Source organism: Crocodylus siamensis, chromosome 4 (genome assembly GCF_052110815.1).
Source record: "Crocodylus siamensis isolate JL-2025a chromosome 4, ASM5211081v1, whole genome shotgun sequence".
Lineage (NCBI taxonomy): Eukaryota > Metazoa > Chordata > Crocodylia > Crocodylidae > Crocodylus > Crocodylus siamensis.
Genome location: NC_143398.1, coordinates 142,452,979 through 142,524,324, shown reverse-complemented (window position 1 = coordinate 142,524,324; position 71,346 = coordinate 142,452,979). Strand labels below are relative to the sequence as shown.

General features: G+C 46.6%; 1 protein-coding gene and 1 long non-coding RNA gene across 2 annotated transcripts; one reads left to right on the top strand and one right to left on the bottom strand.

Annotated features, from left to right (window-relative positions):
• The first annotated feature begins 16,114 nt into the window (after positions 1–16,114).
• LOC149866634 (ovostatin-like) lies at positions 16,115–66,495 on the top strand. Its single transcript, XM_090043984.1, has 36 exons — positions 16,115–16,196; positions 21,602–21,785; positions 22,962–23,118; positions 24,203–24,255; positions 24,781–24,801; positions 26,956–27,124; positions 30,460–30,544; positions 31,347–31,464; positions 32,956–33,076; positions 33,332–33,441; positions 34,263–34,421; positions 35,648–35,866; positions 36,459–36,516; positions 42,756–42,901; positions 43,326–43,475; positions 43,984–44,154; positions 46,333–46,435; positions 48,194–48,299; positions 49,901–50,129; positions 50,470–50,596; positions 52,050–52,168; positions 53,595–53,646; positions 54,254–54,340; positions 54,485–54,661; positions 54,897–54,978; positions 55,560–55,716; positions 56,519–56,590; positions 58,329–58,494; positions 59,369–59,586; positions 60,174–60,389; positions 60,487–60,611; positions 60,833–60,923; positions 62,035–62,103; positions 64,807–64,909; positions 65,811–65,886; positions 66,332–66,495. Exons 1-35 carry the CDS (start codon positions 16,132–16,134, stop codon positions 65,861–65,863), a joined length of 4,338 nt encoding a protein of 1,445 aa, XP_089900110.1. The 5' UTR covers positions 16,115–16,131; the 3' UTR covers positions 65,864–65,886; positions 66,332–66,495.
• Positions 46,374–64,750, bottom strand: LOC149866635 (uncharacterized). Its single transcript, XR_016441936.1, has 3 exons — positions 64,668–64,750; positions 48,314–48,368; positions 46,374–46,548 (listed from the first exon to the last, which is right to left on the bottom strand). It is a non-coding gene; the product is annotated as an uncharacterized LOC149866635 (long non-coding RNA).
• Positions 66,496–71,346: the final 4,851 nt, after the last annotated feature.

Sequence of the window (71,346 nt, the reverse complement as noted above, 5' to 3'; positions counted from 1 at the left end):
CAGCCCGCTTCTAGTCGGTCTTGGTGGGGTCCAGTGCTCTCTCTTCTTGCCTGCCACAACTTTGATGTTTAAGGAATACTGATGAGAGCGAGGTGGTGACTACCCACCTCCACCTAGACCGACCACCGGGCTCCACCCAGCCCCCAAAGCCTTGGGGAGGGAGTGGCTGAAAGGACTAGCCAGAGACTTTTTTTTTTTCCTTCCCGCTTTTTTTTTTATTTCTATGTTTTGCCTTTTTCCTTTTTTTCTTCTGGGGCTGCCAGGCAGTTCGATCCCGAGGGATACTGGGCGCCTGGTGCTGCCTCAGAGCTCATTGGAGGCTTCACCTGGCTCCGGGCTCTCCCCACACTCTTTGCTGATTGCCACCGCACCCGGCTTAATTGGTGGTGTGCAACCATTTAACAAGTGTAGGGAGATCCTGATGATGGCTGAAGGGTTGGAGGAAAGGTTTTGCCCGTCCTCCTCGATCTGGCCCGACTCACCTCCCCTACCCCTGGGTCTGGTGTGATGGCCAGAACCAGAGGGATTAATAAGCAATAAATATGTGCTTCTTGGAGGCATTTGGTATTTTGCCTAATAGGCAATATTAGCTAATATAAAGCTTGTAAACTCGTAACCCGCAAATGTAACTTGTCTGTCATAAGTTTAACCAAAATGATAAAACTAACTATTTATTGTGGAACTGACTGAGCCCCAAAGGCGAAGCTGTAGCTGCAAGATTAGCTGACCTAATAGTTTTTGCTCAGGGTTCAGCCTTGATGATAATAACTAGATCCAACTGCCTGGCACACCCAACACGTTCTAGGAAATCACATCCAAAGAAAGCATATTCAGAAAAACCTAAAAGGGTTGGGTTTAGTAGGGTTTAGTAACGTTGGTTTCAAATCTAAAAATGCTGCATTGTAATTTGCTTATTGGACAAACCCGAGTCTAGGTAGTAAACTTTTATGATAATTTTTAACACCTTTCAATCCCATAGGATAACAGCTATAGGGGAAAATTGTAAGTGGCTCGAAAGCCACAAATTAGCATAAGACAAGGTATAAAAAGCACGTGTGTCAAGTAACCAGCAGGAAGGAGGGAACAAAACAGTCATTGCTGTTCAAAACCTGGACTCCGCACTCCCGGTGTGAGTAAGAATCGAATCCTAATCAACGGATCTTCCCCAGTAATCCCACTGACAACATCGATCAGGGACTCCTGACTTCGCTGGAATCACTTAGCGTGCATCTGACATCAAGGGACTATCAATAGCTGCGAATCCATGTCTGTCTATCTGTTGTTTTAAACAGCCCAGTGGCTGATACCCTCACAGTGCCCAGTTGGCCTGCGATAGAATTAATCCATCTATCTGTTGTCATTATTTACTGATAGCTCTTTAATACTGCGTTATCTGCTTGTCGCATTTATCTTTCTGTTAACTGTTGCGTGTATAAGCTACAATAAATTTGCCTTTGCTTCACTCCCAGTTCTGCCTCCTCAATCCCGAACCAAACAACCCAGTGGCTGATACGGTTGCAGCACCCAATCAGCCTGCAACTAGATTGATACACTCACAGTGCCCAGCTGACCTGTGACAGTCCAGTGGTAGGGAACCTCGGGTAGAGCAGAGCTTTTCCCCTTTTCTTGGGATGTTCTTTCTTTTTGGTGCCAGCCAGAGCCTTCTTTTTGCCAAAGCCGCTCCAGGCTCACTTGGTGCTTGGCAGCAAAAGCTCCGCCATTCAAACAAACAGAAAAAAAGATGAAAAAGAGAAAAAAGCAGGAAACAAATTAATTGATTGTTTGGGGAAGGGAATCCTCCTTCCCTTCCTCTTCAACCCCATAACAGGGTCATTGCCACTTCTTCAGAGTTCAGCCCAACGCTTGCCACGACCTTGTGGTATTTTTCTCCCATCCCAGGCTTCCCAGTTCCTCTCTCCTCTCTTTTCTCGTCGGCTTCCCTTCCTTCCTTTGCTGTGCTCCTCGCCACCAGATATTGCCCCGGCTGCGGATTGGCCCCAGTCTGCTTTACCTGCCAAGGTGGTAAAGGCAGGCAGGGGTGGATGGGGAGCTCCTGCTGCAACATAGAGATCTTGACCCAGCAAAGTTTGTGTTCCTGGTCAGGGTTGTGCCCCAGGTGAGTACCTTTCAAATCCTCACGGGCATCACTATATGTGTACACTCTGGGTTGGTTCTGGTGACTTCTGAAGTAAAGAAGACAGTAAGAAAGACTAGAAGTTCTTATAGTCTGTTTAAAGGGATTCTATCCTATTGCTGTAGCCTACAACCTGGGGCTTAGGATGCTTAAGTTGAGAAACTTGATTTCTTTGAAAGGTATAAACACCTGGAAATCCTATTAGTTTAAGTGGAATTGAGTGTTCAGCATCTTTTGGAATCAGGCTTCCTGATTCATGTTGGACATGGAAGGCAAAGAGCTCACCTGAACCTTGCAGTCCATTGGGAAAGGGTGAGTAAGACACTCCAATTTCTATAGTCAGTAGCACACAAGGGTGGGATGGGCCTAACATCACACACAGCCAATTTTGATTCCTCAGATCGGGACAGCCAGGTACCAATTTTCAGATGGGAAAATGGTGGGGGTGTGGCTGTTGGCCCAAGTTTGGAGCAAGGCTTGAACTCTCAGCTCTAAAGATGTAGCAATGCACTTTAACTACTCTGCTACCACACCCTTGTTGGACATCCCAATAAATCTAAATTAAGTTACCTGTTTTTTTGGAAGTGTTGGGTACATAAAGCTTCCTTTAGTTTTGCAAAATTGTATTTTATGTGCCACTACTTCCCCAACCAAGTGTTATGTGGGAGCATAGTCAATACAAATCCTAGAACTGCCAGTATGGGAATTAGATGTTATCTCCACCCCATCCAAAGGAAACAAACCCAGATTCTGTTTTTGTCAGCGGTTCCCAGGAGGCTTCTGTAGTCTTTCTCAATATCCTCTGAAACCAGCCTAGGCACAGCTTCTAGAAAGAATGAGTCCCTGACTATTGGACTCCAAGGTCTGCCTTTGTGTCTCTGACCCCCCTTAATTATTTGTGCTACTCATCTGCTGCCCTTCGAAGTTACCTCCTGGCTTAATTCCTTTGGGGAAGAAAGGGAACTATACCTCTTTGAGGGGGTAAAGTGAAGCAGGTATCTCTTCCTAATATAAAAATGTTTATCGGTCAACAGCAATACAGCAAGCAGAGTCCATTTAGCCCCCCAAACCCTGGCTCCCTGGCAAACAGCCTCTGTTTGGAAAACAGTCCTGTCTGTTCTCTCTCTCTCTCTTTCCTTAGGCTCCTATCCTCTGGTTCACTCTGAACTTTCCAAAGGAGCCAGGCATTCCAGAACAGCCTGGTGGTCAGGGTACTCACCTGAGTTATAGGGGCCTGAGGTCAAGCATTTGCAGCAAGAACTTTAGCTCTTGAGATAGTGGTGAGGTGCTGCTTCACTGTACGTTTGCTTTTCAACTTAATGGAAAGGCAAGTTTTGATAAGGGCCTTCCACTCTGAAGATTATGCAAATTCCAAATAGTAACCATAACAGAATCAATTAATTATGTATGATTCATTATTGCCAAACTTCCAAGTTTTGCATCATTGAGGTTTTGTGCATATTCTAGTAAACTAGTTGCTCTTCCTTAGAAACAAGGAAGAAAATAGATGAGACAAGGACCTGTACTGGATCATAGGGTCATTGGAAAGTAGGGCTGGAAGGGACCTCTTCATGTCATCTAGTCCAGCCCACTGCTCAAAGCAGGGCTATTTCTTACTCAGCCATCCCAGCAAAGTGCCTGTCTAGCCTGCTCTTGAAAACTTCCAAGGATGGAAAGTTCTACAACTTCTCTAGGTAGCCTGTTCCAATGATTGACCACCCTCATAGTCAGAACGTTCTTCCTAATCTCCAACCTAAATATTCTTTGCTGCAGCTTGAAGTCATTATCCATAGTCCTGTCCCCAAAGCCACAAACAAAAGCCAATCTCCAGCTCCATCTCTCTAGAATCATCCACCAGGTATTTGCAGATGGTCATCAAATCAGTCTTTCCTTTTCCTGGTTAAATAACCCTAGTTCTTTCAGTCTCCTCATAAGTCTTGCCTTCCAGGATCCTAATAATTTGTCTTGCTGTGCTGGACTCTTTCCAACATGTCCACATCTTTCTTGAACTCCAGGTTTCACCAGTGTTGACCAGACTGGAAAATCACTTTCCTTGATTAATAAGAAAGAATTAGAAACTAGTCTATTCTGAAAGTTTAATTATGTTATTTTTGGGTGATTGGTACCGGTAAATTCTGCTAATTTTTATATGATTTATTTAAATGTTTTCCCATTTAAAATGTTGTCAGAATCTAAGTGATAGCTCTAAGGCTATGACCAACTGCAAACAGATTTTTTGGAATTTTTTCTTCCATTTTCTATATCTAACAAATGGACTGTGACAGAGTCATCTGAGCTGGCTTGAAATGACTTAGATCAGCTACAGGAAGCAGTCTAGGCAAACAGTAGTAGGAGAACTCAGCAGGGTAAATTAGATAATGGAACTTTAGGTTCAGATGGTTTTGTTTTAGATCTGGTTTGGGTATCTCAACAGTGCACCATAGTATGTACTGTAAACATACCTCAAAGTAAAAGGGGAAGAGAGAAGAATCTAAGAAAACACATAGAAGGGGCAAAATCTGCTCCTTTTGCAAGAACTTTTCCAGGATGTGTGTTTCTGACTCAAAATGATTGTTATTTCAGATTAAGGGAAACACCAAGTAAAAACTGAGGCCATATACAATTTTTTTGTCTGATATAGCAAACGCAGCAACTGCCTGGGCATGTCAACACAAGACGTTTAACCGTGCAGTAAGCATGCATTTCTGCATGTGTGGATGATTACTGTGCAGTAAATGACTCTAATCATGAGTAAATTTGCTACCTGCTAAAATAGTAGCAAATTTAGTTGTGATCAGTTACTGTGCAGTAATGCACATGTAGATGCCACTTTGGAGCAAATTTGCTCCTGGCCAGTCCTGCCACTAGGGGCATTTTTACACATGCAAGCATTGCAATGCCAGGTGCTTTTAGGAGGTCCTTTAGTTCAAAAGTGTGCACTGCCACCATTTTCTGCATGCTGATGCACATTTTACCACTTACACAACTGCATGCGGTGTGGCGCAATGCGCTTCAATTTGCATGAGAAGCAGACTTGATTAACTGAGTCTGGTCCAAAGTGGTAGATCTCTGGCATGTCGCCTAATGAAAAAGTATGTGTATAAATGCCCTAGGGGCCAGCCTAAAGCTAACCCCAGGGCTCTGGGCTAGGAGCCCCTCCTGCCCCAGGGTTGGGCCACCTCTATGACAGCCCCAGCCTCAGGCCTTTAAAAACCTGCAGGCATTTTGAGCCCTTGGGCACACCCAGGCAGCTTGAGACCAGTCTAGGCCCCCTGTGTTCCCCTGGGCAGGCCGCAGGTGAGCTGAACCAGCCTGCCTGCACTCCAGCGGCGCTGCATGACACTGCAGTGCCATACAGCTGCAAGTCCAGTGCCCTGCATGCCTGCAGGGTGCTCCAGGCTCCTGCCAGGCCTGTCACCACCCAGGCCCACTTGGAGCCAGCACCTGGCCACTGGGGCCAGCTCCACCTGCCCGCAGTCCACCCCCAGTAGCCTATCTGGAGAATGCAGTGCTGTGAGGCGCTGCCTCATTGCATGGCTGTCAATCCTGAGCTATGCCTCCAGACTGGCAGGCAGCTGCCCAGGCCTGGCAGCACAGGGATAGCTGCACGGAGGCCCAGAGAGCTGGCGAGGGAGCCCAATGACCTTGTCCTCACCGATGGCAGTGCCCACTACCTGGGACCCCAGCTGGTCCATGGAGGAGACTGGTAAACTTGTGGCACTGTAGGGCAAGGCGGAGGTGCAGTACCAGTTAGTGCAGGGTGGGTGGTGCAACACCCATGTCTAAGAGGGGCTGTCAGGCTAGATGCAGGAGCACAGGCACAACTGGTCAGTGTGGTAGTGCTACATAAAAGTCAGGGCCTTCTGGGTACAGGGTTTCCATCACCAACCACAATCATTGATCAGGAAGTGCCTGCAAGTCCAAACCCATTATGTGGTAACTGACAGAGATCCTTGCATCCTGGGACCCAGGCCACAGCCATGCTGTTGTACATCAGCATGGGCAGCATGCCTGAATCTCCTCCCCAGTCTGGCATCTGTAGTGATGTGTCACCAGTGGAGGGCTTTTTGGGCCTCTAACAGCCTGTCCCTCTGAGCTCCACAGTCACAGCCTCCACCAGCAACTTGAGGAGCCCAGGCCAGTGCTTGCCCAACAGCGCCGCAGCCTCAGCCCCAGCCCCAGCCCCAGCCATGAGGCACAGCCTTCCATGTCACTACTGGCTGCCAGCAGCACCAGCTCCTCCCCAGGGGGGGGACCATGCCTGAGTGCCTGCATAGCGCACCCTGCCTTCTGAGGACACCACTTGGAGCCACATGCCATCACCTCCAGCCGGGGTCAACCTGAGCTGTTGTCCATGCCAGCCCTGGCCATGTGGTAAGCCCTGCACTGGGCAGAGGGCCCTTCCTGCCCTGGCCTGGCCCCTGCCCCTAGCCCCTGACGCCCATCTCTGCCCAGCCCAGCCATTCTTCCCTGGCCCTGGGTTCCCCAGAGTTGGTAGACAGTACAAAATTTATTGAGCAGCCCTTGACCCTGCAGTTAGGCAGGCGCAGGCCTCTCATATGCCAATGAATGCATTGATGCCGGCCCTCCTGGCCCCAGACACCGGATGCTGGAGGTGGAACCACCCACACCAGGGGACCACCGACTGCCATCACCCCTGGGTGAGCCCCTTCCCCCCGCCAGACTTGTGGCGGTGTGTGCCTCCACAGGGCAGCAGCCAGAGACCAGGGTGCTGGCTGTCTGTCCCAGGGCTCTACTCCCTAGGCGCCCCCACCCTGGGATGGCTGGCACACATAGAACATTGTGAATTGTTTTCATGGGGGAGAAGGTGTTTTATTGTTGGTGTGAAGGGGAATAAAAACTTGCTCTTTGAGAGGACTCTGCAGTAGGCCTGTGCAAAGCAGCTAGTATTTGCTTCAGATTCAGCCGATTAGGGGGACAGTGATTTGATTCAGTAATTCGAATCACTGTTCTGAATCAATTCAGCTGAATCTGATTCAGAGATTCAGCTCCTGCCGAATCAGCTGAAACTCCTAATCACACAGTCCACAACCTCTACCTGCTCTCAATGGCTGCCCTGCCAGACCCAGCTCCTGGCTCACTGAAAAAAAAAAGCCCCACTCATCAGCTCCTTTCCAGTAGGAGCAATCCCTGCTGCCCCCCACTGCCCCATCCTACATGAGGGGGCTCTGTCATGAGCCCCCGGACCCCCGCCCGCTGTCCCAGCACCCCCATGGCTGCCTTGTCCAACCCAGCTCCTGGCCCTTAAAAAAAACCAAACTCAACTCCTGCCCAGTGGGGGGGGGGGGGCATCCCTGTTGCCCTCCATTGCCCCGCACTATGTGGGGAGCTCTTCCAGAAGCCCCCAGAAGGCCCAAAGCCACTGCAGTAACTGGTGAGTCTCAGTTTGTTTTTTAAAGGACTGGGAACTGGAGTGGGCAGGGCAGCCATGCGGGGGCTGGGAGAGTGGGTGGGATCAGGGGGATCATGGAAGAGCTCTTCACACAGTGCGGGGCAGTGGGGGGCAGCAAGGATCACCCCTCCCCCACCTGGAAGCACCCGGTAAGTGGGCAGCCGGGGGTCACGGAGTGCTCAGGGGGCTGGGGGAACAGGCAGAGGATAGGGCCTGGCAGAGGTCCCCCCATGGTCCCCTCCTCCAGCCTCCTCAGCAAGATGTCCTCTGCCTGGTGCTCCTCTTCCACCCAGGTCTCATGGAAAAGCTCCCCCCAGGCCTCACAGATGTTATGCAGCATGCAGGCTGTGATGATGACCTGGGGGAGGTTGTCCTCAGCAAACTTGAGGTGGGTGGTGAGGGTATGCCAGTGGCCCTTGAGGCAGCCAAAGGTGCACCCCACCAGGGCGCGAGTCTGGCCTGGCAGTGGTTAAAGTGGGCCTGGCGAGGGTCCAGCTAGCCAGTGTAGGGCCATATGAGCCACAGGAAGAACAGGTAAGGAGGGGTGGGACTGCCACGGAATCCAGCTGCAGGTCCAGCACAAAGTTCTCACTCTGCATCAGGAATGGCAGGGTGGAGTTCCTGAAGACATAGGTGTCATGGGCACTCCCTACCCAGTCAGCACTCACGTGAAGGCCCCGTGGTGGTCCATGATGGCCTGCAGTACCACAGAGTGAAAGCCCTGCCAGCTGTAGTAGGGCTGGTCTCCATTGGGCAGGCAAGTAATGGGGATGTGGGTCCTGTCCAGGGCCCTGATGCACTGGGGGAATCCCAGACATGGAACCCTGCTACCACCACCAGGGTGGTGTGCACTTGGAGCATGGTGTCCCCCAGCACATGCTGAAGGGCACCACACACCTCCAGGATGGCATCCTGGGTGGTGGCCTTGCTCATGCCAAACGGGAGGCCAATGTACCGCAGGCTGGTGGGCATGGCGAGCTTGAGCAGAACGAGAGTCAGCTGGGCATCTATGGGAAGGGGTGGCCACATGCTGGTGTTCTGCCACTCCAGGCATGGCTGGAGCTGCTCCAGGAGATCCCAGAAAGTCGCCTGGATCATCCTGAATGCCTCCAGCTACTGCTTATCTTCCCAGATATGCTGGATGACAGGCAGCCACCAGTGCTAGCTGGTATGGCGGGCCCAGAGGCAGCTCTGGAGAATGAGGGTGGCCCTAGTGCTGGCATCCAGTAGCCTCTTATTGGTGTCCTTGCCAGGGTCTGGGAAGACAGGGTCTAGGCAGGTGGGGTCCAGGCAGCAGGTGCACAACTGAGCAGGGGTCACTGTGAGGGAGCCACAAGGGCCTAGACAGCCGTGGGCTAGCCAGTGGTCAGTGCAGTGAGCCAGCAGGGCTAGCGTGGTTGCCAGCAGGATCCCGGGGCACCGGTCATAACTGCCAGGAGCAGGGGCTGGAGCAGCCATGGCATGGGGAGGCACAGGCAGTGCAGACAGAGCTGCCACATGGTATCCCTATGCTGTGGACGGTCTTCCTTGCCAGGGAAGCGCCTGACCAAGGAACAGAGAGCAGGGCTGGCTTTTCAAGACGTCTGCCAACTGCAGCTGACCCCTGGTGGTGGCAGGGGCCCACTGCAGGGCCTCAGGACATGGGAGCAGCTTGCTGCTAGCAGCAAATCTCCTCCCACATCCCCGCATGTGAAGATGCATGCCCAGGACCATTTACTTGCTAGTACTTTACTTGTAAGTAAATTGGTCTTACATAAATGAATGTGTAGACACATCCTTTTAATAACAACCCGCATGTGAACTGAAACAGAAGAGGGAAGCTTTCCTTACAGCTTTCTTTGCAGTTTGTAAGCTGGCTGTTATACAGAAATATCTGCTGAGCACAGCAAAAAATCTGTGACAGATTCACAGACATACGCCTCCCCTTTAATTAGTGACTGCATGTTTTATCTTATGGGAAGTCTGCACTTACATTATGAAGGAAAGTTCAGTCATGAAGGGTGCTCTGCACCTCCTCCTCTGTTTCTGAGGTTTACTTTTTACAGTGATTTCTTCAATTTTGTCTTCTTTAGACCAATGAAAAATAGAACCATTCTTAGGTCAATAAGTGTATTTATGTCATCTTCAGTCTCAAGGCCTTTTCTGAACCTCTGCTTTGTAGCATCTGGCCACGATGGCTCTCTGTTACCCTCCCTTTTATTTCCACTAGGTAAACTGTGATCACTGCACCTCCTTGACAGTCATTTTCCCTATGTCCCTGTCATTTCAAACCAAAATATTTTGGTTTTATCTCTATTGTCAAGGATAACTGGGCAGTGTGTCATTCTCAATACAGTCTAAAGATATGGACCAAACATGCTGATGTGCAGTGAAGATCAAAGCTCATCTTTGCATCCCAGCTGCTGCTAGATGTACAGTGCCTGATTTGTGGGTTCAGTATTTTTATTAGAAAATGAATTTCTAAACAAGGTTTCACAAAATATAATTACTATACAATAGTGCCTTATGTCTCTTTCTCTTTTGTAAATGCCCCTTCATCTTCATTAATGGAACCAAGAGCTCCAGGCCTCAAGTACCCCTTCTTTTTGTGTGAAGTAAGAGTTGCTACCTTTATTGGGAACTATTTCATGTTAAAAGAAAGCAGCTCTGGAGAAAAATGCAGCAGTATGCTGAAACTGCTCTTTTTTTTTTTCTTTTCTGGCTTAATGGTCTTAATCTAAGTCTTGCTTCTGCATATTTTCTTAACAAACTGAACTCTAGGCTGGTGAATTCTACTTTTATATGATTTATTTCCATGTTTTCCCATTGAAAATGTCAAAATGAATATGTGCTTGATCTATGGGTTTGACCAACTACAAACTCAAATGTGTTTAAAATCCACTCATAGCCCTGTCCTCCACTCTGTCTACAGTACACACAAAAGACTTCCATAGATTTAATAGATTTCATAGACATTAGGGCTGGAAGGGACCTCAGAAGATCATCGAGTCCAGTCCCCTGCCCCAGGGGCAGGAAGTCATCAGGGTTCATAGGATCCCAGCAAGATAAACATCCAAATTCCTCTTGATGGTGTTCAAAGTAGGTACTTGAACCACCTCCAGCAGCAGTCTAGTCCAGACCCTGAGGGCTCAGACTGTAAAAAAGTTCTTCCTTATGTCCAGCCTGAAACAGTCCTGAAGGAGTTTGTGACCATTTGACCTTGTCATCCCCTGGGGCGCTCTGGTGAACAGATGTTCCCCCAGATCCTGCTGAGCACCCTGATAAACTTATAGGTGGCCACCAGATCACCCCTAAGCCTACACTTTTCCAGGCTGAAGAGTCCCATAGCTCGCGGCCTCTCATCATAAGGTCTGCTTTCCTGACCTCTGATCATACATGTGGCTCTCCTCTGCACTCTCTAAAGCTTCTCCACATCTTTTTGAATTGCAGAGCCCAAAACTGGATGCAGTGCTCTAGCTCCAACCTCACCAAAGCTGAATACAACGGGAGAATGATGTCCTGGGATTTGCTTGAGAAGCATCTATGGATGCAAACCAACGTTTTGCTTGCTTTACTAGCCACAGCATCACATTGAAGGCTCATGTTCATCTTGCGGTCAATTGTGACCCCCAAGTCCTTTTCATCCATAGTGCTAGCCAACGCAGCACTGCCAAGCCTATAAACATGCTGCGGGTTTTTCTTCCCAAGGTGGAGAACCTTGCATATTTTGGTGTTAAACACCATCAGGTTTTCATCCACCCATTTTTTGAGCTTGTTAAGGTTGGCCTGGATCGCCCTCCTATCCTCAGGTGTGGATGCTTTACCCAAGAGTTTGGTGTCTTTGGCGAACTTGGCCAGTCCGCTTCTGATACCAATGTCCACATCATTAATGAAGAAGTTGAATAGTGCTGGGCCAAGGACAGAGCCTTGAGGGACCCCACGGGTCACAGCACACCACTACAACTGACTTGTTAACCACCACCCTCAGGGTCCAACCACGGAGCCAATTCCCCAGCCAGCGGATCGTGGTGAAACCGAGGCCACAGTTGGCCAGTTTTGCCAAGAGGTGATCATGGGATACCAGATCAAAGGCTTTTTTAAAGTCAAGATATATGACATCAATCACCTCTCCCTTGTACAGGTGATAGGTCACCTGGTCGTAAAAGCAGATAAGATTGGTCAAGCAATATGTACCCGCAAAAGCCCGTGCTGTCTATCCCTCAGGATGCTGCCATCGGCCAGTCTGTTAAGAATGGCCTCTTTGATAATCTTTTCTAAGATCTTCCCCAGAATGGAGGTCTGGCTGATGGGCCTGTAGTTTGCCGGATCCACTTTCCTCCCCTTCTTGAAGATAGGCACCACACTGGCCTTCTTCCAGTCTTCGGGCATTTCACCAGAGTACCAGGAGTTCTCAAAGATCCATGCCAGGGGCTGGGCTATGATGCTCACCAGCTCCTTGAGTACCCTGGGGTGTAAGCTGTCAGTGCCGGCTGACTTGAAGGTGTCCAGCCCCTCTAGGTGTTCCTTCACGAGGTCAGCATTGATGGAGGGTAAGGAATCATCCTCACCCAGGCATTCTTGCCCTGTAATGGGACTGGTGAAAGACTGATGCAAAGTACCCATTTAGCAAGTTGGCTTTTTCCTGGGCATCGGTTGTCAGTTGTCCCATCTGGTTTAGCAGGGGTCCAATGTTGCCCTTGCATTTCCTCTGGCTCCCCACATATCTAAAAAAGGATTTTTTATTGTCCTTGATACTTGTAGCTAGTTGGAGTTCAGTCACAGCCTTGGCTTTCCTGGTTTGCTCCCTGCAGGTCCAGACCAGTTCAGAATATTCCTCCTTGGAGGTGGATCCTGTCCTCCATCCTTTGTAGGTCTTTCTTTTTAGATGTAGGAGGTCCGCTAGTTCTTGCAAAGCCAAGGAGGCCGCTGTGACCTTTTGCTGCCTTTCCTCCGAGATGGAATAGACTTTGCTTGTGCATCCAGGATCACTCCTTTGAGGAGCAACCACTCTTCCTGAACTCCCCTCCCTTTTCAGTCATGATCCCTTAGGGCCTCACTGATAAGCCTCCTGAGCTTGTCAAAGTCAGCTTTCCTGAAGTCAAGGACTTCTGTATTGCTGACTGACTTGCCAGCTTTACAGCAGATGGTGAAGGTGATCAGCTCATGATCACTGTCACCCAGGTTCCCTTCAATATTTAGGTTGCTGATTAGGTCGTCCCCCATAGCCACTACCAGGTCAAGCAGCGCTTTACCTCTTGTCAGCCCGTTGACTTCTTGCATCGAGTAGAGCTCATCCACACATGAAATAAAGCTTTGCGACCACTCTGATTTGACCAAGCGCTCTTCCCATGAGTTGTCAGGGTAGTTGAAGTCTCCCATGACAACCATGCACTGGGAGAGCACAGCTTCAGCCTGGTGAACTCCTGGTCAAGCTCTTGATCCTGGGTAGGGGGTCTGTAGTAGACTCCCACCATAGTATCCCCTGTGCTGTGTTCCCCACAGATTTTAACCCAGAGGGTCTCCAGTCGTCTACCCTGGGCGCCAGTGTTGGCTTGCAGGGACACTTTCCTTGACATAGCTTGACATAGAGAGCTATACCCCTGCCCCTTTGGTCCACTCCATCTCTCCTGTACAGGATATAACCATCTATACTTGTGGCCCAGTCATGGGTGGAGTCCCACCAGGTCTCCGTTATCCCTATGACATCGTAATTATTTGTGTTAAGCAGGAGGACAAGTTCTTCCTGTTTATTCCCCAAGCTCCTGGCATTTGTGTACAGGCAGGCAAGCGTCCCTTTGGGGGCCCTTGCCTTGCCTACAGGTTGTTCCAGGGCTGAGGCATTTGGGCTCCTTTAAGTGCCTTGACCTGCTGGCTTTGCAAGGGTTGCTCAGTGGGCCAGCAGTGGCAGTAGCCCCCCCATCTCCCAGCAGGTTCAGTTTAAAGCCCGGTGGAGCAGGTCAGTCAGTCTGGCTGAGAAGAGCCTCCTCCCCAGCGGACAGAGGTGGAAGACGTCCCTTCCCAGCAGCTCGCTGCCTCTCTCATCAAAGAGTGGACTGTGGTCATGGAAGCTGAAGCCTTCCCAATAACACCAGCACTGCAGCCTTTGGTTCACTATCTGCTTCCTCCTCTCTCTCCTCCACCCATAGCCCGAGACTGGGAGGATCGAAGAAAACACCACCTGTGCCCCTAAACCCTTTAGCCCCGCTCCCAAATCCCTATAGCACTTCATGACCCGGTGGGGAGCACTCCAAGTTGTGTCATTTGTGTTCACATGCATAAGGAGCATAGGATAGTGGTCAGTGGGCTGGAGGAGTTTAGGGATCTTCTCTGTAAAGTCTCGGATTCGGGCTCCTGGGAAGCAGCAGTCTTCCCGGGCTAAGGTGTCAGGGTGACAGACTGCCCCTCCAGTCCCCCGCCCCCCAGTAGAGTCTCCCACGACAAACACTTTGTGTTTTGTCTTAGGAAGAGTGGGGGCTGTAGCTATGGTTGGGCCTATGCTGTCTACTGGACTTAGCAGCTTAGCAGGCTCTGCTGGGGCTGCAAGAGGTTCATACCTGTTGCAAAACTCCAGCAGAGTGGGGACCTTGGTGTGGTGGGCCCTGGGGCCCTTGACCACCTTGGTCCATGCCCTTGGCTGGCCGGATGGGAGGTCCTGGTGTCCTCTCTTGTACTGGAGGGTGACTGGGGTCTACCCTCCACCACCTGGGGGAGAAGGGCCTGGCAGTAGGTGTCAATCTCCTGCTCAGAGTCCTTTATGGCACGCAGTCTCTGGACTGAGGCCTGGAGCTTCTCCAGCTGGTGCGCCAGAGACCCCAAAAGGGAGATGGCCTCACAAGTGGTGAAGGCAGTGCATAGTCAGCAAGATTCAAACCTGTTCAGGGAGACCCCAATAGATTTCTAACCCATTGCCTTAACCACTCGGTCACAACTACATGACTGTTGTTATGCCTACATGACTTGTATCCACGAAGCAGCTTTCTTTCTAATGAGCTCCTTATAACTGTATATCATTTATCTGCTGCCTGACCCTGCTGGTGTCTTTGTTTTCCAAGAAAGTCCAGCCAATATATCAGCAAGGATAGAGACCTAAGGTGTGTGTATATGAAAAGGGGGCCCTAAATTGAAGCAGTGGGTTTTTAAATCCACTGCTTCAATTTATGGCCCTTTAAACCTCCGTGTCACCCACACACCATGCACTTACCTGCCTCTCCAGTGGCAGGGAGGGGAGGGCAAGCTATCAGCAGGTGGAGTGGTCTCTGGGCTGCAGCAGGGGCTGGTGTTTTCCTCTGTGGCAGCGGCAGGCGCTTGGCTTGGGTGGTCCTGGGGTGCACCACAGCCATGGAGGGAAGCACCGGACGCACGTGCAACTCAGGCAGGCGGGCAGGCAGGCAGGCAGGCAGGCTTCGGGTCGGGGGAAATTCAGGCTTGCTGCTTTTCTTGGGCACAGCCGGCATTCCTGGGCTGCTGCCAAGCTGCTGCAGGGCTTCCTGCAGAGCCGCAGAGCTGCACAGGCCCGGTGCGTCGCTCTGCATCTGTAGGGGCAGCAACTCAACCCCTCAGAGGAATTTTAGTTTGCTGCACCCCAAGTCATTTAACGCGCGTTACGCCCCTGAATTTCCTACAACGGCTGGAATTAATGTGCAATACACCACTGAGGCATCCAAACACCAACACTATTAAAGCAGTGGAAAAGCTTTTAGCCCACTTTAAAGTGTCATGCACACACCTCTTGTTTTGTCTACACATGGCCCTACTAGCACAGTGCCTCAGCAAGGATAGACACTTAACACTTAGTAGCTTCAGCAGCACGTGGGATTCTTGCAATATCCTACAAAGACATACCAGTGCTAGCTAAAGTGATTAGACAGGGAGAATTAAAGAGATTAGTCTCATTGTTAGAAAAAAGAGTCAGCGCTCTGTACCTGGACAAGGAAAATATCTGCGTGCCTCCTTAAGTGTAGCTGCCTTTTTCCTTGATAGATTGTTAATGATACCAATGGTTACAAGCTCCATTAAAGGTGTTAAGGCCTGACAGTCTTTAAGACACGAGCACATAAAGATTGGCATTGGCCTATTTTTTCTGTCCTTTTTTGTGTCTGGTCCTTCTTCCTTGAAAATAAAATCATGGTTTTCTTCCCTTTCTTAGTTGAAGTTGGCTACAACTTCTGTGCAATATTTTTGCACAAGAGTGTTCTGGCAGTTTTTGCGTCTTGTGCCATGTCTAGGAGTGTCCCTGACAAAATTAAAAAATGCTGATGCGATTATACATATTAACAAGCTGGAACATCATAAGGGAATCTTCTCTATATAATAATGCAAACGCCGGTGAAACATCCCAAGAAGCAGGGAGTGGCTGGGCTTGTAATATTGTAATAGGGTTATTAGAAACACTGGAACCTCCCTGAACTTCAGTGGGAGTGGAAAAAAAAGGCAGAAGTTAGGAAGTTCAGTCTATGCAAATGTTATTTCTTCATCTGTTCGTTAGAATATCAATGAGACAATGATGAAGTGGGTGGTGGCCAAAGAGCATTTATAAGCCAGAAGGTGTGTTCTCTGTTCAGGAGAGGTCCCATTTGTGTCTTTGTCTCCACCTTCGAAGACAGAGATGTGGTCAAGGATTTTTCTAAGCATCCTTTTCCTTCATTTAACTGCTGCAGAGTTTTCTGAACCGTAAGAGATCGCATCTTCTTTCTTTGTTCTACATAATAATTGCTTATTTTTTACAACAATACCTCTCTGTATAATGCTCTGGGGAATTTGAGACTTGAGTTCAGGTTGCAATTGAAGCTGTAATGGAAATATACTGGGATGATGTTTCGGTGTAATCTAGAGCAAGTGTTGGCAATATATGCTTTAAGGACCAAATCTGGTGCACAGAGCCGCTGGATCCAGCCTGTGCAGCTGGTGAGGTTCTGACAGTTTTGTGGTGATAGGGGACTTTGTGCCTACACCTACACTGGGATCACGTGTTTGGGAGCTGCACCCGCACCACCACTGGTTCTCTCCGCCCTTTCTGCCTCACCTGAGGTAGAGACACAGGTTCCAGCCAGCATGTAACTGTATCTGGGTTTGAAGCTGTGCCCATGCTGCAGTCAGGGGAGGGGGCGAGGGGAGAGTGAAGTGGCAGCAGCCCAGCATAGACAGTTGTCCGACCCCAGCGCAGCTCCCCACTGCCCAGCCCTGGCTCTGGCAGACAAGGGCCCCTCATGTTGATGTGTTAATTTGACCAGAGCTGAGTTGTTTTGGCCTACAGCTTGGCAAGGTTGCAGACTGTTGGTCCAAGGTGAATTTTCCCTCTCATCACAAAAAATGGTAAGAAATCTGATCTGCTTAGCAGAGACCCAGGGGTGAAGTAATAGATGGTGGTGGAGTTGAGTGAGGTGACATCAGCAGAGCTGAGTAGCAGGCCTGGGCCTAAATTAGCAGGCTGTATTTCATGGTCAGAGCTAGCATGCATTGGTAGGGCTGAGTGGGCACTTCTTCTAGGGACTTAGCAGGGGTTTCAATGCCCAGCTGCTCCAATTAGGATGCTCATGTATGGGAGCCTACTTCAGGAACCTATGGATTTTTGCAGTCCAAAATATAGAACCCAAATGAATTTAGATACCTCGAGAGCTAAGTGACTATGGAGTATGAGTTTCTTGGGACCTTTATATGCACTTAGGCGCCTAAAATACATTTAAGACTTGGGCACCTGAAGTTCAGCTTAAGCAAAATTTGGGCCCTTAAGCCTCAGTGAGCAATCTGCAGAAACTTCCAACTAACTTCTTGGGGCATGTGTAGATGAAACAGGGGCCCTAAACTGAAGCGGTGGGTTTTTTAAAGCACCGTTTCAGTTTAGGGCCGATTAAACTCCTGTGTTGTGCACGCACCCCGCTGACTAACCTGCCTCTCCAGTGGTGGGGAGGGGAGGGCGAGATGCATGTAGGCAGAGCGGTCCCTGGGCTGCGGAGTGGGGCTGGTGCTTCCCTCCACAGCAGCAGCGCCCCCTTATCCGGCAACACCTGCCCACAGACACCCGGCTCAGGTGGTCCCAGGGGGTACTGCAGCTGCGGAGGGAAGCACCAGGCCCCCGCGCAGCTCAGACAGGCTCCAGGAGAGAAGGAGAAAAATCAGGCTTGCAGCTTTTCTTGGGCGGAGCCTGTCTTCCCAGGCTGCTGCCAGGCTGCCTGCAGGGCTTCCTGCAGAGCCCCTAAGCTGCACGGAGCCCGGTGATTTGCTCCATGGCTGTAAGGGCAGCAAAATAAAACTCCTTGGGGGAGGAGTTTTAGTTTGCTGCATGCCAAGTCATTTAAAACGCATTACACCGCCGAATTTCCTACAGCGGCTGGAATTAATATGCAATACACCACCAAGGCGTGCAAAGACCATCACCATTAAAGCACTGCAAAAGCATTTAGCCTGCTTTAAAGTGTCATGCACACGCACCTCTCATTTCATCTACTCACAGCCTTAGGTCCCTAAGAATCTATAGAAGTTTTTACCAGTAAAGCTCTAAGTGCCTCAAGTACCGCTACTGCATGTGCCCAGAGGCACCATCATCATGGCCAACTTGATTTTTGGCACCTGTATCACTCCTAGGTCCAGTCAGGGTTCACAAAACTACATGGCCCTGCTGCCAAGTCCACCAAGGGTCTTGGTTTAGAAACATGCTTTGATCACCCCTGACACACCAACAGAACTGAGTTGCATGCAAAGCTCAGCAGCCATGGCCACGCTCATTCAAAAAATCATGGCTGGAGGAGCTAGCACCCTTGTCAATAAAGCACTGGTCACAGTTACTGTGACTTGGGTCTAAACACCAGGCTGTGGGCTAGACTGTGATGGAAGGCTCTGGTCCTGACACTGCTTCTAAATGAAGCCTTTTATACAAAATACAGAAGCACAGTGCCAGGATAGGAACCAGAACCCCTCTCTCAGCATACACTTATTAGGGTGGCTTAGGTATTCCCACACTCAACTTGCTGTCCACTGTGACTCCTATACCTAGTCATCTAACTCCCTGTTCACTCTCCAGGGTGAACCTTAGACACCTACCTCAGGTTTGTGAATTCCACTCCCAGGCACCTAAAAGGCCCTTTTGCGGATCTACATTTTGATCACTGTTGAAAATTTACCTCTTAGTCCTTTCCCGGAGTATTGTACAAGCGAAATTGGCCAAGCTCAGTTAATGAAATAAACGGACTAATGTGGGAGTGGTGAGACCAGGATTACAATACTGAGGAGCAATGATTCACTTCATGATGTAACTCCCTCTTTTCTTCAGTCCTGTCTTTTATTGTTTGGAAAGAACCAGCTTGGGCTGGGAGAGCAGGAGGAACAACCAGCAGGAAGCAGACCAACTATTGCTTTTATACCTGTCTCCCCCAAATTAGCCCTGCAAAACTGGGAGAGGGGGCAGTGGCATGGTGCACTCTCTGCACATGGAGAGACAGACACAAACACACTCTCCCTCCTGCCATGAACAGATACTCACATGCATACACGCATGCACTCACACACAAAAACGCATGCACCCACACTGACACACGCCTGTACACACGCAGATGGGTGCACACTCTCACTGCACATGGGCACACAAACACAAACACACTCCCTGCTATGAATACAGATGCATACTCACACGCAGAGACACACACATGCGGACACACGATGAGCATGCACTGTATTCACTCACTCTCTGCACATGGACACATAGAAACAAACCCACTCTTCCTTCTGCTATAATCAGACACATGCACGCACACACAGACATGCATGAACACACACAGACAGGTGCACCCTCTCACTCACTCTGCACATGGACACACAGACACAAACATACTCTCCCTGCCATGAACACAGACTCATGCACACACACTGATGCACGCACATGGATACATGCAGACACATGCACCGACACTCACACACACACACACACACACACACACTCAGATGGGTGAGCACACTATTCATACTCTCTGCAAGTGGACAAACAGACACAAGCACACTCTCCCTCCTGCCATGAACAGACACACGCACGCACTTATAGAGGGAAAAAAAGAATTGGGGGGGGTGCTGAGTGTGCGCACATGTGCGTTCCCCCCACCCCCTAGCAGGAAAGTCTGTTGTGGGAGAGGGGCTGGGGCCAGGGCCTGCTGGGCCCATGCAACCACCCCTTCCCCCATGCCCAGGGTCGTTGCCCACTGCCAGCAGCCCCTGTGAAACCACCCCTCACCAGCCCCACACTGGCCCAATCTGCTTCTACACACTGCCCAGCAGGGCCAGGGGCCAGAGCAGGGTCATCCTTAGCTGCAACGCTGGGCCAGAGCCCCTGGGACCCACGTGTCCACCCCAGGTCATCCCCAGGAGCCCAGTGCAGCCCAGCAGCTACTTCAGAGGTGCCTGGGAGCAAAATGGGGGGCACATTGCCCCTCATCTGTGCACAGGGCAAGGGCAGCTGCAGTGGTGGGCCAGGCTCTGCCTGCTCCCTGCCTGCATGCCTTTGACAGCAGTGTGGTACCATGTGCCTCGCTGCCTGGCCTGCCCAGCGGGGATGCACATGGTGCCCTGCCACTGTCAAAGGCAGGAGCAGGGCATGCAGGCAGGGAGCAGGCCGAGCCCGACTGCAGCTGCAGCCACCCTTGCCCCTCCTACTACCTTGGCTCCCTGGTGACCTGCCTCTAGAGGAGCCACCAGGCTCTTCCCGGGGATAACCCAGGGCAGGCGCAGAAGTCCTGGGGGCTCTGTCCCTGTGGTGTAGCCGAAGCTAGCCCTGCTTAGGCCTCTGGCCCCCACCCCAGGCAGTGCAGGGAGGCAACTCGGGCTGGTGTGGGGCTGGAGGTGGCAGTTTTGTGGGGCCTGCCAGAACCAGGCAATGGCCCCAGGTGTGGGGGAAAGGGCAGTTGCACAGGCACAGTGGGCCCCAATCCCGGCTCTGCTTCACTCCCTCCCAATCCCTGCCTGCTCGAAGCCGCACTCCTCCCCTCCCCCCGCAGACTTTCCCACCTTAGGGGGCCCTTGCACACTCAGCCCCCCAATTTTTTTCCCTCCCTCTGCCTATGGGCCCCATGCCCCACCCCCACATCTGACCCCACTCCATCATCCTCCCCACTGCTCTATGTCCACCTGCCTCCCCTCCCTTCATCCCCCTCCCTGATGGCTGTTCTTGGGGGGGCAGCCCCACTGCTTGGGTGGCCAAGACATGTTCCCTGCCACCACCAAATTTCCTCAGTAGCAGCTCAAACTTGGACCGCACAGCTCAGGCTGCCCAGCCAACCGGCACCCGCCCTCTCAGCGGTACATGCGCAGTTGGCCCAGAGCATTAGGGACAGACAAACAGACAGACAGACTATGGCTTTTATTATATTAGAATAGGGAAGCTCCTTGTTCTCCATCCATGTTGTAGATGAAAACAGCTTCCAAGCCATCATTCCCCCATGGTGGAAGATGCCTCCTAGTGGTGCTTAGTAAGATGCTTGCAGCCCAGAAAGGGTTGGAATTTCAGGCACACCCACTGCTTGCAGTATCCCTACAAAGTATATTGTGAATTTCTTTTTAGGACTCCTAACTCTTCCCCTGTATTGTACAGGGAAACCCAGGGCCTGGTTCAAGGCTGCGAGCTCCACTATAGGGGCACTGCAGTGCTCTTTGTTGGGTCACCTAACTGCCTGTGGTGGCCTCTGTGTGCGCCGAGTTCCCACCTTTACAAGGGTAGAAATAACAGTACCATAACTCACTGGGGTTTTCTAAAGAGAAACACATTAACTCTCAGAAAGAAGAAATCCATCCCTTAGCCTGGCTGCTCTCAGCTCAGGGAATTGTCTAGCAATGGAGTAGTTTGCGGGACAAACCTCTGTTCTTCGCTCCCTCGGGACCCTACCCAAAGCTCCCTTAAGTAAAAAGGAGCCTTTTTTGGTTTCACTAGGCTGTGGATCGATTTTATAGAAATAAGGATTCCTCAGTAGTAATTTCACAAGAATAAGGATTGCTTAGTAGTGACTGAACCCCCCTGCATGTGGATTGTTATCATGTGTTTCCTTCTGTCATTCAGACTTATTTGACTGAACTAACTGCCTGGTTTTGCCTCCCTGTAGCCAATATGTCCTGCTGGTCCCTGCCGTAGTTCAGAGTGGAAATCCACAGAGCGCCTGCTTACTGTTCTATAACCTGAGAGAGCCGGTGGCCCTGAACATTATCTTGGAATACAATGAAGTCAATACTACTCTCCTTATGGAGTCTGTGACAAAGAATGCCTTCTTCAAATGCACCACGTTCATGGTATTTAATATTTTAGTTAGGTGGAAGCATCCTTGTAAGCAATGCTCTTGAGAGCAAGAGCAGGAGGAGCAAGAGGCTCAAGTAGAGATGGGGATGAGATATGAAAGGAAGGAATGAGAGCAAACAGGGAGAGAAAAAATTGTGCCTGGGAAATAGGCTGGCAGAAAAGTGAAAGAGTCAAACATTGGTCAGGGCTTGAGACTGGAAAAGGCACTTGAATGTTATCCTTATGTGTAGATCTAAGCCAGGGGTTTTCAACCTTTTTTAGCAAGTATACACCTTCTGGTGGCAATGGCCAGACACGCAGGAGGAAGGCTCAGACGTGGCGGCCACCACTGCCGACACCAATCACCGCCCTGCACCACTGCCACCCACCACCACCCATGACCCCACATGGCCGCCACACACCACTACCCACCACCCCGTGACACAACAGCACCCTGCTTTCCCACAGCTGGTCACACGTGTGGCTTCATGGGCTCCTGACAGGCCACATGCCTGACCACTTGCGTATTGCCCATCAGCAGCTCACGGAGCCGCACGTGCAACTGGCTGTGGAAGAGCAACGTGTGGCAGCAGCATGGGTTCGTGGGTGCTGGTGGCAGCACAGGGCAGTGGGTGGTGGCACCGTACCCCATACGACCTTTCCAAGTACCTCTAGGGGTATGTGTACCCCCAGTTGACACCCCCTGATGTAGCTGCATGGGGGCCAAATTAGTTAGAACACCCTTGCTGCATAATGCATGCATTTGGTTGTGCATGTCATTTACAACCCGTTGATGACAGCAACAATCTCCAATAGGATGGACTCCTAGAGAAACTTGTCTTGGAAGATATGCAACCTCCCCAGACCCTGCAGAAACACTGTGTGACACGCTTGGAGGTTGTTAGTCCTACTGACAGGGTGTCCCTGGGGGTGGGGGTAGAATCAGGACAACTGCCCTGGACACCATGCTTTGGGGGACCCCACAGAGCCAGGCCAGCTTTGCATCCAGCTGCTTGCCTCCTCCCCCCGCTGCCACTGCCACCACCACATTCAGGCCCTGCACAGGCTGATTTGTCCTGGGCCCTGCACCCTGCTACGGTTGTCTCTCCCTACTGGGGATCCCCTAGTATAGATAGACCTTAAGGGATCTTACTTATCACCTTCTCACTTCAACATTTATTTCCTTTCAGGTTCCTCCTGCCGGCTCTCGCCCTTTGGCTTTCATCACTTTTTCTGTCACGGGTGCAACAATTAAACTATCTGAGAGGAGGTCAGTGGCGATTCAGAACACAGACAACATTGTCTTCGTCCAGACAGACAAGCCCATCTACAAACCAGGACAAAAAGGTGAAGAAGGCACATGAGTCACTTATTTAACTGGGAAACTGGATGTCAGAGAGTGCCTGGAATGGGAAAGGCTTCTCACTGTTAGGAAGGCAAAGGACTTGGGAGAAGACAACCATCATCCATCCTGGGATGATGTTGAGTAGTGCCTGGCAGGTATCATTTGGAGACAATGGAAGGAATAACTCATAGAACTGCAATGTAAAATATAGCTAATGTGTATTCAATAGGAAAAACAGTAACTCATTGCTAGTGCACAGCAGGGTTGAAAACGATCCGTGAGCCACTGGGACTGTGCAGTAATGGAAACATTGAGGAATAAATATTACCATGGGTCTAATTGGTAGATGATTATGACCCCAGCTGACCTGTGTAATAAATATTTCAATTAAACATGTTTCAACGGTTAGAATACTTTTCAGATGCTTCTTAGCTCTTCAGCTAAAATGGCTACTCCTTAACACTTCAGAATTGCCAGAAACAATGCTGTCAGTAATGACCTCAGAGGCCATTATGCAGCTCTTTCCGGGTATTGGTGAGACCCCAGCTGCAGTATTGTTTCTGCACTCCAAGAAAGATGTAAACTAATTGAAAAGAGTCCAGAGGAGAGGAACACAAATGATCAAACCAGGACCTATCAAGACAGACGGAAAGAAGTAGATTTGTTTAGTCTGGAGAAAAGAAGACTAAGTGGATACGTGATCTTTAAGTACATTAAAAATTATTATAAGGAGGGTGGTGTTCAGTTGTCTTTTGGGCTATGTGGAAGAGCAAGAAAAAAATCAGCTTTAACCTGCAAAGTAGAAGATTTAGGTTGAATATTAGGAAGAACTTTCTATTAGTGTGGTGAAGCACTGGAACATGCTACCTAGGTAATCTGCTACACTTGAGGTTTTTAAGAGCAGGCTAGACAAGCAGCAGTTGGGGATGGCCTAAGAATACTCAGTCCTGCCTCATTAGGTCCCTTCCAGTCATTGTATGACTTAGAATGTGCCTGAAAGTATGTGGTGTCTAAACATACATATAAGCAAATGACACACCACTGACAAAGTTGCTCATTTTTCATTCTTCCCCTCTTTCTTTTCAGTAATGTTCCGTGTAGTTGCTCTCGATAGCAATTTCAGACCTGCTCAGGAGACGGTGAGTGTGACTGTGAATCAAAAATTTTCAACAAACCTATTCACTTCAACAAGCTACTTTTTTACCTTTTAATAGGAACAAGGCCTTGTGGTAGATCACTAGATGTCCCTGTAGTACACCTCCCCTCCCCAGATTCAGATCACGCAGTTAGTGCCCAACCTCTGTGTAGAGGAAGAGATTTGGAAACTTCCCTAGCAACTCCGTAAAAAATACAGCTATGGGAGTTACCTCACTTACCTCTACACACCAGATATAGAGACTATAGAAGATGCCAATAAAATAGGAAACCGTAAATATTTTAGACAGCTTTTTAGGCATGTGGCTTTCGGGTTATTTCCTTCATGCACTGAACTTTGGAACAGTCACAAATTAAGATAAGGCTGAAACCAAAACCTTGATCTTAGGCTTTTTGCACCCAAAGAAGGGACAGCCACAGGCTTCCCTTATATTCCAACATTTTTTTTTAAATTAGTTACTGTTTCATTAATGTATGATCTCTTTCTCTGTTCTTTTTCTTTATTTTAGTATCCTGAGATCATCCTCGAGGTAAGAAATGCACTCTGCTGTTAAACGTGATTTGCAAGGGAGAAATACTTTTGGTTTCCAGAGTCAGTGGTTGCTTAAGAAATACCACCCAGAAAGTGGCATTGTTGCTTGAGACATTGCCACCCAGAAAGTGTAGGGCTCACGTGGCCTCATTGGGAAATGTGCAGCTGGAACAAGTTTAACATAATCCCTCCACCACTTAGAATGAGTGGCAGGCACTGGAGACTTCAGCAAGCTTTCAGAGAGGTCTCTCAGGAGCAGAATGCATATACCAAATCCCCACACAAGCGCATGGGTGACGATTCCTGAAAAAGCTCATCTCATCTCTAGTTGTCTTTGATACAAGACATTCTGACCATAACCTGAGAAGGAAACATGGTCTTTCATCAAATATGAAGGTGTATTAGCTCACTTCACTTCTGTAAAGATTAATCATGACTAGAGCAGGTGACTGTGTCAGGACATGAGGGGTCTCTTCCCACCACTGCCATGGACTCTGTATAGGATCCTGGGTTTCACATTCCTGACTTTAGTTTCCCCATATCTAAAACAGGAGTGATGATAAATAGCTCACAGAGTTATTTTGAAGCTAAATTTTGTTCATGTCTATAAGACACATTATGGTCCTCAGATGGAAGGTGCTCTAGGAGTAGAGTACAGGTTTTCCTTGCTTTATGCAGGTGTGAATTCGCTCTTATGCAATGACCCTTTTTATACCAAAAAACTCTTATATGAGAGGTAAATTCACTCTTATGCAGTTGGTGTGGTGGAAGCCCACAGTCAGCTACTTTATGCGATGCATTGTGGGAGCGATGCAAAAATATAGACCAAAATATAGTCTCCTGTGTGGATCTGTGCTCCTCAATCGTTGTCTGCAACAAGTGTTTCTGTAGTTGCCACTAAATATTCACCATCACCCTGTGTTTGTGTGTACTGTCTGCTGTTACTGAGTACCAAAATTGTCTTGTAAAAGTAGTAAAAATGGGTCTGGGGGTCAGTACAGTCAAGGTCTTGAAACGTAACTCTATTTGTTACATTGTAAAGTGGGTTCACTTTATGCGCCTTCAAGTTATGCGCCGTTTTCCAGGAACACATGTACAGCATAAAGCAAGAGAAACCTGTATAATATAATAATAACAATTACTGCATCCCTTGTACTCTAATACATTACTTGTCCAATAAATTATGCCCATGTTGCTGTGCAAGACTATATCCTTCTCAGACGCTTTTGCTGAACACAAAAGTACAATACCAAAATATGTGGTATCATTTATTGGGGGGGAAAAACCCATCAACTACAGCATGTACATCACCTTTTCTGTTAATTCTTAATTGTGTTACCAAACACAACTTTCCTGTATAGAGGTATGTGGGTGGGTGACATTTTTCTGTGCTGACACACGCAGAGGCATCTGTCTTGAAAAGGAAATTGGCCAGAACAATATTAGCAGTTAAATGATACTGACCACTGCCACTGAACTAGAGAATGGTTGAATAACTGTAAAACATACTTGAAAACACTATGGAAAGTGTGGGGGAGGAGTCTGCAGAACTAAGGAAATAACAAAACTATAGATGTGGCATTGCTGCTATATTCGTGAGTGAGAGAGCAGTAGACTGGCTGCTGTGATGACATCTCTCCCAAGATTACCAAGTGTGTTATAAGAACAGTATCTCCATATAAGGTTATATCATAGAGCGAAGAAATGCAGATGATAACAACACCTAGCTTTTCTACAGTGCTTTTCATTCACAGATCTCTAAACACTGGATAAAGGGCAGAATCGCTTATTATCCCCTTTTGAAAGATGGGGAAACTGAGTAAGAGAATAGACAGGATTTGCCCACAGTCACCCAGCAGGGCAGCAGCAGAGCCAGGAATAGTTCATAAGTCTCATGGAGTCTCAGTGTAAAGCTGTCTCTAGGAAGCTCACAGCTCATGTATGCATAAACTGAGACCAATTTAACACATACATGTTTTGATAATCAGCGTTTCAGAGCACTCAATAGTTCATAAGACTAAGTCCTTTTTTACATGCTACACACAGAGTCAACACCCCAACAGAATAAATTGACAGATGTGAAAGGAGAAGAGTGAGTGGAAGAAAAGGAAGGTGATCAGTGTATTTATGTTTGCCTCTCCCACTCTTCCAGGATCCCAAGGGAAATCGTATCTTTCAGTGGCTGGAAACTACATCTACAAAAAGCATTGTCGAGCTCTCATCCCCCTTAACTGAGGAGCCAATCCTGGGGTCCTACAGCATTGTCGTCACAAGGCAGTCGGGCAAAAAGGTCTATCACTCATTCAATGTGAACGAATATGGTAAGAAGTAGGTCTCTTCAGCATTAGTGATGAGCTCTCCTGGGTCTGCAATAGCGCTGTGTGAAGCTTCCGGTGGTAATTCGATTCAGAGGAGATTCAGCCTGATTCGGTGGCCGAATCTCTGAATCCAAACTGAATCAGGGGACCAGTTAAAAGGTCCAAATTGATTCAAAGCTCTCCGAATCTTTGAAAAAGATTCAGAGAGCTTTCATGATTCGGACAGTCCCCAGTGGCTGCAGCAGGAAGCTGGACTAGGAGCTGGAAAGTAGGGGGAAGGGGAGGGGGGTTGAAGAAGTGGGGAGGGGACCATGAGGGAACCTCTGCCAGGCCCCATCCCCTGCCTGCTTCACCAGCCCCCCCATGGCTTCCCCTTCCGTCCCCAGCTTGGTACTTTAAGAAAACGTCCCAGTGTTCATCAGGTGCTGCCAGGCCAGGAGGGCGATCCCCACTGACCCCCACTGCCCCACGCTGCATGGGGGGTTCTCCCACGAGCCCCCACTGTGCCCCCCAAGCCCACTCCCCAACGGCTGTCCCATCCACTCCAGCTCCAGCCCCTTAAAAGAAAAAAAAATCCAAGAAACACCACACGACTCACCGGTTCCTGCAGCAGCCTTGGGGCTTCAGGGGGCTCATGAAGAGCCCCCCAGGCAGCAGGGGGCAGCAGGGATCACCCCCTGCTGGCAGGAACCAGTGAGTACCAGGTTTTTCTTGGGTTTTTTTTCCTTAAAGGGCCAGAGCTGGTGTGAGGGGGAGGGCTGGGGGAGTAAGGGGATTGGGGTGGGGCTTGTGCAGAGCCCCCCATGCAGTGTGGGACAGGGGGAAGTAGGGATTTCCCCTCCATACCCGGCAGCACCCAGTGAGTCAGGGCTTTTTTTTTTCAAAGTGCCAGGACCTGGGGCAGGCGGGGCAGCCATTGCCGGGCTGGGAGAGGACCAAATCACCCAGTCAAATTACTGTCCCCTAAATCAGCCAAAACCAAATCTGAAGTGAATACTAGCCACTTCACACAGGCCTAGTTTGCAATGCCCCAGCCTGAGTCTGTGAGGGGGGCTGCTAAAAGTAGACAAGTAGCTAGCAGGCAGTAAAATGGCCAGAAGGAAAGTTAGCGTGATTAGTGGAACATCAAGACTGTTAAAAAGGAGAGATGATCATTAATGCTTAAGAGCAGTAAGCCACTAAGTCAACTGATCCCCTCAGCTGCCTGAATAGACATGCCGCTGCTACTGCCTGGTGGAATAGGAATCAAAGGATTCTTTGGATAAGGACGGTGTTAAGCTGCAGAAGAGATAATAAAAGAAACAGTCAAGGAGCTTTTGATGAGTGAATTAATTCAAGTCATCTAGGCCTAATGAACTGCATCCCAGGGTATTGAAGGAACTGTCAGAGATTTCAGAGCCTTTGGCAATCATATTTATGAAGTTGTGGGAGATGGGGGAGGTACCAGAGGATTAGAAAAAGGTCAACATAGGGCATATCTACATGTTGCCCTATAGTGACGTTGTTACTGTACCACGCTTTAGTACTTCCTTTTGGAAATTCTAAAGCATGGTGCAGTAACCAGCTGTACTGCACCGTACATGTGGCTCATGGTTATTTTTAGCAGCTACTTAGCCATAGTGGCGTGCTGTAATGGGGGGAACATGCCACTACAGTGAAGTAGCTGCTAGTCACGGGTAGACGCTTGTGGATGCTGCATTGCCATAGCGTGTTGCTACAGTAACATAGCATCACATGTAGATGTGTCCATAATGTCCCTCTTTAAAACAGACAGGAAGGAGGACATGGGGAACTATAGACTGGGTAGCCTCTCCTCAATACCAAAGAAGTTACTACAATATATCATGAGGAACTCTATTTGCAAACAACTAGTGGAGGAAAGGCTGGTCACAAGCAGCCAGCATGGATTAACTGTGAATAAATCATGCCAAACAAATTTGATCTTGTTCTTTGACAAGGTAACTACTTGGGTTGATGAAGGGAGTGCTATGGATTCAGTGTATCTGGACTTTAGCAAGGTATTTAGTAAATTTCCATGTGGCGTTCTCATAAACATATTGGAGAAATGTGGGCTAGACAAAACTACTATAAGGTGGATAGACAACTGTCTTAATAGCTACAAGCAAAAGTTAATTGTAGAATGATCCATATCAGAAAGGCAGGATATTTTGAGTGGAGTCCCACAGCAGTCTGTCCTGGGCCCAGTGCTATTCACCATGGAGATCAGGAAATATTTTTTCACTGTTAGAGCAGTGAAACAATGGAATAGACTGACTAGAAGTTGGATAAGAATTTGTTAGGGATGATCTAGGAATAGCTATGCTTATGCCGGGCTATGGGTTTTTGCTGGGCTTCTTGGCTTTTCTGTTGTCATATGGAGCCAAGAAAGATTTTCTCCCATCCTGTTGCTACATGTGTCAGGGTCTTTATTTAGATTTTTTCTGCCTTCCTCAGAAGCACTGGTGTTGGCTGCAGCCAAGGTTGGGGATTTTGACTGCAGCCAAAGTTGAGGCGCGCTCCTGCTGGGACTAAAACCCAGAGGTTTCTGGCAGAGGGTCTTGCCCTTCCCCTCAGTGTTGGGCCAAGTACCACAACTGGGAAAGAATTTTACCCCTTGGTCAGATTGACACAGACTGTAGTGGATTTCACATTCCTCTGTCATGAGGATCATGACCCTCTTCCTTGGATCTTTTGTGTATATTTTAACAACACTTGCAGCAGTGAGACATTGTCTTCTGCTGTCCCTGTGACTTACCTGTAGGAAATTAAAGTGTTATGCCTTGTGTTTGTGCGACAGGGGTGACTGTGTAGTTTTTGTAATAGGTTAGATACGGATTTGTATGGGATGGTTTGGATAGGGATAATCCTTCCTCAGGCAGGGGGTGGTCTTGATGACCTCCAAAGGTCCCTTCCAGGCTACTGTTCTGTGAACCTCTGATTGTTGGGTGCTTCTATTACAGGCATAAACTCAGTTTCCCAGATGAAGACTTGCAGCCTGATTTTGGGGGGCTGATTTTTGGGGGAAAGATGCATCTGGTATGCTAGTAAATACAGCATGTTTCTAACTCATGGCAAGAACGAAAGAAGGTGGTAACAGGGACTATCCTATTAAGTCTCTCTCAGTCAATTACCTTCTATTTCTATCCTGGTAGGGTGGTTTCATGCAGTATAATTTGGGGCTTTATCCTGTTTTTACTATCCCATGCCCTCTACAGCATTCCTCTTCCTTCTTAGCACTTACACCTGTCATAACTGTTGATACAGTTAGGGACTCACTGCCACTTTTCACTTCACATCTATGGTATCTCTGTGTGACATTATTCTCTTTTAATTTCCAGTGCTGCCAAAGTTTGAAGTGTCAGTCAAAACACCAGGAAGGGTCTCTCTTTTAGATCAAGAATTCAAAGTGAATGTTTGCGGTTCGTAAGTATCCACATGATGGGGCAGCATATATTCATGTAGGCTGCAAAGCCAGGTTCAAGGAGCATGGAGCTGGGGAACAGAAGCTCTTGAATCTTAATCCTGGCTCTGCCAATATCTCACTGTGTGGTCTTGGCAAGGCACTTTACCACTATGATTCACTTTCACTTCAGGCTACATGATGCTGGTAATACCCACTTGCACACTGCTGGGGTCATGTATATTAATGTTTATTTCAATGGTTGAAGATAATAAATTGATATATGTCTACTCACTATTGGATTTTTTAAATCAGGATAAAGACATGGATAAAAGGAACAGAAAAAAAAGTCAGGAGAAGTTCCTAGATTAGTAGATAAGAGTGCCTTACATTGAGGTAACATTGCCTTACATTTGCCTCTGCCAAAGGGGAAGTGCCCTGCAGTCCTGAACGATGTTGCTTAATGGGACATAACTTGTTCTGTGCATGGAACAGAAAAAAAGAAGGACCAGGAAAAGGTCTCCAAACCTTGGGTTCAGTAAGACTCCAGTTTGGGTCTTAGAGCATGTCCATACTGCAGGCTGAACTGCTGTGTAGGGACATCTGAGCTAGTTTTAAATTAGCTAGTTTATGTCCTGGAAGTAGCCAGTGCTCAGCATAAGCTCATTTACCCATGTTCTCAGCTAAGCTCATTTACCCATGTTCTCAGCTACAGTCTGTTGAATAGACAGACTCTTAGTTTTCTGGATATATATTTGTTTCTTGTATTGAATCCAAAAATAGTGACCACACAATCTGTTTCCTCATTGTTTTCTCCTCTACTAGGTACACTTACGGACAGCCTGTGCAAGGAAACGTCCAGCTCAGTGTCTGTAACACACATTACTATCATAGAGAATGTGACCAACAACCCAAGAAAATATGTGAAAGAGTCAATGAACAAGTATGATGTTGGCCTGTACCTCTTCCTCTCTTCCTTTCCAACAAGTTTTGCATTTAATGCATCACACGGCTTTATTGGTTGACTTTTCATTTCTTGGGGAGTGCTGTGAGGTCCACCTAGAACAGATCTTGTTTCTGCCCAACATGTCATGGGCAGAGCTAGAGTCGAGGGAGGGAGTTCTCTTTATTTCTAGGAACTAAATAATTTGTTGGGGAATGTCATCTTAATAGCCTCAGCGCCTCAGAATTCTCATGTGTTTCAGAGCCAAAGACACAGAAGCCATGGGGAAACTGGGATCCAGGCCTCCACATTACACCTTAAGGATCAACTCTGTTTAGATGGAATGGCAGGATAAAGAATGAATTTAATCTATCATGTATGGGCCCTGCCCAGGGAAGTAGGTTACATACTGGGAGAGTAGTGACTGTGTATGCAAACCTAAAAACTATTCATCACTCCCAGCCTCAAGTATTAGAGCCTCTTTCACTGAGTGGGGCACATCTGGCAGGACATCAGGTTTCTCCCTGCTGTTCTCATGGGATGGCTAATTTCTGCTAGGCAAAAAAAGGCATGAGCCTGGTTTAAGTGCCTCATGAGAAGTGCAGTATCACTCCTCTGCAAAAGCAGTGGGAATAAATCTACTGCCAAGAAGCTGAAAGGAGCTGAGAAGCTGAAACAGAGAAAAGGGAGAGGTGTAAGCATGTCACCGGATTCAGTGCCAAGCATGTTACCCTGTTGGCTGCAAAGATATAATCCCACTCTGAATGAGTAGGGAAAGGAATAGTCACCTTTTCTTAGTAAACATATGCTTAGTGTTCTTGCTCACATATCAAGGGCAGTTTACAAAGAACATAAAAACCAGTTCTTGTGCCTTTCTTTGCAACTTTCTGATGTAAAAAGAAGTCCTGCAAGGGCTGGGTATTTATTTTTAATCTTAGTTTAATTCTTAATCCTATGATTCCTCCAAAAAAATTAGTATTAGAAATTTAGATTTTATCTTGACCTGGAAGCTTTAGTGGAGAAAGGGAGAATGTATGCACTTATGAAATTAAAATAGTGGGGAGAATAAATGGAAGGAAAAAGTGTTCTCAGTCAGATTCTGAAAGGTCTGTAGACAAGATTTTTATCTGATATGAGCTGGCTACTACTACTAAAGTCAAGGCAGGGTACTCATACGCTTTGAAGCTGAGTTTGTAATTAAATGTTCTGGTTGGCCAGTGCTAGAGTTCTCAGAAAGTGGCAGGACTGAGTTGGGGAAGGTGGCACTGAAATGGCAGTGGCAGAAGGTATGGTAAAGTATAGAGCAAAAGGAAAACAATATGACAACAACAGAGCAGTAGGTAGGTAGGTACGACAGCTGGAAGCATGAAGCTAAGATTTGCTAAGAGATGCAGAGCCTCTCATATGAAGACAAGAAGTAGGTGTCTGACCTTGAAACAACTGGGTTTTTTTGTCCCCTTCATAATCGCTGGCTTGTCCCTTCTTTTTCAGCTGGGGAAGGATGGCTGCCTCACCAAAACCATTCCCACTTCAAAATTCCAGTTATTTCGGTATCATCCAAAGATGTATGTTAGCCTTAACGTGGAGGCAGTGGTCACAGAGAATGGAACAGGTAACACCAAAGGGGGATAGTTGGGGAGGGCCAAGTCAGAGAGGTTGCCCTGTGGACAAATACTCTGTGAGAGGAGTCTGTGACTGCCTGCCGTTAGGCAGAGCTCAGCATTAAGAATCATTTCAAACATACAGTTAGTTATTCCCTCCAGATTTCTGGACCCATAGCCAGGTCACTCAGTAGGGCTTTTTAAAAGCCTCACATTTCCCCATCTCTGATTCTTTTGTTTTTTCTTTGCCACTGGGCCTCTCACAGGTGTGCAGATTAGCAGCTTTGACTCAGTTTTCATCTACAAAAGGAGTAAATATATGTGGTTTCAGAACATGGATTGGTACTACAAAAGGGGACTCCCTTACTTTGGACAGGTAGGATGGCAGAGACACAACCTTCTCTGGTCATGGAAAAGGGTCTCAGTTCTGCTCTGCTTATGGCCATCTCTACTCCCAGTAGCAGATTCCCGCGATAACAGTTCATGGCAATAGCCTCTACACCAAAAGTCTCCCCACCATGTTAGCTGCTTTCAGAAAACATGAGAAAAACTGGTTGGGATGTCAGTGGGCCAGTCTTCAGTCATAATTACATGATGTCTATGGGTCAAAGAAGCAATGGATGATCTGGGATGAAGGGGAAGGGTCATCATTAAGAAAAAGGATCAAAAGAGGGCCTCTGATTGCTTCAAGTTTTATGAGCTAGCATCCAGTAAAAAGCGGTGCCTTTCAAGGCCATTCCACCCCATTGGCTCAGAGAACAAGAGTCTGAGGTCAGGATGTGAATCGTGGTCTCCCAATTGGCAGCCTATAATCCACCCTTTATATCCTGGAATCAACTGTCATTGAAGAGTCAGGAAGGGATTTCCATGATGAAGACTAAGGATAATCTTTTATGCTTGATCCTTTAGGTAGTCTTCCTTCCCCTTTCCCTGTCAGCAGTATTTTCCCTGTGGTTCTTTGTCCTGTGGGTGAACCTCCAAAGGAATTCCTCCTCACCCTACAAAGTAGTCTGAAGGGTACACATGTGTCTTAAACACACTTCATTCTACAGCAGTCCTGCCTGCTGCTATTTACTCTCACATACCCCGCAAGATGTCTTTAGTGCTCCTCAGCCTTTGAAGCCAACTAAACTCATGAAGGGAAGTAAGCAGGCTCCATTTGCCATCTACGTTTCCTGGATCTTCTATTCTGTTCAGATCAATCTGAAAGATGAGGAAGGCAACCCCATTGCAAATGGGATCATCCACCTAGAGCTCAATGGAAGGTACCTGGCTAACTACACCACAGACAAGAACGGCGCTGCTCTGTTTTACCTCAACACCTCCAACCTCTTTGATCCCAAATTGGAGCTGAGGGTAAGTAACAGAAAGTCACAACAGTATCAGGGACAGTTCCTTGGAACTGGGCTACACAACTAAAATGGTATCAAGGGCCACTCGCAAAATGTTTGCAAGCAGGAAACGGGACAGCAGATGCAGGCAGAGGAGCAGATTAATGACTCACCATGCAGGGAGTTTGCAGGACTCAAGTTTTGCTTTCCAAATATTTTTTTTCCATTTAATAAAGATGCTTAACAAAGAATTAGGGTGGATGCCTGGGATTACCCTGTTGGGACATAGGCCCTATGTTGTGCACCTTAGAGAGAAATGCCTCTTGTGGGAGGGGTGCAAAGCACATTGGTGTTCTCATGGGCAGCAGCATCCTATGTGGCCTTCAGGGTAGAGGAGGCAGCTTGTTGTCGAGTGACTCACACTCTGACTTGGTGCAGCAATCTGAATGTTAGTAAGCAATATCCCCTCCCTGCCTGCAGCTCTTTCTGTTTTGTCTTCTTCCCGCTCACTCTTCAGTTAGGTGTTAGCCTCTTCAGCATGTCTGCAACTTCCTCTGCTTTTGAGGTTTTCCCAGAGCTTAGCCCTGGTTCAGATAGCACCAGAGAAACTAAAAACTGCTAAGTATACCCATGCAGGCAACAGGGGTGACTCCTGAAACCCCAAGGCAGGTCTGACCTGAAAAGAACTATTGAGGTGCACAAGTGCTTGAAGAGGGACAGGCTGTGCCATCAAGATGATGGGGGAAAAAGGGGCAGGGCTGAGGCACTTCCTTCCTGCCTCTCTTCAGAACAGATGTCTTCCCTGCTGACATACCCGACTCCCACAGTCTTCCCAGAGCAGAACCTCCCTGGTGGCTCCTTTGTTCTGTCTCACCCACACTGGATGCCCAAACCATGGGGAAAGCAGAGTCAGCTGATCCAGTCTGGCTGGAATCCATGTAGCTCTAGCTCTGCAGCATCCCCTAACACCCAGTGCCACTTTAGCCAGACCTGCAAGGCTCTGAGCTCACCTCTCTAACCTGTGTAGACCTCTGGAGTTATTAAGCATTGGAGCAGAAAGCAACCCAGCTGAGTTTGCTGTGCAAGAACAGCCCAGATGTGCTCATACCCTAAAATGCAGCTACACTTCTAGACACAGAACATTTTAGAAACAGGCATAATTAACATGTCTGATACTTTCACATTCTCTTCATTACATCATCTAATTGTTGTCTTTCCTCCCCCTACCATCTTCCATACGTTTCTTTTCAGGCAAAATATGTGGACTGTTCAGAGTTTGGTTGGGCAGACTTTGAGGACACTCATGCTGTATTCGACATCTGGCGTTTCTACTCCCGCACTAACAGCTTTGTTAAGATTGAGCCAGAGACAGAGCAGTTGAGCTGTGGCCAACAGAAGGCAATCATGGTGCACTATATCCTGAACAAAGATGGGTATGGGGATGCCACCAGTATGAACTTCTACTATGTGGTACGTATCAAGGCCCTGCTATGTTTGCCAGAAAACCTCTTTGCTTCTGACCACTACTGAGTAATCAGAAGCGTGTAATCTAAATAGGTTTTTGGGTAAAGATCAGAGCCAAGCCATAATCTTACCAAAGGGCCCCATCAGAGAGCAGCCCAGTAACACTTCTAGCTAAGTAAATACAAATTCCCTGAAATCAAACAGGGCTCTTCAGGGAGAGGAGAGCACAGAAGTACCGCCAGCTGGACTCTGTCTAAATCCACAGTTACACAGCTCAAAAGGAGATGCCAGAACTGGAATAAGGCAGGAGTGATGGGCACTGGTAGAGCGGTGTGGGGAACCCAGGATTGGAATAGCAGGGGGGCTGCAAGGCAGAACTAAGGGACACTAGCAGAGCTAGTATGAGGAAGAGGAAAAAGTAGCTTAAGTCCTGTCCACAACCCTGACTATTTCTTCTGAAGTTCCTTGTCCCTCATTTTCATGAGCATAATATTCACCCTAGCCATTAAAAACCTGTTCTACAGATTGTACATAAGAGAACCATCAATCTTGACTGGGTTTTCGCTGATTCTGTCTCATGGTGTCCTTTTATGAACAGGTGTTGGCAAAAGGCACAATTGTCCTCAGTGGCACAAAGGAAGTCAACGTGGAACATGGTAAGTGCTGGGATCTTGTTACCGTGGGGAAACAGAGGTGTGAATTGTAAAGTTTAGAGCTTGCTACCATTATTTCTAAAGTATTGTAAATGAAGCAGGATTAAAATTAAGTACAACAGCTAAATCAGATATTCTTCCTGAACCCATCTTCCACATAAGTTGCAATCAGTGTCACTTGTTCAGAAAAGTACCTGCGTTGCCTCCTGCAGTTCATAGCTCTGCAAGGAAGTAAGCACTGTAGTAAATAAGTGAAGTGCCCTCTGTTGCAGATGATTAGCGTGGCCCCACCCTTCATGAGGTGGAGCCAGACCAGTTTGTCCTGTGCCTCGTCTACATATCAGTTTTTGGAGCATCCCAGGACTTGTGACAAAAACCCCAGTTCCAATCATGAGTGAGGGCTAATTAGCAGAGATCCTCTGTGGGGGATATCTGAAGTACATGCATTTTGAGTAGTGTTATGCTGTGGTCATCCCTGGCTTGAAATGCTGTTGACTCTAGTGGGCCCAGCCCAGAGAACTATGTGGTAAATTGTGAGCCTTTGGTTTTAAAATGTATTTCTCATTTCCATGTGCTCAGGGAGAGCAGGGTCTGACAGTAAGGAGAGTAGGAAGGGCTTTCAGGGGAAAAAGTTGAGGGAAGCAGAGATCGCAGAAGGTATATGACCCCCCCCCCCCGAGATTTCTTTTCCCTGCTGTAGCAGTGGGAGGGGGACAAATTCAAGGCAAACCTCCAATAAATAGATTCTATACCTGGAAAATTCATAGATTCATAGATGCTAGGGTCAGAAGGGACCTCAACAGATCATCGAGTCCTTCCTCCTGCCTAGGCAGAAAAGAGTGCTGGGGTCAGATGACCCCAGCCAGATCCCTATCCAGCCTGCTCTTAGAGACCCCCAAGGTAGGGGACAGGACCACCTCCCTTGGAAGCCCGTTCCAAATTTTGACCACACTCACCATGAAGTTTTCCCTGATATCTAGCCTAAATCTGCTCTCTGTCAGTTTGTGACCATTGTTACCCTGAGAGGCACACTGGTGAATAGAGCATCCCTGGTTCCTTGCTGCATTCCCCTAATGAATTTGTAGGCGGCCACAAATTGTAACAACTTTATACATTTTCCATATGTAGAATTACAATTCCATACATACATTGTCATACAATCCGGGTCCTCTTCTATTCAAGTAAATACAGTACTGTGCTAGCCCAACATTTCCCCTTGCCTCATAACCACGGGGCACTCCACCATTGCTGCTGCTGCTGTTGCTCCACAAGCACTGGGGACGCTGCTCCACTGCTGCTGTTGTTGCTCCCGAGCACTGCTAGGGCTGCTTGCTGCACCATTGCAGTCGCTCCACCAGAAGGTGTTGCTCTGCCCCTGCACACAACTGCTGGGGGACACTGTTCTGCCGGTGCTGTCACTCCACACCACCACTAAAGGGCACTTGTCCCCCTTCAGTTGCTGATGCAACCCAACTCTTCTAGTCCTTAAACAGGCTTAAGAATTTTGGCTCTTCTAGAATTTAGTACAGACATGTCAAAAGATACAGACTGCAGGCCAGGTCCAGCTGACAGAGCCACATCCCTATATAGGGTTAGTCTGGGACCCTATCCAGCATGTGTGTGTGAAGGGATGCTCCAGGGGTCTCCCACACAATAGATCCTGTGTTCATCCTGGGTGGTCTAGGACTGTGCCACTTGAAGCACCCAACCCATTAAGTCCAGGACCTGTGTTGCATGTGGTGTCCACACCAGACCAGCTGCAGCAGTCTGGGATTGCAGGACTGCAATCCCAGACAAGCTGGAGCAAGCATCACAGGTGCTGGATCTCATATGCAGAATGCTTGGCAGGGTCCATGGATCCAATCTGGCCCATGGGGCCAGCCCTGTACCCTTTCAGCTTTTTAGAAAAAGAACAAGGAAGCTTGTGGACAGTGGAAACAAGGAGGAATACACAAGTATATCCCATATTTGTAGGGACAGGATAAGGAAGGCAAGGGCAGCGACTGAGTTCAGGTTTGTGACCCAAATCAAGAACAATAAGTCCTTCTTTAGGTATATAGGGAGCAGGAGGAAGACCAAGGGAAATGTGGGACCCTTGCACAGTGGGATGGGACAGTTGATAACAGATAGTCAGGAGAAAGATGAACTCTTTAATAAATACTTTGCGTCGGTGTTCCTGCATACAATTGGTGGTCGCCCGCCTGGTCGGACACTGGACGGATGCAGGGGGGACAATTGCCAACCAATGGGCAATGCCAAACTGGTGAGGGAGCCCTTAGAGCGGATGAATGTCTTCAAGTCGGCAAGACCAAATGGACTACACCCAAGAGCGCTAAAGAAATTGGCTGGCCTCATTGCGGAACCGCTGGCGAAGGTATTTGAAGACTTGTGGTGCTCGGGAGAGGTCCCAGAAGACTGGAAAAGGGCCAATGTGGTGCCAATCTTTAAGAAGGGGAGGAGGGAGGATCTGGGAAACTATAGGCTGGTCAAGTTGACCTCAATACTGGGTAAATTTTGGGAAAAAAATTATCAAGTTAATTTGTGAGAGACTGGCAGAAGGCATGATGCTGAAGGATAGCCAACGTGGTTGTATTGTGGACACATTGTGTCTGACTAACCTCATCTCCCTCTATGATCAAGTAATGAACTGCTTAGATGTGGGAGACGCAGTTGATATCATATACTTGGATTTTAAAAAGGCCTTTGATACGGTTTGCCATGACTCTCTTATAAAAAACTGGGAGAGTGTGGGCTGGCAGAGTCCATGGTCAGGTGGGTTGGGAAATGGCTAAGGGGTTGAACCCAGAAAGTGTTAGTGGAAGGGTCTGTATCATCTTGGTGGGAGGTGGCAAGTGATATCCCACAGGGTTCAGTTCTTGACCCCGTGCTGTTCAACATCTTTATCAAAGATTTAAATGAAGATATGGAGACTACACTGCCAAGTTTGTGGATGATACTAAGTTATGGGGAAAAGCGGTCACACTAGGGGATAAGATGTGGATCCAAGCAGACCTGGACAAGCTGGCAAGGTGCATGGAGCGGAACTAGATGCAGTTCAATAAGGATAAATATATAGTGCTTCATCTGGGGAGAAGTAATCAGCAACATAAATATAGGTTAGGAGGAGATGTTCTGGCCAGCACGATGGCTGAAAGGGACCTTAGGGTTATGGTTGATGAACATGACTTGCCAGTGGGACACTGTAGCCAACAAAGCTAATAGCATACTGGGATGCATTAACCAATGTGTCATGAGCAAGGCCAAGGAAGTGATACTTCCTGTCTACCTGGTGCTGGTGAGACCCCAGCTGGAGTACTGTGTACAGTTCTGGGTGCCACACTTCAAAAAAGACATGGACAATCTTGAAGGGGTCCAGAGAAGGGCCACAAGAATGATTAAGAGCCTGGAAGACAAACCTTATGAAGAAAGACTAAGGGATCTGGACTGTTCAGCCTGGGGAAGAGAAGACTGAGGGGATACTTGGAGGCCATCTATAAGTATGTAAGGGGTGAATATCAGGAGCTGGGAGAAAAATTGTTCACTAGGGTGCCCCAGGGGAGGACAAGGAGCAATGGCCATAAACTGTTAGAGGCTGGTTTCAGGTTGGATGTAAGAAAGAACTTCTTTACGGTAAGCGGGACCAGAATCTGAACTAGACTTCCCAAGGAGGTGGTGCAGTCCCCAACCTTGGAAGTCTTCAAGAGGAGACTGGACAGACACCTTGATGAGATAATTTGATCTCAGAAGTATTCCTGCCCAGAGCAGGAGGGTTGGACTCGGTGATCTTTCGAAGTCCCTTCCAGCCTTATTTTCTATGATTCATCCGGCCTGTGAACTGTTCTCATGCCAGTCATCTGGCCCACGGGACCAGATGAGATTTACACACTGGTTTTAGCAGATACAGACCTCAAGCTGACCCACTACTAGAAACTGCACTTATCGATACTTCAGGGATTTCAGCTCTTTAGAAACAAGTGGGTGACAAGTCCTATGCTGAACCCAGGATAGGGAGTTGCATTCCACAAATACTTTTTCCTGTGGGGCTTGATGGCAGACAACAACACCATGCCAGAGGCTGCTTCCTTCACAGATTCCACTAGGGCTTCATTGTCACCTCTGATGTGAGGGTCTCTCCAAGTCATAGTGATTGCTGAACCCTCAGCAACCTTTCCCAGTTTTCTCTTACAATATTAGTACCCTTAAGAATGTCACCATTTTGAAAGGGAAGATCAGTGCACACAAACCTGACTCACCTGGCTCCTTATAGCCAAACAATTAAAATACAGTTAAAACAAATGAATACAGGAAAACAGGCATAAATTGTTCCCATTCCTTCAGCCATACATACCAATGTGGATATGCAGATAAGGGACACAGTTCTCAACTGTCAGATTGTGTATCCCAATAGGGATATTCACATGGATGGGGAGCATCTGCATGTTCAATTAATTTGAAGCAATAAATTGCAGCATAGTTTGCACTAGAATTTACTGCTCCCAGATGCACCATTTGAACATGTGCCCAGGACTGCAGCATGCTGAGGCAGGTCAGAGCAGCCCCGACTGGCAGAGAACTGGGGGAAGCGGGACAGGGTATCAGCCTGCAGCTGGTCTCACCTGGCTCAGTGTGCTGCAGAGGAATTAGCTGGGGCGTGAGGGTGCTCCAGTGCAGGCAGCCCCCACACTGAAGCACTCTCATGCCCCAGCCAGTTGCATCAGTGCCTACATGTGTGTTGCTGCTCACAAAAAAACTCTGAAGCAGGGTAGTATTTGTAGACACTAAAATTTACTAGGGAGTTAATTGGGCAGCTCCATAGTAAATATCTCATGTAGACATGCCCAGGTTGTGAGAAAGACCACAGAGGTACATTAACTGGGTTACAGTCAGTCATATGCTATTGTTTCTGCTCATTGATTAGGTGACCAAACCTTTGTACATCTAGAGAATGACAAACATCACTTTGGGTGAAGTTACGTGTTACACTTAGATCATGGTGAGGTCTCTTAATATGTGGCTGTTCGCACGTTAAAGTTCCTTAGCTTGTGCTAAGTGCCCACTGAGTGTTTCAAAATTACACTACTTTAGGCAAGGGTTAACTCTGGGCTGTGCAACCTAGCTCAGTGGTGACACATAGGGGGTGTACACATAGGCAGTGCCCCACCCCCCCAGGGCACCTAGATTGGCCACAGGGGGACCCTCCCACCCAGTCAGTGAGACTAGTCACTGGGGCGGGGGAGAAGGGTATGTGTCCCCCCGAATAAGGCAGCAGCAGTCACTCATGACCTAGCTTGTGCTACAGTAATTTCAGTTTGCTCCTGAGAGATAAAATGAGAGATTTTCAGTCCTCCGGCACCCCAGGGTACACCGTTCCCAGCCCTTCTCCCCCACCTATAGCAGGGATAGAGCCCAGTGTCCTGGTTTCTAGCCATATCCTCTAGTGATAACTCTGAGCTGTGCAGGCCAGAAATAATATTATCCCTTAACATGCGATGGCTCACAGCATGCGCTAACTTTAACACATTTAATGTGCCACAGATTTAGATGGTCTAAGTGTAATGCATAATTTCACCCTTTCTGACGTGTTTTTAGGCTAAGCATCACTTTGGGATTTGTTATCCTTTTCCCAGTTGTTTGATAATGACTCCAGATATTCAGGAATGACAAATGCACAGCAAACTGATGTCTGTGCTTATACTGGTGAATAATACTCTTATTCTGGAAGCAATTCTCTTTCTAGCCTGTCTTCAGTTAAAGGATACTGGCAGGAGACTTATGCGTGTTTCACTCCTTGTGTGCATCTTTTGTCCTCTGTCTTTCTCCAGGTGCGGGTGAATTGCAATAGTCTAGCTACTCTCACAGCTAAAGCAACTCTCAATTAGATTAGGAGATAGAGGCCTGTGCTATTTGGTGCTGAGGGCTCTAGAATTGATCTTTGCAGACAGCATCAGGTGCTTTGTTGTGCCGCTTGCACACAGATTCTCCTGTGCAGAACTGAAGCATGCAGAATTCCTCATCAATTGCAGCATACATCCCACCACTCTCAGCCAGGTGCCATGTGCTCAGCATCTTAGTGTTGGCGTGGTATTGAGGACGGTGAGAGACAGGTCTCCCAATATCCAGTCATTTCCGTTTAAGGCAACTTTTAGCTTGCAGTAAAAAATCTAACCCTTCCACCAAAACCCCAATTCCTCCAATTTGCTCTCCTTGTTTCTTCTACTATTACCTCCATATTCTTTCCACAGATTTTCATGGCATATTCACTATCCAGCTGCCTATCAGTGAGAAGTTGGCCCCCGATGCCAGGTTGATGGTCTACACTGTGCACCCTCATAGGGAGGTGGTGGCTGATAGCACTTACCTGAATATAGAACTGTGCTTCAAGAACAAGGTGAGAACTTAATTTTCTCTTCAAGATGTGACCATATTGCCACAAGCTAGGGGAACCAGGTAGGTGTCGCTCCATTTACATCAGCCCTGGACTTAGGCTAGTCTGATAGGAGAGACAGAAAAGGAAGTGCTCACCTGGAGGACTAACAAAGTGAATGGCAGTATAGACAAGAATAGAAAGAAAATAGAAGAAGTTTACAGGAAGAAAATAGATGGAAACAGCAGTGAAAGGAGGAGAGGGAGATGAATGAGGGCAGAAATGGTCTTGTCAGTCCCAGAACAGGGCCTCCAGAAGACTATTTAATGGTGAGGACTTTGATTCACAGAGACAGTGAAAGATGAGAACCTATTCGTCTTCCCACAGTTGTCATTTATGCATCAAAATGCTTTTCCTCAGTAGCTACCATTTCTCTACTTAATTCCAGGTCCAGCTGCAGTTCTCTGAGAAACAGGAGCTTCCAGGCTCTGATGTCAGCCTCCACCTTGAAGCTGCTGCCAACTCATACTGTGCCCTGCGGGCTATAGACCAGAGTGTCTTGCTTCTGAATCCTGAGAGAGAGCTCTCTCCAAAGACTGTAAGTCTTGCCTCCAAGCCCTACACTCCCTTTACTCAGAAATATCCAGTCTACCATGTCATTAGCTTAACATGGCAGGGATGTGCCTACAGGCAGCTCTGAGTTCTCCTTCATGACCCTGCTTCCTAAGATCTTCTGTCCTGTAGACCCAGCATGCAATATGGTGGGATGTAACTGAGTCCATCTGCAATGTCTGCTTGTGTTACTACTTGTTGCACTAGCAGTTACTATCTTAGCACTTCCTGGTTACCAGGTCACATTTCACATGGGAATAACAAAAAATGAGGCCCTGAAAATGTTTAAATCTCCCATAGATTTATGGAACCAAAGGGATGTGTGAAGATTCAGTTCTATTGGTGCAGCTGCTAGAAAAGCACTAGTAGGACTAGTACTTAGACTTTGAAATTCACCTCTTCTTATCCACCTGCTGTTGGGTATGATTTCCCCAGACTGCATGCCAATTTGAGACCTTTCCTTATGCTTCTCTATTTTCATCCCTGTCCACCAGATCTACTCTGAGTTACGTACACGAAACTTGTATGGCTATTACTACCAAGGACTCAACCTGGAAGATGGCAAAAGTGAGCCTTGCATCCCCTACAAAAACGCCTTTTTCAATGGCTTGTATTATGTGCCTGTGAATGTTAGCCATGATGGTGATGTCTACATGGTTTTCAGGGTACGTGTTCTGAATACCTCCCTTACCCTGTTACTGTCTTATTGCCTTTGTGCAAGGAGCGGCATAGGAGGTAAAAATTGAAGGGAGACTTAGGCCTCTGATCTTTTAATGTTGTTCAATAAATGGTTCATACTACTATGGGAGAAGGTGAGTTTGCTGGAGGTACTGAGGGTCTCTGATAACTCCTGTTCTCCTCTGGCGGTGATGCTTTTTTATGCCAGCCTGTTAGTTACTATTAGCTGTAGTTATTCAATCGCACCTATGATATAGTACTCATTTGCCAAATCAGATACCATCACTGCTCCCAGAAGCTTGCAGACAAAAAAACAAAAAACAGACAGAGAATGGGGGAGGGTTACAACATGCAGGCAGAGTGGGTCAGAGAGAAAGCAACAGGATGAACTGTGGGTTCCATTTCTCAATGCTCTTGTGTGAACCTAAGCTATTTCTGGTGTGCTGGGACTTGATGATACCTTGTTAATTCCCTGTTTATATCCTGATGCCTTCAGGTCTTGAGGAAGGAAACAAGTGATGAGAGAATAATGTGGGATGGAATCCTCACCCCATGATGTCAAAGGGAGTTTTGTCATTGACTTCAATGGGGGCAAGATTTCACTCCTAGTATAGTAGCCCAGTAAAGGAAAGAGCATGGAGGAAGTTACAGGATCTTGCTCCCAGTGTATAGGCAATGATTCCCAGGCAGGGTGCCAAGATTTTATTAATGGTGCCATTCCACCCAGCCCCTGCATGAGGAGATAAATATTCTCCTTCCCTATTTGGCACTCTGTGCCTGCAGTGCCTGTGGATGTTTCTCTGGGGATTGCTGCTGCCTTTCCATGTCTTTCCTACTTCCAAGCGGCCCCAGTGCCAGCCCCCTCCATGTTCTCAGCAGCACTCTCTGGTGCAAGTGGGTAGACCAACAGACAGACCTGCGATTTGCAAACCAGCTTGTACCTTCCACTTGTCTCACACTCCTGGGGCCAGTGGTAAGAGCCATGAGGACAGTTGCTGGTATGTAAGACCCTGCAGGTGCAATCTCAGTGGTGGGGGCTGCTCTTGCTCTCTGAGGTATGGACAAGGGGTGGGAAAGGTGCAGACAGTGGAAAGAGCAGGGCACAGTGGAGTGAGGTCCTGCCCCTGCTGCCCTTGAGTGGCACCAGCCAGATCAATTATTCTTTTTTAGCCTTGAGGCCTCCTCGCCCATATCTTTTCTGAATTTAGATTTTGCTCAGTGATTTTCAACTGGGATACCATAAATTCAGACAAGTTATGAAGAGGGGCCTTGAGGCTCTAAGGGTTGAGAATCACTGTATTAAGGTTCCATTTACACCTGGCTTATAAGGAGTCAATAAAAAAATAGAACATGAGCCTGTCACAGATGTCAGTAGTAAGTGCTACTGGTTGCCATAAACACATAAAGGATAAAATAACAGGAATGTGGAATGGGTTCGGAATGATTTATTAGCCAAAGATGACCTGTATTGGTCAAACTTTTAATTCAACAAGTAATATTTAGCCAGCTGTTATTATCCACAGTGTTATCTAAACTGATGTATGCTGCACCTCATGGTAATACTGGGGTGCCCCATTAGAGAACCAAGGAGGAGTCTAGGACCACACCAAACTGGTGATGATCTGTAAGGTCCCTTCCAGCCCCTAACAACTATGAAACTATGAAGTTAAACACTTCATTCCCAGTGGCAGGATCTTTGTACTGTCAGCATTGGGTTGCCTCAGCTACTCAAACTGGATCCTGCTAGTATAACCATTGTGAACAAGGGACTTTTGTTTTAGCCTCTGCAGTCCATCACAAGGATCAGAGTCAATGCTGCATGCTAATCTTAGGTCACTTCCCTCCACTTCTATTGGCCTCATGTTGCCATGACTCCTTTACCCAGCAGTGATGGGCAGACCTGAGTACTACCACGGCTGCTGTTGAATGACTAGCAGGTGTCATTGATAAGTGGCCTAGTGATAAATGAGCCACAGTGACACCGAGCCTTGTATGTAACTATGCTAAAAGCACAGAAAAAGGAGAGTAAGGCAGGGAAAGAAAAGAAAGGTGCTTGCCTTTCCTTGCCATTTATTAATAAATAAGATGTAGGATAGGTGATGTGCTTTGATGGTTAATTAGTAAATTCAGCAAACAATACAATTAATATATTATTTTATTTTAAGGATCTGGGTCTCAAGATTTTTACAAACTCTACGATAAGGAAGCCAGTTGTGTGCAAAACAGAAGAAGCATGCCCTGAAGAAGATGAACTTCATAAGCATGCAGGTACTGCGTAAAAAATAAAGAAGTAGGCTAGATGGCCTGGGACAAGGCATTAGGGGTTTTCTCTTCCACTTGCAGTTGACCACTTCCAATTAGCCTGCTCCTCAGAATTGTTCCTGGGTAAAAAAAAAAAAATTGCCAGTCAGCATCTCTGATTTCACTGTGACAGATCCCCACTTCGGCTTGCTTTACATTGTCTGTGGCAGATAATCCCTGCACAATTAGAGGATGACCTCCCTGCTGGTTGGGTGTAGGAGGAAAATGGGAAAGGGAGGGAAGGCTGTGGCTTTGCCTCTTTCAGAGGAAGAAAACAACTTTATTCTTCAGGGTTGATCATTCTAGAGACTTTTACCAGCTCAACAGTGACTGAAAAATCTAAACATGGCAAATCAGTTCAAAAATATAATGGGGCCACTAATAGCCCTAAGACACTATAATACTTAGCATTTAATATCTATAGATCTCAAAGCCTTTTGCAAAGAGAATAGGTATTATAATTATCCTTCTCCCTATGCCATGGAGATGAAAAATTATCATTATCCTCATATAACACATGGGAAAGCTGAAGCACACACCAAGTAAATGAATTGTTCAATACTGGCGCTCCCACCCCTTTGCTGTACCTTATGAGTTGGCAGAAAATGGCATGGGCAAAATGTTTCTCATGGAGCCACTGGATCCAGGCTAGAGAGCTGGAGGGTTTTGCCTTTGCTTGCACCCACACCTGCCCCAGGCCTGGGCAATGAGGAGCTGTGCTGGGGTGGGGCAGCTTCCATCTGTGCCTACATCACTGTCACTTTTCCCCACCCCCTCCACCTCCACCACAGGATCAGCTCCCAGCCAGTGGGGAGCTGTGCCCTAGCTGCAACAGGGAGGTAAGGGGGTTGGAGGAAATCAGGGAAAAGCAGCACAGGCACAGTTTGCAGCTACATGGCTTTGGCACAGCTCCCCACTAGTTGGAAGCTGCACTCATGCAGCAGCCAGGAAGTATGAAGCTCAGAGAAGCAGCAGTGGCACAGATGCAGTTCCCAGCTGCTTGGCCCTGGTGTGGAAACGGGGAAAAGCCCCAGCTGCTGACATGCAACTAAAGGCACCTGGTACCCATTCCATGGCTTGTAAAAAGTTGCCAGCTACTGATTTAACTGGCTGAGGTACAGTAGTTCTCCTATAGAACAAATACTTAGAGAGAACTCTCCATTATAACCCCATCTTTAAATAGGGAACAGTGCCTTGAATAGGTTGTTTGGCATCTTTGTAAGGAAATCATTCCTGAGACTCATCTCATCAGCCTTATTCTACTTTTTGCTATAAGAAGAGGGCCTGGGATAGATCACTGGAACCATGAGCACTGTAATTATAGCTAATCAGAGGCTCTGGCTAATTGCCCTGTGAACTTTCCAAGGGTAAAATAATGGTGGAAAACAGGAAGTATAAGAAAGTAGGGGGAAAACTCATAGTCCTTACTATTTTCTAACTGAAAAAATGGTACAAAGGAGGTACAATCAAAAATTGTGAGAGTCATTTTCCCCCACAGCTGCCTGCTTTTTACAATGTTTCTGCAGGGGGGGGGAATTTAAAAAAAAAAAAAAATTTCTTGATGCAGAAATATTCAAATAGGATTTTTTTCTGCAAAAACTGCTGCAAGGATTACTTACTCTGTTTCAGCTGACAGAGTATATAGTCACAGCAGAACAGATTACTTTTGACTACCCTGCCCAACATTACACTTTTCATATGTTCATCTCTCTTCTTCCTCCCTAGAAGAAACAAGGGTTGGTAGTGGTTATTACGGTAGTCCACCGAAGATGATGAACACCATTCGGACATTTTTCCCTGAGACTTGGATTTGGAAGCTAGTTTCCACTGAGTGAGTACTCTTACCTTTCTTTCCTTTTCTTCTCTACAATCTGAAGTCTTCATTATTGTCCGCCCAGGACTAAAGTGAAGGTTACAAGAAAAGCTGTAGAACACATAGCACTTTCATGCACCTCCTGTCTTTTTACCCTTGTATTCCTCCTCACTGCTCAAATGTAGGTAAGATCCCATGCTTTAACCAACTCCAGGCCCTAATAGGTGGCATTTTATATCTGTTAAAGTGTTGCATGACCCCTGTTTTAAAGAACAGTGTGAGCCCCTTCCTGCTTAAATACAGGATGCAAAATACAAAAACAATGAACTTAGCAAAAGTTTCTGATTAGAAAACCAAAAAAAAAAAAAGAAGAAAGAAAAAAAGCCAAAAGCCTCCTTTTAATTTTTAATGGCCAGAAAGGAAATAGCATCTACACTATAAAAGCAGAGAGCCCTCAAAGAGATTCAAATCTTAGCTCTGAAGCTGCATCATTTTGGCATGTTAACATGAATGAATGGTATTTGAATAGCAGGTTTGTTATTTTTTTTTTTTAATTTCTTCTACAAAACAACAGTCTTAAGAGCTCCTTTTAAACCAACTCAGAATGTCTTCTAATTAAAAAAAAAAAAAAAAAAAGAAATCCCAGGCACCAACATCCTTGCATAATTCTTTCACACTGGAAACCAGGATGAAACCATGGAAGTAAATGCAGTTTAGTATTTACTTCCAGCTCAGTAACATTTTCTTAATAGGCAGGGCTAGCCCAGGGAAACTAAGGCCTTGTACAGACATTCAGTTTCTCCTGGAGAGTCTCTGTTCCAGACCACTCTCCTTTTGCAAGCCCCACATTGTGCTATAGGTAAACACGTGTTGTCCATGGGCATTCTGGGTTAACTAATCAGGATTGCTGTGTGCATTTCTGCAATCTGTCACCTGGCAAACCAGCAAAGCCTTCAGAGTGTGGTGGAATGTGTGCAAACCTCCCCAGCCCAGTGTTTCTCAACCTGTGGGTGACGACCCAAAAGTGAGTCACGAGAATCTATGGAAGGGTTGTGAACGAACTTTTAAAATGGATTCTCCTTTTAAATGAGAAAAATGTGGGAAACCATAGGCCTTCCTTTGCAGGGTGGCAGAGTTCCAGCCTGCAAGGGGTGGTTTGGGACCCCCCCACCCCACCCATCTACCTCTTCCCTCACACATTGGGGTGGTGGGACCTGGGGATGGGGGGCAGTGGGTTGAGTGTGAGGGGCACTGGGTTGGGACTGGCCATTGATGTTTAGAAATGGGTCCTAGTTCAAAAAAAGGTTGAGAACCACTGCTCCAGCCCACCCCTTCCCCTACCCCCCACCCCATCTCCAGCCACAGTGTCAGCACTGCAAGGTCTCCCCTATTTGGGGCCTGAGCACTCAAATCCTTGTACACACGCCTCTGGATAAATTTCTCTACTTGAAGAGCAAACGTGGGAGAATTCTCCCAGATTATTTGAATGTATGTACATAGTTGGAAAGGAGACTACGGTGCCAGTTTGGGAGTCTCTTCTGTAGACATGCTGGATAATGTTCTCTGAACAGTCGCAATCTATTCTCATCCCTCTCATCTCTCCCTCTCTCATCCCTCAGCGCTGCTGGAAAGGCTGACATCCCTCTCGTCATCCCTGACACCATCACAGAATGGAAAGCCAGTGCCTTTTGCATGCAGGATTATGTTGGGTTTGGCATATCCCCAACTGTTTCTCTGAGAGCTTTCCAGCCCTTCTTTGTGGATCCCACCCTGCCCTACTCCATTGTCCGAGGAGAAAGGTTTAATTTAATAGCCAATGTCTTCAACTACATGGACACCTGTAGCCTGGTATGTAATGTCCTTCCTTCCTTGTTTTCTTCACTCTGATTCCAGAGTGATTCCAGCTGGAGCTTGCATGGATCAGCTGGTGAACTCACAGAGCTCACTGTGCATGCAGTGCTCAGGCAGCCTGTGCTGAAAAAGCAGTGAGCTCAGAGCTTGCTGTATATGTGCTGCAAAGTCAAAGGGGAACGTGGCCTCACCCTACTCCTGGATCTGCTGCTGGCCTTATGGTGTTATCAGCATACATCCCCCAGAATCAGAGAGAATAAAACAATAGCTTCTTATCAGCTTATCAGCAACCTCTTAGGAACAGCCTCCTCATGATTTTATTTTGTCTTTCTCTCAGATCAGTGCTGTATTAGCCAAGTCAGATGATTACAAGGCAGAGGTCCTCACCCCGAAGAACAATGTTGTGGAGGTGTGTGCAAATGAGAGGAAAACCTACATCTGGGCTGTGAGCCCACACAAACTAGGTAAGCTTCTCTGGCTGGCCCTTTTTCATGGCATATTGCTACTTTCTTTTTAATGGTTATTACTCCGCAATTCTGTCACGCAACTAAGTGTTGACAGACTTTACAGAGTCAGCCTTGGGGAACTCTGTTGTTTTTGTGGCTGTAAAGTAGACCCTAGTTTTCTGTCTAGTTGCTGCTTCTGAGAGTTCATTTCTGTCTGTCTTTAAATGAATCATTCAGCTCACTCATTTGATGTAAAACATTTTCAGACTTTTTTTCTCTGTGAAATCTTTCTGTGCCCAGATGCCAAATCTGCCCAGCCTTGGAGCTTTTCTCACTCTACAATATTCTGTTCATACCTCCTAAAACCCTTCCCATTTCATGCTTTAATCACCAGTAGTGATAACGCTATGTATTAAAAATCACGATGAAAAATACTGAAGTGTGCTGTTTGCCCTGAGCCCAGTTCTCAACTGGTATAAACTGGGGTAGCTTCATTGACTTCAGTGCATTTGTATTTGTTTAAAACAGCTGGGGATTCAGACCTAAATTTTCAATATTTTAAAAAGGCAGAGAGAGGTAGTTAGCCATGTTGGTCTGAAGTCAGGTAGAAGGCAGAGCAGAGTTATGAAAGCTTATGCATCTCTGCATAAAGAGCAAGCAGCATCTCGCTTGATCAGATGCTCTGAAAAGCCATATCATCTGACAAAGTAAGCTGCTGCTCATGAAAGCTTATCTATCTCTTCATTAGTCTATAAAGTACAACTCTGCCCTTTCTTTTTTAAAAAGCAGCAGAGATCATTTGGTGATTTGTCAGTACAGAAAATTGGAAATAACAACAAAAGTACATTTATTTTTTCCTTAATTTTCAAAGGGCCTGCTCAAAATTAACTGTTTTCATCCAACTTTCCTAAAATTATGATTTTTTGAAGAAAAGAAATTCAGCAGTTTAATCAATTTATGTTAAACATTCCCTTAAAATAATAAAATCTTCCATTCTATAAATTCTTGAGAGTAATCCATGAACATTTGAAACTATTTGGAGAATTATTGGAGGATGAAAACTACATGGAATAACAGAAGATGGCTTTTGCTGCAGGTTAATTTATGGAAAAACTGCTCATTCTGCACAGTAACTTAATTCTTTTGAGGATAGTTTTCTCCTGCATGAAAAGTACTATTTGGGGGTTCCACTTGCAGATACCTGCAAATGATTAAGTGAACAATTTCAACAAAAGCAAGACATACTTCTAGTTATTTTCAAACAAGAATATTCTGTCTGAGATGAGACATATTTTAAAAAAATAAAAGAAAAACAGATCTTACAGGATTCATTCAGGTTAACCTGCCTTGAAAGGAAGCAAATTTCCCAGAGGACTCTCAGGTCACCCTAGAAGCATGAAGTGAAACCTGTGGCCGTTGTAGATATTTGGGATATATTTTATTTCATGGACTTGTGGGCTGATTCTTTCAGGTGAAGTGAACTTCACAATTACTGCTGAGACACAATCACGTGACGGAACTGTTGGGGAAGTTCCTTCGGCAAACAAGATCATGTGGAAGGACACAATCATCCAAAAGCTGCTAGTCGAGGTATGGTAGGACATTCCAACTCCTCTGGCACTTTCTTCTCTCTTGGTCTTATTTGGCTCATTCTCTCTAAAACATCCTAACACTAACTCTGAGTCTGAAACAAGCTATAGAGTTTTCACCCTTTGTCCTGGTCTAGGGTACAAGAAAAGTTATTTGGCAGGGCATGGATGATCTATTTCTGAGTGACCCCAAGAATCCTACCAACCAATTTTCCTGAGAGAACAATGAGATGTGTTATCTGTGGAAGAGTTAGTGAAAGTGCCTGCTAAGCACAGAGATCAGTCCACTTTCTCCAAACAGGTTTCTACACACTGTACCCTCCTACCCCATATTTGAATTCCACTGTCCCTTATATGCTGAGACTAACTTTCATCAGACTCTGCTTTCAGTTAAGCCTTATCCCCACGCAGCTATAATGAAGCCACTGTAGTTCATCAATTCAATGGGCCTTTAGCACCCACAACACAAGCCATCCCACTTAAACTGAAGAGGCAGCTCCTTTAACTGTGGATGATGATCTATCTGTCATTAGTTCTCTCTTCTGCTCTATGGAGCTGTGGCCACAGACAGTCAGCTGTCTGTGCAGTGGCCTCAAATGGGGTTTCCATATGTAGCAAAGGTTGAATTGACAGTCATCTGTGACATCTGCCAGGCATCTTCCCTTGTGGGGTCAGCATTTACTTTTACCTTCTAGGTGCAGAGGGAAAGAGATGAACCCTAGTTTTGGGGAGAGCCCTGACAGGTTTTTTTTGTGCCTTTGTCCTATTTCCACCATGATGCTGCAGGGATGAAAGCATGATTTGGCCTTTGTTGTGTAGGCAGCTATGCCACAGGACAAAATAGAGAGAAGTCATTTCCATTTCTTCTGGAAACTACCACCTTCCTCCCCACCAAGTGGAACTGGGTGTAGGTGTCTCCAGATGGGAGCACCTTCTGTCCCCTTCATGCAGAACAGGAATGGTCTCTATCAGTGGTGTAAGGACCCAGGGGCTGAATCTGGCCCACAGAGCCATGTCATTTGGCTGGGGTTGGGCTGATGCACAGAGTTGCTCCATGGCCACATTAAGTGTGTGGGCTGGGCTGGTGCAAGGCATCACACCCTGTGGACCAATCCCACAATAAGGATCCAACCTGTGGAACGGTCCCACATTACTCATCCAGCCTAAGGGGCCAGATAGGTTTATGAGCACCACTAATCTATACAGAGCAAAAGGTGCAGTCTGTAAGACAGGGAGTGACCTCATGAAATGGCAGGGAAGTCACTTTGTGAACTCAGAAGTGGAAGGCTGGATGTGTAACAGATGCATAACCCCATGGTGCCCCACTTGGCACAAACATGTTTTATGATATCATTTTTGTCCCTGGTTTCATTGTTGTGTTCCGTCTCTCTCCTCTTCTTGCCTCTCCATTTTTCCACACTAACCAGCCTGAAGGCATCAAAAAGGAGGTGACCCAGAGTGACCTCATGTGTACAAAAGGTAAGGGCATCTTTTCAAATTCCCCCCTGCTATGCAGCCAAGGTTATACATGCATTGGTGACTGACTGGAGAGTGGCTTTTAGATTCCAACATTTCCAAGTCAGCCTCCCTCCCTCCCTGCCTCCATACTAATACCTTCATTCTTTGAAATCAAAGGTTTCAGCAGCATTACCTATTTCTGCCATAAGGCTGTGAGTTTGCTTTTCACATACCTCTCTTTCTTGGGCAATAGAAGTAGCTCGCTCAGTTTCAGTGCCATTGCTCTCAGCTGCCAGTGCAGTTCTGCAGTGTTTAGGTAATGGCTACTGGACATAGGCACACAGAATGGAAACAGCTCAGCTGGGTGTCATAGATACTATTCTCCACATGGGAGGGTCAAAAGTATTCTTCGCACAGGCGAGAAAATAGACTTCTCAGTTCTGCCACTGGCTCCCTGGGCAAGTGACTTCACCTCTCTTCACGATAAGTTTCTTCATGTAGACTGAAGAAAGGAATAGCAGCCCAGTTCACTTGGATGATATGATGCTTAGAGTGTTGTCTGTTGGGAAAAGATATTGTGACAGGGAGAAGGATTGTTTTTTTCTCTATTAGCATTATGTTTTATCAGCAGGCCAAGCAAACTCTGGTGCAATATCCCTGAAGCTGCCAGCAAACGTAGTGCAGGGATCAGCCAGAGCATATTTTTCTGTCATTGGTAAGTTTAATATTTATATAAAAAAAATAAAGGACCTAATTCTTCCCTGTCCTACCCTTGGTGTTGCCGTTTCACTGGTACCAAAAAGTGATGTATTTTAAATTGCATCTCTGAACTGCACTGACTCCCTCTCCTGTTCCTCAGGGGATATCTTGGGCTCTACCTTACGGAACATGGAGAATCTCCTCCACATGCCCTATGGCTGCGCAGAGCAGAATATGGCTCGTTTTGCACCAAATATCTACATCCTGGACTATCTGAACAAGACAGGGCAGCTAACTAAAGAGATCAGAGACAAGGGCATTGGATACTTAGCTAGCGGTAAGAAGATTTTTGATTCCTCCACCTCAGCTTGCTTTCTTGCATTGAAATGCCATCATAATACCGGTACTATGCAATAGTTACTAATGAGCTAGAGGAACACACAAACAATTAGAATGAAACCAGTCGCCAACATTGCTTTTGTTCTCAAATGCAAAAGGGTACAGCTTCAATTGGAAACAGAGAAACAGGCCCATTATTGTTGGAAAATATGTCTTCTTTGGTGTGTTTTCAGGATATCAGAAGCAGCTGTCCTACAATCATGCAGATGGATCATACAGCACCTTTGGGGACAGAGATAAACAAGGGAGCGTATGGTGAGACCTGGGAATCTCTTTGGGGCCCCTTTGTGCTTAGAGAAGTTGTTTCTAATATGGGAGTACCTCCAGAATCTGATTCCATAGTCGGGGAGAAAGGTGTAAGCAGGAAGACTGGCCAGATCAGTGTGCTGAAGCTTTTTACCACTGGGGTACTGGTTACAATCTGAGTGCTGGACAGAGGTTAGGGGAGGAGGAATGGATATTCCATCAGGATTGGGGAATGGGAAATCAAGCTTTTCATTCCTAGTGCACTCATTCTAGTTCAGTCCCAGGTTAAGGGGCCAGGCAAATTGTATTAAGGCACTTGATACATTGTGGCTATAATTAGAGTTGCCCTGATCCTACTGGTGTGTTTGGGTAGCAGGCTTCTTCAGCTAGCACTGCTCATCCATGGAGCATCTCAAGGTACCATGGTGCAGAGATTTATATGAGATCAGATCAGAGTTGTGACATGCCTCCTCCACACCCCACCCTCCTCACTGCCACGAAGTGGAAGGGGGAAAGAAAGCTGCCAGGTGACCACAAGACGGTCTCTTCTGCAACTCCTCCTCACTCCATTCTATGTGGTTCCTCTGCAGGCTGACAGCCTTTGTGTACAAGTCCTTCGCTGAAGCCACGTGCTGCATCTACATTGACAGCAATGTGCAAGATCAGACCCTGAACTGGCTGGCAAGCAAACAGAATCCAGATGGTTGCTTCCAAAAGGATGGGAACCATTTCAACAATGCTTTGAAGGTGATTGATTTCATCTTATTCCTAAATTCCAGTCCCACCCATCATTAGGATAGAACTGTGAAACAGTCTGACACTGTCCTGCTATCCAGATGTTCAAACCTGCCCTCGCTAGCATTGTTTTCTAAGGACCCTCCCACGGGCAAGGTATGACCCTTAAAACTCCCAGCAGGTAGTGTCATAGAAGCAGCATGAATTTTTTAAATGAAAGTCCTGAGTTTTTTATTCCCCAGATAGATAGATAGATAGATTGATCGCTCAATCTATCTATCAAACAATGCCTCTTTTATACAGCACTTTTTTTCATTCAGCGCCTTCTGAAATGAACCAGCCATACTGTCATCATGAGATTCCAGTAGTGCCAGTTCAAAGAATAGCTGAATCTTTTAGGGTAGGTGTGGCCAATCTGTGGCATGAATGCCTCCGGTGGTACAGGCAGCCTCTTTGTGTGGCACACGGCAGATCAGGGATGAGAAAAATATGGAAGTTTTATAATATAAATATGTATATATGTGATATATGCATTTAACTAGGAACCACAGGCCATGTTTGCCTCTGTTTTACAAGTATAAACTCCCAGTAAAACCACAAGTCATTTGCGCTCATATTACAGCAAGTAAAGTCAAATTTGACACATTCACTTCAGTTTATGTATGCACACACAGCATATAAGTTCCCGTGAATACTTATCTTTTGAGTACTGGCCTACAGAAAAACTTCCAGGTGCCAAGACGCAGGTACATGATACCTGAAAGCTTATCTGGAACAAGCCTATTGACCTATTGTTCCTTTCTTTCCTGTTCAGGGTGGAGACAGCGGACTTTCACTCACAGCCTATGTCATTGCAGCTTTTCTTGAAGCTGGACACTCCACCTCGGTATGAAGTAAACGCTTTCCGGACTTCTTAGACTGGCCAGTCATGTGTCGCAAGCAGCAGAAAAGTGATCGGCTGTGCAGTGTCCCTTTGCTTCAGCTATGCCTTAGATGCTGGCTCTGAATCACTGTGTTTCTATAAGAACAAACCAAAAGTTCTGTACCAGAGTTGTTGTATGTAGATGGGCTCAGAAGTGCAATAAGCACCTGACATATGATGGGGATTAGTCATGTGTCCTGTCTTCAGTTTAACTGTAGGTATAGCCCGATTTATCACTAGAACTCCTTACTATCAATAAGAAATCCAGTGCTTTAGAAAAGAATGTTTCTGATCAAATTCAATCCAAATGGAATTTGTTCAGCATGCAGCAGATTTTTTAGCCTTTAGCCTGGAAAATTCACTCTGTGTCCTTGGAGCTGAATTGTGTTTTCATTTTCCCACATCCTTGTTAGCAACAGAAAAGAAGTTTGCAGGGTGGTACCTGGAATGGGAGGGGCCTGAATGCAGTTCCCCACTGCTGTTGCTGGTTTTCGAATGGTCAGGGGCCATGTCCTGCACCTATGTGAGCTGCAGGTTCCTGATGCCACATACCATGCTGGTCCCCTTCTGTGCCTTCAGTGCCTCCTCTTTCCAGTTAGCTGTGCTATGTGCAGGCTCCCTCCACTCCCCCTCTACACCCTGCCATGTCAAACTGCATGGGAACCCCACTACCATGCAGGGACCCTGAGCTGTAGGCTGCCTGTGATCCATGGGTCACAAAGGACTACACCACCTCACCCTGTCCCCAGAGCAGTGGAAGGAAACTGAAGCTAGAGGAGGAAGATGGGGGAGGGGAAAGGGGAGCTGAGATCCCAGGGGGAACAGCAGCTGGGGTGGTGGCAAAAGTAGCGGCTAGGCAAGTATTTGGAGGTCACAGCTTAATCTTTCATAAGCCATGTAAGGCCTGTGAGCTGCAAGTTGGACAGCACTGTTATAGAGGGCCAGGTGCTCAGGTAGGATGGGTCTGAGTACCAAAAAAGTATCCAAGATGGATATTAAAAAAACGTTCCATAGGATCAAATTCTGCTTCAATTACACGGGTGCAACACCATTATTTGCACATTGGAATTCCAAGTTGGGTGGCCCAGATGTAACGCAAATGGTGAGGAGACGACGTGGTTAATTTTCCTGGTGACTTATAAGCCAGAATAGATGCACACTCACCCAGAGATGAATAATCACTCTTCTTGCAGGCTGAAGAGAGTGATTATTTCTCTTGGCTTGCATCAGATAGCAATGACAATAATAACAATGCCTCTTTCATACAGCACTTTTCATTCAGCACCTTCAGAAATGAACCAGCCATACTGTCATCATGAGATTCCAGTAGTGCCAGTTCAAAGAATAGCTGAAATCTTTTAGGGTAGGTGTGACCAATCTGTGGCATGAGTGCCTCAAGTGGTACGGGCAGCCTCTTTGTGTGGCATATGGCAGATCAGGGATGAGACCAGCAGCACAGCAGCAGATAGGGCAGAAAGCAGAAAACAAAGCAACAAGTCAGGCAGGGAGCACAGGGCTGAGAGCAAAAAGCATATCAGCAGATCAAACAGGGAAAAGGGAATGGAATGGCACTTGAGGAGGGTAAGGGGTTAATTTGTGGCACACTCCAACAAGGTTGTCTCTTCCCCACCCCTGCTGTTATAGGGAAGGCAAACACGCTGGACTGTACACCACAGACCCTAAACTGTGTTTTCATTTCCAGCACACTGTGGTTCAGAAGGGCCTGAAGTGTCTGGACGCTGTTGCTAGCAATGAAGTCACCAATTTGTATGACCAGGCCCTCCTAGCCTACACTTATGGCTTAGCAGGCAATAAAGCAAAACACAGATTCTTCTTGGAGAAGCTGGACAAATCAGCTACCAAAACTGGTAAGGGTCATTTGAAATTCTTCCATGGCAGGCATTTAAAGTAGTTTGGGTGAATAGTCTGTGGCATCAAAAAAAAAAAAATACTCTTCCTGTTCCATATTAACCTTGGCTACGCTTTTCTCTGAAACCAATCATCGATTCTTTGAACTTCTCTCTACTTTGTGCCCTAAGCCAAAGAGAAAACCAAAGCCTAGTGTTCTCACAGCCTCAATTTCCTTTCTTTTGATTGACTTCTGTTTGCGTTTCCCCCATCTATTTCTTTGGGAGCACATATTAATGTTTATTGCACCAGGATTTATTGCTCCTGGGCACTGTGTTTACATGTGCATCTGGGACCGTAGCACATTGAACTAAGTTAAAGCATCCCTGCTGGCATGGAATAGAGGGGGCCAGCCTGTCAGTCAGAGGCTGCTCTGCCTCAGCTTAATGTGCTGCAGAGTCTGGCTGGGGCACAAGGGTCCCTGCACTGTAGCACCCTTGTGCCTCACCCAGCCACATCAACATCTACACATGCATTGTTGCAGAGTAAAACACTCTGCAGCAGGATAGTACTTGTATTTATAAGTACTATCCTGCTGTGAAGTTTATTAGTTTCCTGAGGCCTAATAGGGCTGTGTGTGTAGATGCCAAGACATTTACTGTGGAGCTAAACAGGCAATTCCTCAGTAAATGTCTCATGTAGACACACCCTGTCTTGCTGAAGGAAAACCCTGATCCCTTGTCATTCAGAAATGAGCCCAGAAGTTCCCAAACTCGCTAGTCCTGGGCAAAAGACGAGTAGTAGCCAGCGGACTGCACTACTCCACATGACAAAACAGCAAGGTAATCGCTAGTTCATTCTTTAGGCTCCTTACCATCCCTATTCTGTTCTCAGCTGGCTGGATTTATTGGGAGCTGACAAAGAGGCCACCACCGGGCAACTCCCCCTTCTACTTACGTGCCTCCTCTGCAGAGATTGAACTGACCAACTATGTGCTACTGGCACTGCTCATCAAATCCACTGCAACTCCAGAGGACTTGTCATACATGTCTCAGATTGTGCAGTGGGTCGTCAAACAACAGAATCCATATGGGGGCTTCTCTTCCTCCCAGGTGACTTTTCCCTCATATTAGAAAGAGCAGACCTGGAAAACAGTCTTCTAGCTCTCCTATATATTATGGGTATTTCTGCTTGGTATTTCTGATGAGAAGAGTAAGACCTCAGAACTCACGTCCTCCTTGTGTCAAAAATAGTCTAAATCTGGTGACCTAAAATAATTTACTTGACAGGGTACTGGAGAGGTTAAAGGGTATGTTTTGAGAGATGACAGGGTTGGGTAGCTCTTTAATAGACTGAGTCATCAGTTGCCTGAACTGAGTTACTATTTCCTCTTTTAATATTTGCTTTTAATGCTGCTGGGTATATTGTGCTCTTGTACTTGTCTTTAATTGTCAAGACATGTCAGACTCTTATGCATAGAAATCTTTTTTGCATTCTTTAAATCTGATTAAATAAATATTTGGCCCATATTCACACAATAGTGGCAGACAATGGTATGTAGGTGTCCTGAGAATCCAAGCCACAAAGCCCCACTTTTCTTTCTATCTTAATTGGAGGAGATAACAGTGTATATGAGCTATGTTAATCTCATGCATCATATCCCAGCTGAGTCTGTTTCTGATCATGTTGTACTTTTCAGGACACTGTTGTTGCTATCCGAGCTCTAGCCAAGTATGCGTATCTCACCTTCTCCAAGGATGGTCAAAACACAGTTGAGATCAAGTCCAAGAATCTTTCAAATAAGGTCTTCCAGGTGAACAATAAAAACCGCTTCCTGCTGCAGCAGACTTCCCTGCCTGGTGTCCCAGGGGAGTACAAGGTGGAAGTGAATGGCAACGGCTGTGTCTACATGCAGGTAAACTAGTGCCCAGCACCCTGATCCTCAACACCTTCAGCTGATAGCTCAGCAGAGCTCCCTTCTTTTGCTGCCTGACACATTTTATTTCTTCTAGACAACACTGAGGTACAACATCCACCTGTCTGGGGAGGACTCTGGGTTTTCTCTCTCTGCACAGCCAACAAATGCTTCCTGCACGAGCAACTTCCCACCAAAGTTTGATCTTGTCATCTCCGCCAGGTAACCTCCCTCATCATCCCAGCTGCTGGGGTAAAGTGTCAGGAAATGGAGTTAGGAAAAACCAGTTAGTGTGTTACTGGTTTGTAGTTGCAGTAAGTCAAGTGGGACTGTTGCTAATCCAACTATCCTCCAATATAGCTGAATGGGGAGATTTCACACGTTGAAAGGGTTGTTGTGTTTCTACTTCATGAGCCAAACTAATGGGGTATCTCTCATTTCAGATACGCTGGGAAGCGCAGTGAGTCCAACATGGCCATTATTGATGTGAAGATGCTGTCAGGCTTTGTACCTATCAGATCATCCCTGCAGGAGGTAAATGATGGGAGCATGGGGTGAATAAGAGCAAAATTGGTTATGGCAGTGGCACTCAACCTTTTTTGCACCAGGACCCACTTGTAAACATCAATAACCATCCGGACCCAGTGCCCCTCACTCCTAACTGACTGCCTCCAGGCCCCAGCTCCCCAGTGTGTGGGGCAGGAGGGGTATATGTGGGACACAGGGATCCCAAAGCAGCCCTTCCTAGGCAGGAACTCCTGCCAGCCTGCAAAGGAAAAGCCACAGTTTCCCACGTTTTTCTCCTTTAAAGAAGAATCCATTTTTAAAGTTTGTTTTTGACCCTTTCATATTCTTGTGAGCCACTTTTGGGTCACAACCCACAGGTTGAGAAATGCTGGGTTATGGGATATGATAGATTGGGCTGGAGAAAAAAAGGGGTCCTGTTAGCAAGCTGAGGAGCTGAACCAGGTGCTGAATTCAGTTTTAAGCAGCTGGACATATGACAATCAACTCTGTTGGTAGCTATTCATTGGATGAAGTAAGGCATGGACAATTTTGGCTCCAATCTCGGGCACCATGCCTCACGTCTATTTTCCTGCATCTCTGCCTGGATATTGTGTCATTTGGACAATGCCCTTATGTATGCAATACAGTTTCAGTGAAACATGTGATATTTGCACCACTTAATGCCAACATTGCATGGTGCACAGTGGCACCCTTAAAGGGATGTTACAGCACCCCAGGATGCCATACCTCCCTGCTTGAGGATCACTGGTCTGGAGCCCTGTGAAATCTCTACCTTTTCTAATCAGACTGTTGCACAGAAACTTTTTAAACTATTCTGCATCCTACCCATTTTTCTTATCATGTCAGTTAGAAAAGGGACGTCCTTTTGCACTGAAAACATTTATTTGTGTGGACCTTATTTTAAGTTTAGAATAAAATGCGGAAAATTGTGAATTTTGCACTGTTCTGTGATTCATTGGATCTAGACCATCACATTTCTCAACCTTTTAGATTACTTGTCTTGGCCACTAGATGTCACTGTAGCCCTATAAAAATGTGCCTACTACAACTGGCTATTTAGTATAGGTTTGGGAATTTCTCTTCTGTTTAAAATCAGTATAATTTTCCTTGTTTAAAGCTTCAAAACAGTCGTGCAGTGATGCATGTGGAGACCAAGAATGACCATGTCATCTTCTACTTGGAGAAGGTAAGCTTGGAGAAAGATGTGCCTTACATCTCCAGTGTTTGTTAAATTTGGTAATAAAGCAGACTCCCAAATAAAAGAATGAACTCACTGTGAGCTAATCAGCAACACACCAATTTTCATCATTCCTTACCAAGAAGCTTAAAGGTGTTGCCACCCTGTAATTGGTAAGGCAAGCTGTTTCAGTGACATGGTCAAAGCCCAGGAATCTAGGCAGACCACTAGGTTATCCCTATTCTATTGCTACCTGGGAAAACTAAAATAAGTACACTGTAATGCAGGTGAATAGGAATACAGTTACCATGAAGTGTCCTGGAAAGAAAGAGTTGTGAATTCATTATTTAATCTTTACCAGAGAGCTACATACTTATACAGCATTTTGCAAATACAGATAAACTTCACTCCCTGTCCCAGAGATTATAATCTAAATAAGTCTGCTGCTGCTGCTGCTACTACTACTGATAATTAAAATGAGATCTACTGTATTTACCAGAATCCAAGATGACGCTGAATTTAAGACAAATCCCCAATAATTAGAGTCTAAACATAGAAAAATTCTAAATTTGTTATGTTATTCCATGTATAGAATCTAATTATTGGGGGGGTCATCTTAAATTCAGCCCCTCCCTCCACTGCAGCAGGGCAAGCAGGGAAAGGTGGTGGGAGGAATAGGTAGCAGAGGAGTCAAGTGGCATGACCCCTGCACCTTGCTGTCTATCCTTTGCACCACTTGTACCCCAGCTGCCTGCCTCCTTGCCAACCTGGTGACTGTGCACCTCATGCCTGCCCTTCCTGCAGTGCCTGTGCTCCCTGCCACCTGCCTTCCCTGCACTTGCTACCACCCCACACCTCCTGACACTTTGTTTCTCTCCATGATGCCTACACTGCCAGGCACCATGCCTCCCCAACACTCAACCCCCACCCACTTTCCCCACCTTCTCATCTGCCCCTGTGCTGCCTCCCCACTGCTCTTTGCAACCATGCCACTTCCTTCCCACCCTGCTCTGCTGCTGCCTCCACTTACCTTCCTGTCACAGCTCCAGCTGGGACCCAGCTCCAGCCTGGGGCAGGGAGCACAGAGCACAAGCTGCCTCTGACCCCCACCTGGCCACACAGCAGCTGTTGTGGTGGCCGCAGCTCCAGCCCCACCCCTGGAACTCAGACCAGAGCTTCCACCACCACTGAGTAGGTTGTGGAGGGGCAGAAGCAGCTTGTGCTGTCTGCCTGAGGCTAGAGCTGCAACAGGAGGGCAAGTGATAGTAGCAAATGGGGGAGGAGAGCAGAAGCAATGGAGAACAAAAGCTTAAGGAGTGGGGGCTGCAGGGAGCAGGTGGCAGAGGTGGGCAGCAGCTAAGACTCTGACCCCAGGCTTAGCATCGCAGCTGCAGCCATTACATCCCCCTACTTGCACTCAAATCTAAGATGAGTGTTGAATGGGAGAACACCCCTGTCTTGGATTTAAGTAAATGTGCTTAAATAGCACATCAAGAGATCTCCAAGTGCTTTACAGGTTCAGTGTCATTCACTGTTTTATATACAGGGATCTGATGTGCTGAGGATGGATATGATCCTATCCCAGATCTATTAGAGGAGCACCCTCCCCTCCTCCTCCCAGTATCACCTGCAACAAACTTTATTTTCTTTCTAAAATCAGCTGCTGGAAATTGGGATGCACAGTATAAGCAAGGAAATACAGTTATAGCAGTTTCTGCAGCATAAGCCTTCAGATATAGCAGTTCCTGCAGAGGGGAGGTGGTAAAGGTCATACTACACTTGCTTCACAGGGAGCTATACAGTGAGCAAGCTGGGCTGCAGCTACTTGGTTACTTACTGCAACTTACAAGTGTTTTCAAGAATGGATCTTTTTTTCCTTACACCTTGCTTTTGAAAGGCAGGATGAATATCTTATATGATGACATGGTATATGCAAGAAAATATGGTAATAACATGGGGAATGGGTTAACATTGGTTAAAATGTAATTGATGTTAATATAGCAAGAGGAGGAAAGGGACAGGAGAAATGGTAATACATTGCAATTTACATAGTGCTTTTTAGCCTTATGCCTCAAAGTGCTTTACAATGAAAAGCAAGATTTGTTTGGTAATATCTTCTACTGGACCAATTTCATTAGCTAGAAGAGCTGCTAAAGTGGCTTTTGGGCACAGAGTGCCCTTCCTCAGATCTGAGAAAGAAACAGATACAGCCTAAGCACACCAAAACAGTTCTTCAGGGAACCGAGAAAAGAATTAAGGAAGAGGCCAAGGATCTTAAATCTAGTGGGGCAAGAAACAAGAAGCCAATGGTGAGATGAAAGGAGTGTGCTGACCTGGTTAGAACCAGCCTTGGAAGACCAAGATAACTGGCAGTGACTTCTTGGAGCTGCTGCAGGGGGAAGAATGAGAAATGCAGAGGATACAATAATCAAGACCTAGTCAAGGCCTTCAACAGGGCAAAAAAAATGGAATCCAGAGATGAGGAAAAAGCAACAGGATGTGGTTGTTTCACCACAAGATGTAGCTAGCAACTGATTTCTTTAGCTATTTAACTGGCTTATCAACAATCTTACCAGCCTAGGAGAATTGGAAAGTTGAAGAGTTGTAATGTGCATCCTTTTCTGGTTTGGAAATGTGTTTGTGCTGCCTCATTCTGTGAAGTGCCTATTAAAAGAAACAAAGTCTGACATGTTTTTTCTGTCCTGCTCCCAGGTTTCCCAGAAGGAAATCCGTTTCTCTTTCAGCATTGAACAAAGCCTTCCTATATCTAATATCCAGCCAGCTTCTGTGCAAATCTATGATTATTATCAAACAGGTAGGAGGCCTGGTTGGGCTGAATAAATACCCTTTGAATCAAACTATTAATCCCAGTCTTAGCTAGAGGGTGGGAGGTGGCTGGTTAAATGTAAAATACATATAATTTCCCTGTCTAATGTAGGTTCCTCTTTACAGGTCTGATTTTGCTCAGTTTTTAGTTCTTAGCAGACATGGGTAGAAAGCACATGAGTATTGCAATCACATGAGCTGAAGGAGAGACATTGAGAGTTCCCCAACTTGTTCACTGCCTAATTAACACAAGCCAGGAGGGAAACTGATACTGCTATAATTACCTTCCCTACTAGTTGCTCCCCCTTTACCTTGTTCACTCATTGGCTTTTGCCCTCTTATCACAGACCCAGCCTTAAAGCAAAAGTGAGTGAGCTACCAGGGTCAACGCTTTTGTCTTGCCTTATCTGGCATGTCTTACCCATCTACCCTATTATTGCCCTAGTAGTTGGAGACTAAGTAACTTTGTGATACAAGCTACGACCAAAGCATCTGTGGCTTGCATGATGCAAATACACAGTAAAGTTCCATGTTCTTTTCCAGATCCAGAATAAATACCATGATCTCTCTCTTACCAGATAATTAGACCTGTCCAGAGCCTGTGTGGAGAGGGACGTTCATTCTGCTCCCTATGAATGTGCATTCTGCTATCCAAACTGCATGTCAGAAACAATTTCCCTGCTCACTGGTTGTCCTCCTTTCTGTATATTGCCAGTACACTCATGGCAAACCTTGGGCACTGAAGAGCCTCAGACTTTGGTGCCTTAACAACAGGGAAGACCATATAGCTGCTTAGGAACCTTGCATGCATATTATCATGGGTGTGCATGCACTGGCAATGGAGTGATTCCTCACAGGAATATGAATGTTATCTTTCTTTTCTTTTTCAGATGAATCCAAAGTTGCAGTCTACAATACACCCTGCAAAGAAGCTTCCATTTGAAACTGGGGAGGAGGCAGGAAGAGGTAACGGAAAGCCAGAGACCCCAGCTACACTTGAGTAGAGAGAGAAACGTTTTGCATGTTTGTGGAGAGAGCATATTAAATTGGAAAAATAGATAGGGGATGAGTAAATTTAGATTGTGTCGATCAGGATTGTCTACTCTTTGCCAATGCTTCAGAAAATCTAGGGGACAACTTGGGTTTTATCTTTACTACCTGAAAATCAGGAACTCTAATTGCTGGTCGTTCCTGACAAAGCAGATCCTGTGAAAATAGGCCCGCAAATCCTCCAACTTTTGGGTAACCATGGGCAGGTATTTCTGTGAGTTTTTGTAAAACTAGACTCCTGAAAATGACATTTCTGGCAAGAAATGCCTCTTTAATGAACTATCGTCTTAGGGAGAAAATATGTTTGTATTTGAAAAAAAAATCTCTAGGTTTTAACTATTCTTTTCTCTTTTCCCCCTAGTACAAATTAAAGCTGTGAAAATGTGATATCGATTCCTTATTTCCCCTGACAACATGAAAAAAGCTGTTTCAGAAATGCCACGCTTCTACTCACAGAGGGAAGTCAGTGGCATTTTTGGTGTCATCTCTTTTTTTCCCCCTCTTCAATATGCTTTGAAATAAAGTCCTCTGATTACTAGAATCATTTGTCTGGATTGCTTTACCTTCCCACAGTCTTTCCAGTTGGTTACCACTGAATATTTCTGGAACCAAAACCCTGATAATATGGAGACTTATGGAACTAGGGCCTGCACTCTCAATGATTTCAGGTAACAAACATTAAAATCATCCAATCATACAAGACAGTTTCTAAAAGTCAGTCATAAAAGCAAGCAAATACATTGGTCCAAAATGAATATTTGAATGTATCTTTTTAAATTAAAAGGACTAAGAAAGTGGTCTTTAAACCTTGCAGGGTGTGTCTCCATGTTCATTAATGTACCTTTGCTACTGCACATTAAGTTTAGTACCTTTTTAATATGAGGTACTAGATAAAGCTGCAGTAGCTGTGCTGATGTGCAGTAGCAAAGGCAATTTTTTTGTGATGCCTAATGCGCGGTACTATTCTACTGCACATTAACCTATGAGCACAGTTTTCACTGTGACACGCTAATGAGCAGTGGAACGATTCCACTGTGCATTTACGTGTCTTGTGCAGATGCACCCACAGTAGAGTCACAGATTATCACGGTAATAAGATGAAAGATTCCAAACACAAGGGAAATATGTATAGATTAAATTATTAAAATGCACTTGGTTTGGTAGTCAACCTCATTTTAAAAAGGATGAGGTTAACTTGATGGCCCTTCTTGGACATGACTGGCTGTGCAAAGTGAGGCCTGCATTCTCCTGTTACATATTTCTGTCTAATACAGTAATTTCTGAATGCCACATCAAATCAGTTCCTAACATTCCAGGAGTATTCAAGGTATCAATGGCCAGAAACCTACCAATTTTGATACTGAATGACAACCAGAGAAGCCTAATTCAGAAAAAAATCAAGGCTTCCAGAGTACCGGGTGGTTTAGGTACCACCAGATTCAGGTACCATATGCATCAGAGACGACCACTTCCCTTGGTTCTTGGTGGAACTGTCTGTAGTCTGGATTATGACAAAAAAGAAAGGATTGGGAGAGGAAGAGAGCAAAAGGATGGGAGAAACTAGGAGAATGGAGGGGTTGGGAGCAAGATTAGGGGAGGAGGGCTTAGATGTAACCAGAGGTAAACAGATACCCAAAGGAGGGTAAATAGTTGTAGACAGAAATGGAGGCAAATGGTGGGACTGGGAGGAACAGGGTTCTGGAAAAGGGTTATGGGAATGATGGGTTTGAGGAAAATACTGGATTGTAGGAGGAAGTGTCTAGGGGAGAAAGCAGGGACCCTCAAGGGAATGGGAGATTTTGGGGAGAGGTGGTAGTGAGGGAGATGGGGCCAGCTAAGGGAAAATTGGATGTGTTAATGTGGAAGCAGAATTGCAAGATGGGGAGAGCAGAGATGGGAAAGGAAAAACAAGGGCCTACAAGGAAATGGAGATGTAAAGTTGAGGGGAGAGGTGACAGAGGCTGTACTATGAGAGGGAAGGAGGGAAAGAGGAACCACAGGGAGACCCTGGCAAGGCAGGAGACAAAGTGGGGCCCTAGAATGGGGAGAAGGGACATGAGGGGGTCTAGAGGCAAAGAGAGGCCCTGGCAGGGAAAGGTTATGGGAGTTGTAGGCAGTCCCTGAAACAGAGAAGAATGGGAAGTGGCAAATATAGGGTGGCCATTTGTCTGGTTTTATAGAGGGCTGTCCAGTTTTCTGGTCCTCTGTCCTCTATTGATATGAAACCTTTATGTCCTCTGTTTTTCACCACTCGGCACCCCTCCTCCCCCCCTGCTGCTGACACCGCCATGGCTGCCTGCAGGAGCTCCCTGCTCACACACTGCTGCCATCACCACCACCTGCAGGAGCTCACTGTGCCTCCCCAGCCTCGGGAGGCACACAGCATTCATGGTAGTGGGAACATTTACTTCTTGAAGTACCTTGATGGCCACCCTAGGCAAATAGGGGGCCTGCATGGGGGGAGGAGGACAAGGAACAGCCTGGGGTCAGCCCTATGCTCAGGGCTGCCACCCCCACCCTCTCCCAGCTCGCTGGGGAGACCGCTGGCACCACTCGGACATTGTTCTGGTCATGGAAGGCACCAGGCTAGAGGAGGCCAGAAAAAGGGACACAGAAAATACCCATAACACGTGATGAAGACAGCATAACCTTCCCCTGGCAACAATGCCTTTATCTGAGTGTTAATTGGGTGTGTGGCTTTACACCACGTAGCTGTTGTGGATCAGGGCTGACAGAAGAGTTAGGCCTTGTCTGTGTATGCTGGAGTTTGTATTCCTCCTGGCTGCGGATGCTGGGGTGTCCCTGCAAACCTTTGATTTCTGTCAGGGAATGTTACAATTTGTTTTCCAGTGGTCTCAAGATGGGAAAAGCACTTTTTCACATGAGGAGATGTACTCATCACACAGGTCATTTCTGCACGCCAGCTCATGAGTCTTGTAGATGGCTGTGCAGCCATTTTAGCTGACTTCTGTGAAGCGGGTAGCTGACCTTTTGATATCTGAGAAGGGTATCAGTCGGGCAGCAGCAGGAAGAGGAGCCCCTCCGTGGTTATTTGCATGTGCTGAGAAGAATAGTTGATGCAGGGCTTCCCCTACTCACCCTGGCCTGGGGATGGTGCAAGTGCAGCAGAACCTGCTGAGCTAAATCCAAGACCAACAATGTGAAGAGGGGCCTCTGACCCATGGCAAGGCCTGGAATAAGGAAATCCTGTGTGACCAGTCAGTAGTTAAACAACTTCATAGGGGAACTCCTTCATTTGCTGATGAAGGAAGGTAACAGAGTGGATAAACCTGTTGACCATGTTAATATGCTGAGCCTCAAACATGAAGTGCTGAAACTGGGGTATCTTTAAAGAGATCAGCTGTCAGTTACCATCCTCAGAGCAAGCCCTGCAGTAGCAATGGCCATAATCCTCTTCCTAGGATTACCTGAGCAGTTATTGCCCTGTCCTCTATCGTGACAGAGAATTGGCACTTTCATTAACTCCCCAGTTTTCCCTATTCCATGCTGTAGGGTGTTCTTGCTGTTTCTTCTTTTGGGTCTGGTAATTGTGTGTGAGGGTTTGAAGGGGACTCCTTGGGTAGATAATGTCCTGCAGACAATTTATAGTCAATATGGAGGCCATTGATGATGGACTTGCCTAATCAGAGGGGGAGACACCTCAGGAAGATCACAGCTTCTCCTTGCTGAAGACCAGGAGCTTGTCCTGCTGTTGTTGGCATTATTAGCAGTCCCTCAATATAAAAATGGCAATAATCTAGTAAATAGGGAAGTCACTGGGGATTCTGGAGATGACTGGTCTGAGATATATGTATGTTCAACTGCAAACATGGCAAACAGTTTCAGGAGGAATGAATCGATCCTGGTGATGTTGGGTCACAGCTTTTTCCCTTGGTCCCTCTCATCTATCTGCCTCCATAGTGAGGTGAGTTTGCTTGAAATGGCCAATGCCTTCGATCACATTGTGGTTCCAAAAACAAAAATACAAGTCCACAATGGTGAAGAAAGAATACTTCACAATGGCTGCAAAGATGATTGAGGGCTGCAGCAGACCAAAAACGTCCAGTCGTCTAGGTTTTCCATGCCATTAAATTAAGGTTTCCTTCCTGTGAAGTTTTGTGCAGTTGCTGAAGTGCAACAGCATCCTCTGGTTAAAATAAGACCCATACAGGTGTCTTCCTTCAACAGCAAGTCCTACAGAGATGGGCAAGTAGTGATAAGGGCAGGTGCTAGTGATTACCAGAAGCCCCCACATGGACCTACATGGAGGTCATGATTGCATGATGATCATTTTGTATTTGGAACTGAGAGTTGTACAGTTTTGCAGTTGCATTCACGACTAAGGAGGACTACTTAGGATCAACTCTGCTCACCCCAAATGGGGAGGGGGCTAGAAAGGTATCTTTAACATAGTTTGTCTCATTTCACCTGACTGGAAAGCTGCATCCAGTGGGATCGCTATCTGCAGTCCACATCAAGTAATGCGGTTTGCAATCTGGAATATCCACAACCTAATGTACAACTCTAACAATGACCAACCACAGCAAAGGACAGCAGTAGTGCCCAGAGAACTTGCGTGATTTGATATTGATATTGCTTCACTTAGTGAGGCCAGAGGTGCAAGGGAAGGGCAGCTCACAGAGCAGGTGGTGGTTATACCTTCTTTTGGAAAGGAATATCTGAAAAAGACAGATACATTCATGGTGCTGTTTTTGCTATGAAGACCAAGATTGTTACTCAGATACTGGAATATCCAGCTGGCATCAATGAACATCTCATGACCTTTTGTCTGACCAGCAGATAGCATGAAACAGTCATCAGTGCATATATATCTCATTTCAATGCTTAAATGGCTATTAGGAAGAACTTTCAGTGGGGGCAATCTAAATCACCCTTGTTGCAGTGTAAGATCATTGCTGTTTGTCCTGTCCCCTGTGGACAGAGAATAGTCTTTCACCATCCTCTTTATTATCATGCTTCATGCATTTGGGGAATTCTATCAAATCATCCTCAATCTTTTCTTTTCCAAACATATGCTCAAGAGAGCTGAATAGTACAAACAGTTCAATGTTCATGGGAGCAGGGACGACAACCTGGTACTCCCACATTCCAAGAGAGTGGCATAATCACCAATTGCCAAATCAATCTTTTACCACTATTACCCCCTCCACCTCTCTGTAGCCCAATGATGCTCAACTGAGGTGACATGAGAGCTTTAGAAGGGTGTCACTCAATATTAGCACTCCTAGATGTGGAAACATTGACACATGATTCATGAAATAGATGCAGAGATTTCAAATGTGAATCAAAAATGTCAAAAACATTCTGAGCTGGTGTGGTGTTTCTGAATTCTTTGCAAAAGAAGAATTGCTCTAT

Bases quoted from the DNA above. Each gene is read 5' to 3' on its own strand.
- LOC149866634 (XM_090043984.1), top strand. From the start codon at position 16,132: ATGTGGTCAAGGATTTTTCTAAGCATCCTTTTCCTTCATTTAACTGCT. The intron at 35,867-36,458 runs GTACGTATCAAG...TTTTATGAACAG, and splicing joins GTATGAACTTCTACTATGTG to GTGTTGGCAAAAGGCACAAT. The intron at 64,910-65,810 runs GTAGGAGGCCTG...TTTCTTTTTCAG, and splicing joins CTATGATTATTATCAAACAG to ATGAATCCAAAGTTGCAGTC.